The 72089-nt window shown below is 46.2% G+C and overlaps 1 protein-coding gene across 2 annotated transcripts; it reads right to left on the bottom strand.

Moving 5' to 3' along the window:
• Nucleotides 1-15992: 15992 nt before the first annotated feature.
• On the bottom strand, nt 15993-60083 carry JCAD (junctional cadherin 5 associated). 2 transcript variants are annotated; one of them, XM_037037062.1, is made up of 5 exons: nt 59980-60080; nt 58595-58620; nt 43170-43508; nt 24708-28480; nt 15993-18674 (listed from the first exon to the last, which is right to left on the bottom strand). In XM_037037062.1, exons 3-5 carry the CDS (start codon nt 43448-43450, stop codon nt 18640-18642), a joined length of 4089 nt encoding a protein of 1362 aa, XP_036892957.1. In that variant the 5' UTR covers nt 43451-43508; nt 58595-58620; nt 59980-60080; the 3' UTR covers nt 15993-18639. The 2 variants fall into 2 exon arrangements, with proteins under 2 accessions (XP_036892957.1, XP_036892956.1); XM_037037061.1 differs by lacking the exon at nt 58595-58620 and having other exon boundaries at nt 59980-60083.
• Nucleotides 60084-72089: the final 12006 nt, after the last annotated feature.

Raw genomic sequence — 72089 nt, 5'->3', positions numbered from 1 at the left:
CATTGTCTGTCTTTCTCTTACTGATTTGTAGGAATTCTCCACATATTTTAGAACTGAGTCTCTTGTTGGGACACGTATTGTAAATACTTTCTCCCACATTGGCGCTTGCCTTTTCATTTTCTTGGTGCTATGTCTTCATCATCAGAAGTTCTTCATTTTAATGTAAAATGATTTATTTATTTTAAGTCAGTTTTTTGTGTTGCTTAAGAACACTTGGCCATAAAACTCATGAAAATATTCTCCTATGTTAGCTTGCAGAACATCATAATTTACCTATCACAAGGAAATCTAAAGTCCAACTGGAATTGATTTTGTGAATAGCACAAAGAAGGGGTAAAGACTCGTCTTTCCCTCACGTGAACACCAATACCCAGGCACCACTAAGTGCAAAGAGCACCTTTTCCCACTGTCCTGTCATAAAGCAGTGATCATTTCTGTGCTGATCTGTCTCTGGACTTCCCATTCCCTCCCCCTGGCCCATCTTTTATTCTTGAGCCAATATCACAATTTTTAAATGTCAGAGCACTGTAATAAACTTGATATTTCATAGTGTGTACCTTCTTGCTTCGTTAGTCCTCCAAATTATCTTTGCTATCCTTGGCCTTTTGCATGTTCATCTGAAATTCATTTCCACAAAATGACTAATTTTTTAAAAGCATTGCATTGACTCTAAAGATTCAATTTGGAGAGGGTTTGGGTGATAACTAAAATATTTATGATATTTAATTTTCCAAAGCATGAACATGAGCTATCCCTTTATTTATTTAGGCTTTCTTAAATTTCTCTAAATATTTTGTAGTTGTTATTATAGAATATGAGCACCTTCAGTTCCTAGATATTTAATTTTTTAATGCTGTTGTAAATGACATTGTAAGTGTACTATTCTAATTGTCTGTTACTCTAAAAAAATTTAAGTTTTTCCAAAAGTGGATATTGAATCCAATGACCTTGAGAACTTCACTAATAGTTTAATCTCTTGGTTCAAAATTATAGTACCTGACAATAATAACAGTATTGTTTATAAAGTTTATATTTTTATTTACCAATAAAAATTAAGTTTATTATTTATTTACCAATAAGCAAATGTATAAAGTTTATTATTTATTTACCAATTAATTTGTCTTGGTTGATTATGCCAGCTAGGACCTCTTGTATAGAATGATTAGAAGTTTGTCTCCTTCCTAATCTCATAGAAAAAGTCTTCAATATTTGATCATTGAGTGAGATGTCTGCTGGAGATTTTTTTTAGCTACCTTTACTATGTTAAGAAAGTTCTCTCCTATTCCTAATTTTTATTTACCATAGGTGGGTGTTGAGTTAAAGTACCATGTATTTTACTTGCTTGTTTTGTCTGTTTCCTGCCCTGGAACACAGCCCCCCTGAGAGCAGGGACTTGGATCCCCTTTGCACCCCCCACCCCACCGTGTAACCCACAGTCCGCACTCAGGGGAACCTGCACAATGGAGAGTAACGGCACTTAGTCACCGGTTGTGCATGTTTCCAAGGCGTGAGAACATTTCTGCCACGTGTTTTCAGCTCTCCTGGTGTCCCTGGTATGGGACACCAACCACCATGGAGAACCTGTCTCCCCCGGAGCCCTCAACCCCTCACTGTTGCCTTCCCCAAAAGTGTCACCCCTGGGCCGGAAAGCAAGTAGCTCCAGGCAGAGAGGGAGCATGTGAACTGAAGAACAGGCTTGAACTAGAACACCTTACTTGAGACATTTTGTGGCCCACAGGGGACACTGTGCATGACTGTGGGACTAATTTGGGGTTGAAGAGACAAGACCCAGCACTGCCACAAGGTCCTGATTTATAAACAGGTCCCTTTCCACAGCGGCCTGCTTGCAACTACAGGGGGGAGCAGCATTAAGCTAAGGGACACTGTCCCCTTTCCAGTATTAGAGCAAGAGCAGGTTGTGCACACGAGTCATCACCCCCACCACACACAAGCAAGACCACATTCAGGACACCCACAGTGTCCACACGCAACACTCAGCACATGCACTTGCAGCACATGCTTATGCAACACAAGCAGAACACATAAACATGTGACACATGCACACACAACACATTCCCACAGCACACAGTGTACACACATGAATGGAACACACGTGCAGAACAAGCAACACCCACCCACTCAGCTTGAGGGACTTTGCTGTGCACTTCCAACAAGCAGCCAGCAGGGGACAGCATCGCGAAGGCTTTGGAGGATGAGAACTCTGCTTCCACAGGCAACAGATGTGAAGGACGAGTCAACTTTACAACCCGCATGGAGTGCATGCTATGTGTCAGGTGTCATGCTTGGTGCTTCATGGGCCAGCAACGAAAAAAACAGGAGTGTGTCTTCCTTTAGAACTCAGCTTCCTCTCAACCCTCTCAACGGTGGGCTTCCCCCAGAGCCAGCGTGTGGCCCCTGACGCTGTGGCGGGTGTGGGGAGGGCGCTTGCGGCTTCAGTCCCGGCCTTTCACTGCATGGGCTGTGAGGTCAAATAAGCCGCTTCATCTCTTCTCTGGACCACGAAATGGCTGACGGGGCAGCAGCATCCAAGAAATAAAGAGCGAATCGCACATGGAGACCACACTGGCGACTCAATTCTCAAGTAGCACCCTTTTAAAAAATAAAAGAAAACAGGTACAGTTAATTTAGTAATGTGTTTTACTTAACCGAATATTTTAAAATAGTATTTCAATGGGTTGGGCCATTTGACATTCATTTTCTTGGGGTGAAGTCTTCACATCGGGGTGTAGCTCACACTCATAGCGCTCCTCAGTCTGGCCCGGCCACGTCCCGGGGCCTCGGTGCCTACGTGCCAGTGGCCCTCTAGAACGAGGCCTAGATGTGGAAGCCCCCCCAGAAAGTACAAGTAGAACTACCCATACGATCCAGCAATTCCACCTCTCGTTTCTCTGAAAACAACAAAAACAAGAACACTAATTCAGAAAGATACATGCACCCTGTGCTCACTGCAGCACTACCCACAGCAGCCAAGGCATGGAAGCAGCCTCAGCGTCCATCAGAGGACAGATGGACGAGGAAAACGTACTCTGCATACACAATGGAATATCATCCAACCATGACAAAAGGGAATCTTGCGATTTGCGACGATGTTGGTGGACCTCGAAGGCTAAGTGAAATAATCAGACAGAGAAAGACAAATACATATGATCTCACTTATATCTGGAATTGAAAAAAAGAGAACTCATAGATACGCAGAAGAGAGGTGGGGGTACGAGGCATGTGACTGAGTGGAGGGGTCACAGGTGCAAACTTTCAGTTATAAAATAAGCAAGTCCCAGGGGTGTGACGGGCAGCACAGTGACTGCAGGTCATAATACCGTGCTGTCTATTTGAAAGTGGCTGGGAGAGTTGTCCTTTTGAGAACTTTTAAGCTCTCATGACGAGACAGAAAGTGTTGCGCTGCATGTGGTGCTGGATGTTGTCTTGTGGCAACCACTTTGCAATAGGCACAGTATCTAACCCTTATGAGGTCCGGCTGAAACTCAGATAATGGTGTACATCAGTTGTACCTCAAACAAACAAACAGACATGTAACCCCTAGTTCCCCCATCCTGTTTCAGGAAGACAAGAAAGGTTGGGAGGAAATATTATCTCTAGCATTTATTTTCTAGGCTTAAGTGTGTCCTCTGCTGTGGTGTTAGCTGACCTTGGAAACTTCCCTACATTTCCTCACCTAGAAAACGGGAAAGAAAACACCTGCGGTGAGTGGCCACCAGGGTTGTGTGAAAACCGGATGCGAGTGCTTTGGCTGAAACTGGTTCAGAACATGGCCAGGTCTGAGGCCATTGCCTCCTCGTCAGCTAACGAGTGCACTCGCCTCAGACTGACAGGTGCGTAGGAGACACACAAGACTCTCAGGGTAAGATGAGGGGCTGTGTCACAGCAAGAGCAGCAGGCAGGGTAGCAGCATCCTCTTGCACTGCGTCCCCGAGCCCCCAGTCCCACAGGAGACGCTGGCACACAAGACAGGAGCCCTGTGCTTGGGAACCCACATTGTCCAGAATGGGCAGTGAGCCTGACCAAGCTTTGCCCCAGCAGGGCACGTTCTCTCTATTCTGCTGCACAGTCAGCAAACCCACCCTGTACTCTGAAGACACTGCTGCCATCCTTACTCTGACAATTGTCCAGTGAGGAAAGAGCGGCAAAAATGACCATCATGCTGCTTATACAACCAGGGAGCAGCCTTCAGCAGCCAGAAGTTATTTGCCCCCCAGCTACTTGGTGACTCGCCACATCTAACACTGAGAAACTGAGATTCCAGGCCACTGGGAAAATGATCTCAAAGGTCACTCAAGCCTCATTCTTCCCCACTGCAATCTACAAACTGGACCATCCAGTAGCACTCAGCAGCTACTGCCTCTAGAAACTTCTGACGCTCCCAAGACTGAGCTCATTTGCAAACAGGTGGTACGGTGTGCGTACTGAACAAGGGGCCTTTGTTCAGGGTTGCCGTGATGCTTCCAGGGCTGCTCCGACTGGCCAGCTTGAGCATCACAGGGAACCCACAGACACCCAGGAGCAATCGGGCCCCATGAAGGCACTGCTGCTGACAGCTCCCTGAGCAGGGGAGCCCAGCATTGCCTGGGTGGAGGAGGGGTGGCAGGACTACTACAGGCACAGGTTCGAGGTCAGCCAGCAGCCCTCATACGGAACCTACCTGTTGTTGCTCTGGTCTCCACCTGAAGGGTTCTTTCAGTTCAATGAAGGTGGCCAGGAAGGTCACATGGCTTGGGGACTGAGGACTCTCTTGGTACTTCAGCAGAAGTCAGTGAGGGTCTCTTGCCCTGGAGAGCTCCTGATGGGTCCTTGCAGGGGGTTGGGTGGGACTCTTTTCCAGGCCACCAGTGTGACTGTGGATTAACACTGATCGCACAGAGACCTTGCTTAGCTCTCCACAGGCATTGTCTTATTTAACCCTCACAAGAACCCCTTCTATGGCTTGAGTTCACAGTGACAAGACGTTAATTCATCCAAGGCTCAACTGGCTCTAAGGCCCACATATGCATGTCAGTTATCTGCATATTTTCACAAATAAAATAATGGTCTAGGAACAGAATCCCTTAAAAGCCCTTCCTTCATGCCAGCCTGTTGCAGCAAAGTACCTCAAACCATACCTTTGGATAATCAAGCCTGTGAGCCCTGTCTACAGGACAAACCTTTAGCCTCTGATTGCCACAGCCCAGCGGGGACTGCAGTGCCCTGAGACCCTCACTGTCATGAGTGTACACTGCCCTCTAGTGTTCAAACATCAGCAGAACACTCTGCTCAGGATGACAGTGGCCACCCCTGTCTTCCCTTGAGGGCAAAACAAAGCCCACACTTCAAATTTCACACCTGGCAGCCTCTCCCATGAGACCACGAGGGTCCCTGCATGAAAACCCCTGTGTGGTGCTCCCAGCATCCTCTGCAGGCCCCAACCTATGAGAGGGGATTCTTTTTTCTGACAGGGATGTTTGTACTTCATTAACTTCAGTCCTGAGCCCTAGAAGCATTTATTCATTCCAATGGCTGGTGGCAAGCGCTGATATACGACTGCATTTTCAACTTGCATTCCGCAGACCTCAAATATATTTCCTTTTCTCTCCATATCACCATCCCTTTAGAAACCAAGTATATTTCCAAAGAAACGAATCTGTACACGAAGGAATAAAGCCAATTCTTCTTGATGGGATTTTAGAAAAATGTTTGAGTGCACAAAAAGCAGAGGAGCTCTCAAACGATGTCTGAGCTCAACTTGACCCTTGGGCATAAACGGGAGCCAAGTGGGCGGAGAGACTTCCCAGGGCAGGGTCGAAGAGCACAGAGACCCCCTCTCAGGCACACACGGTCCTCAGGGACTCTCGAGCTTCCTGCGGCCCTGACTGAGGAGTGCGCAGTGCCCCTCGAGCTGCCCAGCAGGTACGTGAAAGCGGCTAGGCCGGCCCACGCCTCAGTCAGCAGCTGCTCTCACCGGGATGTGCTCACCGGGCACCACCAGCTTTTCAGGGACAATAGCGCAGTGGCATTTGTTTGTTTCACTCATGACTGTGGGTCACCCGGGTGGAAAGCCATGGGTGTCCAGGTTGACAGGGGTGGCCCACCCCTGCGTGTTTCCTATTTTTTTTTTTCAGAAAAGTGGGAATGCCTGGGGCACAGTGTCCTGGTAACTGGAGGAGCACAGGAGGGAAGGTATGTGTGAGCACGTTTCAAGCCTTTGCTCAGATCACATCTGCTAACCTGTTACTGACCAAAGCAAGCCATGGGGCCAAATCCCAAATCTCACTGTGTGCATTGGGGAGCAGGCACTGGGGATTAGAGAACAGACATTTGCTGAACAGTAATCCAATCACATGCCCCTGCAGATGCCAATGTGCCTTTGTCAATGGGTGGGACAGAGCCATGTGGAGGCAGACTGGGCTTCTTCTCTGGTGAGCAACTTCTTGCTACATACACCCAGGTTTAAACTGAAGTAGTTCTGAGCATGCCTCGGAAAAATGACCAGTTGCCACTTCTCATAAAGGTCCTTCCAACACAGACAGAGCTATATGGGCTGACTTGGCCAAGGCCCCGGATGGTCCAGTTCCCTGGAGCTGAGAGTCCTCCACGCAGGCAGGGGCTCTGCATTGCCACTGTGGGGGTTCCTGCGGAGGTGGCTACTCTGTGCTTGTGACGAGAGCTCGCTCTGGGAAGTGGGGGGCCCCGCAGAGACTTCTTGGTGTGTCACGGCCACGGCCCGTCAAGGAAACCTGCCCTGAGCAACCAGCTGGGATTTTCATAAGATGTGCTTTCTCCGGAGTGGGCGAAACCAGGGCCCACGCAAAGGCTCTGTGCCTTGAAACTTCTCTGAATTAAAAAAAAATGACACCCTTCACAGGCGCCACCCATTGGAAGTACTCAAACTTAATTTAATGAACTATCATAAATGAAATTAAGTTTGGCAAACTTTAGCTTATTTTCCTTCCTGGTACCATCCTATGTATATGGAATGGGTCTGAACCAGGTGTAGTATGGGCACAGTTATAATTCTGACAGGAAACCCTCCTAGAGTAACAGACCTTCAGAATAGAGACAGTTATTGACAACAGTGGTATAAACCGGGCTGCGCCACACCGGCGCGATGCAGACACAGCCCCCCGTCCAAGTTCATGCACGCAGGGCTTCCCAAAGGCAGAAGGAGCTCTCCTGATAGCTTCTACTTGTTGTCCCAGAGTTGGAGACAAAAAGGACAGACCCTGTGGCAAAATTTTGCAGCTGCCACAACGAATCCTCCCAGGCCCCGGTCCTTCTTCCCCAACAGAAATCACAAGATTCCCTTTTGCTTTCTAACTTTCTCAAGGGCAAACACCCAGACTAAGTTTTCTATTTCTGCAAAGTAAAGCCCCTCCAAACACAGCAGCTTAAAAGTATAACAAACATGTCTCATTTCTCATTGTCCTGTCATCATGTGGGAGCAGCTGGGCTGGGGCTGAACGGTCCCCTTCCAGGGCGCACACTCCCAAGCCGTGCAGGCTGCTGGCGGAGGCCTCAGCTCCTCGCCGCTGGGATCTGCACGGGGCTGCTTGAGTGTCCTTTCAACGTGGCAGCTGGCTTCTCTCAAAGCAAGGTACCCAAATGGCAAGTTGAAGGCCAGTGTTTTTTACAACCTGGTTGCAGAATTCACAAACCACAATGTTTGCGACATGCTGGCTGGTTACAAAGCGTAGGCTCACTGAGTGTGGGAGGAGACTCCACGAGGACATAAGTATCTTCGAGTGAGGGCTATGGGCTCATTTTGGAGGCTGGCTGCCGCACCTCCAGCTTGCACTTAGGGGCCTTTTTAAAAGAGCCTCCTGTCTCCTATGAAAAAGAAAAATAGCCTGACACCGATAACCGAGTGAAGAGCCTCATCGACATCACTGGATTTTATCCTTAGCTGTGCAACAATAGAGGGAGTGGCCCTGTATTGAAAAGATGGCAGGCGTGAGCCAATGGGAATGGAGACCTCTGAAGCCACTTTCTGCTGATTTACAAGAAGTCAGATTGAGGGTGAAACTGGACTGGACTTTGTGAGAGTGAATGGGTTGGAAGAGGTTGTGTGTGCTCTGCTGGCTTTCCCCAGTGCGGGGCCGGGGGTGGGGGGAGGCGTCCTTTCCATGACCCATCCACACGGGCCACATGTCAAGCCAGTGGGGCCCAGCTCAGGCTGGGTGGGTGACAAAGAGAGTGTCTGCCAGCCAAAGACACCCACGGTGCGCCCCGCCCTCCTCCTGCTCCCACCTCCTCAAGCCCTCAGCCCACCTTTCCCGATGCCGGATGCTGGGCCGTGTCCACTTTGCTCCTGCAGCCCCGAGTCTCCCTCCCCAACAGTGCCTTTTCCCCAGCAGGACCCCACTACCCCATCTCAGCCCTGCACTCCTACCCCAACCACCTTCCTGCCACCTGAGCAGCCAGTTCGACTCTCTGTCCATTTTTTTCACTTTCTCTTTTAACCTTCTCTTCTCCCTCCGCCCCCGCAATAGCAGTTTCTTATGGAAAATCCAGATAAACAACACACACACACCCATAACCCCAATTCCAGAGAGAATGATTGTTAACACTTGGTGTAAACACTTCCAGACATGTAAAATTTTGTTGGACTATGGTGTCCACTTCCTGCTTGACCGAACTAACATAGAGGGCCTGGCGGCCCCCACTTCCTCCTTTTGTTTGACACCTGAACGGCTGTGCTCCAGCTTTAAAAATGCCGGGTAACCGACACCACCAACATGAGCCAGAACTGTTAGGCCGTGGACCTAGGAGGCAGACACAGCCCAGACCCTCAGGACGCTGGCTGCCCAGGAGAAGGGACAGTGACAGTCAACACTCTAACTACACTCCATTCCAGTCATCACAGTGCCGTGCACAGGAAGAGCCTTCGGGCGCTCCCCGAACTGTCTCATTCTGTCTGGGCTGCTGTGTAACAAAATACCACACCCTGGGTGGTTTATAAACCACAGAAATGGGTTTCTCACAGTCCTGGAGGCTGGAAGTCTGAGGCCAGGGTGCCAGCATGGTGGAGGGGGGCCCTCTCCGGGTTGCACACTTATTGTTGGTGGCAGTGGAAGGGGCTAGGGAGCTTCCCGGGGTCTCTTTAGTTAAGGACACTAATCCTGTTCATGAGGGTGGCTCTGCCTTCCCGACCTAACTGCCCCCCGAAAGCGCCACCTCCTAATACCATCTCCTTGGGTGTTAGTTTGTTAGGTCAGGAAAGCAGAGCCACCCTCGTGAACGGGATTAGTGCCCTTAACTATGAATTTGGGGGATCACATTAGTGACCCCCCCAACAGGATTAGTGCTGACATATGAATTTGGGGGGATCACATTTGGACCTTAGTCCCAGGCTCACCTGATTAGGTCAGGGAAGCTGATGCAAAACATGAGCCCTACGTGGGACCTGAAGGGACCTTGTCCGAAGAAGAGAAGGCTGAGGCCGGCCCGGGAGAGGCCTGAGCCCGGAAGGGCAGGGAGAAGCCCCTGTGCCTGGTCTGTTGAACCACTTCTGAAGACTCCACACTTTCCCCAAGTGTCCATGGGACCGAGTGCACTAAAACCACATGATGTTCCAGTTTAAAGAAGACGCGTCTCATTTCCCTCACCAGACCTACACAATCAGCCTCCTTTTCTTTTCTAACAAGTGCCAGGCACTGGGATACACAGCCAAGTTTGAAAGCCACAGCCCGGAAGTCCCCGCCGCCTGTGCTGATGGCCAGGTGCTCCGAGATCACAAGTCTTTGCAGAAGCAGCCCAGCGCACCCGGGAGACATGTGCGCGGGAGCCCAGAGAAAGAGGAATGATGGTTAGTTGCTGTATTTATCAGCTGTATGGGCACATCTCTTGTTCACACCTTAACACCTCTGAAATCGGGGTGTACTTACAACCCAAGGCAAGAAATAATTTAACCAGTAGTATTTTCCTCCATTTAATGCTGAAACAAACAATGGCATGTCTTGTAGGTTTGCTGAAATGTGGCGGCCGACTCCCCCACTTTCCAGCTTCTCCTCCTGCTCAGCACCGCACACCCGCCCACTCAGAGCTGGAGACACCCCCGGGTGGGAGACACGCCCGGGGCACGTGTTGGACACCCTGCTGATTTACGGCGTAGCAACTTGCCTTCCGTGGGGGAGGTTTTCTCCCTGACATCTTTACATGTTTTCTTGTGGTTTCTGTTTCATTTTTGCCTCTAGTCACAAAGTCTGACAAAAAAATCAAAGTGCTTTGGGGCTGCGTCTTCTTCAACAGAGATACCTCGGAAAGTAAAAATCTCAGAAAACCAGGGCAGAAAGTTCAGAACTGTCCCGCTGTGGCCGAAACGAACTGAAATGGTTAGAAAGGCAGAACATTCGGTGGCAAACCTGCTATCAGAACTGCGCTGGGTTAGCTCGGGTTCCCTGTGGTAAGCTGCGGGGTCTCCAAGGCCCGAAGGGTCCTCTCTGGGGCCGAAAGGCAGCGAGATGGCTGCTCCTGGGACTTTCCAGGGAGGATGCAGGGGCTGCCGCCTCCAGGGCCACTGGCCCGGCCCCTCCCACCCTGGGGACTGCTGGGCCCTCGCTGTAGACGCCTGAGTCCACAGCCTCTGCCTCTGCAGGTGTGATGCTGTCCACAGGAGAGCAGAGGAGGGTGAAGAAGACTGTGTTCCCAGAACCCAGGAGCGTGGCGCCTAGATTCCTATGTTTGCCTCTCACCCCACACCTTTTCTCCTTATCAGGGCCAGCAACGTGACAAATCATTCCCTTCCCCTGGAGGTGCGTCTCCAGGGAAAGCCAGGTTTTACAGTTGACAGGCCCTACGATTGGTCTGCAGAGGTGGCTGTTTAGAGCTGGTCTCATGACTGGTCTCATGACCTTTTGGTCTCATGACTGTTCTCTCCTTGGAAGGAAGGCACTGCTAGATACTCTCCATTTGGGGCAACATGTTTAGTCTTTGGTAAGACAAAATCTCCAGTGCTGACTGCAAGGCTCCCACCACAAAGCTTTCCAGAGACTCGGGAGGCATAGGAACCGCTCTGTGTTGCTGGTTGGTGAGCATCCACCCACTCTGGGGCTGATGCCTTGAGGTAGTTTAAGTATGGCAGAGACTGCTGGTTGCCAATCAATAACTATTATCACTTTCTTTATTAGTAACAGAAGTTTATTATTCAGACCCACGATGGTGCCCAGTTTAAAAGATATTTCCCAGCCTCCCTTGCAGGTAGTTTGACCATAGGATCAAGTTCCAGCAAATGGAATATAAGCAGAAGAGTGTTAGATTGCCTGGAAGTCTCTTTAAAAGATGCTAAGGAGAGTTCTTCCTGTTGTTAGCTACCTGGAATTTGTATAAGATGGCTGGGACCCCAGCAGCTATCTTGGACCATGAAGCTACCTTAAGGATGGAAGCCACTGTGTGAGGATGCTGGAGCAGAAAGACACAGGGAGATCGGCTCCCCAGTTGTCAGGGAGCTAACCTGCTGGACGACCTGCCTCTGGATTCCTTAGAAGTGTGAGAAAAATAAGCCTTTATCTTGTTTTAAGTCATGGTTGTTTCCAATTTTCTGACATAAGCAGCTGAAAGCAACACTAATGAATGCACTCAGTATTATAAGCTGTTACCTTTTACTTTCCTGACTCACTGATGATCATTTTCTTATCCACCAGGGGTATAGCAAGCTAAGATAAACAGCACTGACTCTGAGGTAACGAAATAGGTTTGAATCCCTCTTGCTGATTGCTGCGTCTGTAAGGAATTATTCATCCTCCCTGCACCTGTTGTCTTTTTTAAAATGGTGTGCATTAAATTAATCAATGCATATAACATACCTGGCACATAGTGGCGGCCTGACAATGTTAGTGTCCCTGTCTTCCCTTCACCCCGTGTCGAGCATTTATTTTAAATACACCAAAGAAACAAAAGCTAAACGTGCACTTGGGTTTATTTCTCCACAAGCTGACCCTGCTTGCATACTCTTAGAAATACGCCAGAGTGGTTAGGCAAGGTAAAAACATCCAGTCAATATGGCAAGAAGCACAGAACTGAGAAAAGCAGCAGAGAGAATAGTCCGTGGGGCCTCTATGTGATCGGGTGCAGACCTCCTATAGCTCAAAGAAGCACTGGGTTCTCCAGCTAAATCCAAACCAGAGGTCCATGGGGCCTGGGAGGGCTGGCACTGTTTTCCATGCAGCTGTTGTCCCCAAAATTCTCAGCAATGGAGTGACTGACAGCATTTCCAGCCTGTGAAATAAATATGAGCCAACCGACCACCTAGGGGAAGATTTATGTGTGGGGTAGAAGCTGGTGAGACCCAAACATCTCTGAGCCTGAGTGCATTTAAAAGGACCCCAGGCAGCCAAATGGTGAGAAAAGCAGTCTGCAGACACTGGACGAATGCCTTGGGCTGGCTGTCCGCCTCACCAACAGCCCAGTGCCCTGCTCTAAGAACATTTTGGGAGACTTCAAGGCCGTCGGCCTCTTGGCTGCTCCATGGCCATGGGGCCAGGGAGAGACGTGATGAGTCACTGGAATGGGGAGGGACCCCCCTGGTGAAAGAAGCAATGGCAGGGCTCCCTCCCCTGGCGACAACCTGGTCCTCCGCCCTGCTTAGCCACAGTTTTGAAATCACTACTCCTGGACCCTCTGGACAGGGCAAAAGACCCTATGGACTTCCAATTTGCCCAAAAAAATAGTCATATAATCTTAAAGTTGGAAGAAACCAGCTTGGTTCAATCTCTGTTCTCCACTTAGGAAGTGTTCCAGAGAGAGTAGTGGAGGTAGCTGATCACCGCTGCTTAACATGGAGCCAAGCCCAGGACTGGGTCCTCCGATTCCTAGGTTGTCTAGTTCATCTCACAGTATTAATTGGTCAGAGGACTTCTTTTTCTGTAATATTTTAATATGTGGATTCAGTGATCAGCCCACTGGGTCTCACTTTAAAGCCCGCATCTCAGCATGGTCTGAGAGTTCAGACTACTTACCGCGGGGGCCCCGGAACACTGGAGCTGGAGACCCACACACGGGGAGCCCAGGGGAGGGCACGGACCACGGTCGGCAAAAACTACTGGGGAAGAGAAGGAGCTCAAGTTGGAAAGGAGGACCAAACTTCAAAACTGGCAAACACCATATATATTTATTGAGCTACTGGGAACGAACTGAGAGCACGTGCCTCTGCTTCCAGAAAGGTGATACCAGACACGAGAGAGGGATCTCTGACCAAGGACCGAGGCCTGGACTCAAAACCTCCAAGTTGCCAGACACTGACTTGCTTTCCCCCCATGAAGTTCAGGTCCACCTTCACCTTCCATGCACTGAATGCCCAATGTGCCAGTGGACTTTCTGTATATTTGATTCTTATATTCATGGAGTGAGAGAGGTTCCATATCTTTGGACTATAAGACGCACTCCCCCCAAATTTGGGAGGAAATGGGATGCATCTTATAGTCCGAGTGTAGCTTTACATTTACATTTAGTGAAATACTATGTTATTTGTTATTTAATATTTTACCCCATTTTTGCTTCAAAATTTTTTTACTCTTTTCCTCTTCTAAAACCTAGGTGCATCTTATGACCTGAAAAATACAGTACCTGTGGAAACAGAATCTGGGGAAGCGACATGTGCAAGGCCACGTGTAAATATTCAAACCCAGTCCCCAAATTGACCCCAGGCCTCTTTCCACCGCGTCAGCAAGCCCCTGCAAGGAACACAAAGCGGAGTGCCAACACCTGGGAAATACTTGGTGGGGACCAAAGGTGCCGAACGTCTCGGGCCACCTGTCCCTGTTACCGACACCTCCCAAGCTGTGCCCATGCAGCCGGCTGCCCTCCGGAATCAGCCGTTAAGGCCCGCAGGGCAGCTGAAGACCACGAGCACGGGGACTTTCCGGCAACGTCTTTATTTGGGGCACGTGTCCTGGAGCAGGCCAGCCCCCCTGAAACTGCAAGGCTTTACATTATGCAGAACAATGTAAGAGCTCCTTTAAGACATTCAATCGTGCCATGCTGGTGTCTCTAGTCTTCACCCACCTTCACCTCTGGTCACCAGGAAGCCTCTGGCACCGCCTGCTCTGGGGGTCGGACCGCAGCTGGCCTCTGGCCAGTAGCGCTTGTCTTTCCTGGGACCCTCCCCACATGCCTTTGCATGGATGGTGCCCAAAGAAACGCTGTGCAATTACAGAGTTCCTGAGGGGCTACGGGGCCTTGTCTTCACCACATTTTAAAAGTTCTTGTTCTCTCTCTCTCTCTTTTTTTGGAGATGTTCCTGCTTGCTGTACGGTCAGGCATACATTTGAGGGCTCAAATTTCAGCTGATTCAGGTGAAGAATAAATACCTCACTGCGTTTATAATCTGTAAGTTACTGCTTTTCTCCCTCACTGAGACATGCGGTTTTCATTTTTAATTTCTGCCATGTGCTTCTCCATCTTTTGTCTCCCTCCTGCTCTGTGACAGTAAACGGCAGTGCCCGGGCCAGCCACGGGGAGGGTGAGGGTGGGGGCAGCAGGACGGAAGGGCCATCCCTCTGGCTCAGCTGCTGGCCCCGGGCCTGGCTTCCACATGGGAAAGGGGCGAATGGTTGGGGCAGCGCTCCTCCTCACCCCCAATCAAGGCAATGGGACAGATGAATGGCCACACTTGCTTTTGGGTTCAAGTTTCAGTCAGAAGCCACAGTACAAGGACATCCCTGTCCTCTGTAGTAAACACAACTGTGACAAGAGCTCTCAAAAGTCAAAGCCAGGAATCTGCAGGCTCTGCTGATTGTTGAGCAGAGCCTCGCCGCACTGCTGATGAACCCAAGGATTGTTCTAACGGGCAGTCTGCTAGGCCACACAGACCTTTCCAAGGGGCCTCCGTCTGAATTACTGTCTTATCCACTCCTTACCATGCAGGCTGGGGACCCTCTTTCTTTAATGTTACTTTATCATCTGCCCTTGGTGGGTCCCACAGCGGACTAACCCACTACCCAGGAAAAGGACCTCCCACCATGCAGACTCTTAAAGGTCACTTGGAATGTCTCTTAAATTCTGTCCCGAGTAGCAAACTCTCCTCCCACCCACGAACAGATGCACAGAATCTGCAGTGAAAAACAAAGAAAATGCAGAAATCCCCTAGGCCTGCTATACTGGCTTCAGCTTAAGAAACATACTCCCACCCTCACTCCGTCCAGAGGTTCATCCCCTGCACAGGCAGATCTGGTGGAACAGCGGCCCCAACGCTCAAGTAACTGCGTACAAGAACTCTGAAAGTGGGAATGTTTCTCTAGGCTTATTTAGAAAGAAGTCCGCTGCACTGATCACTTTCCAAGAGATGATAACCTGACACTTAACTGCGTATTATTTAATCATTTTAAGCAAAACAAACAAGAGCCAACATGCTCACCCACAGTCTTTGGGGGTCACAGAGGCAACGGCAGGTTAATCTCATCTTCTATCCATCCTTCCACTCCAGGCTGGGAAGCCGCTCTCCCTCACCCACCAGGAAGCCACCAGTGGGTGGGCTCATCATTTTTCCTTGGAAGCCCTAAGCCAAGTTTCTGCCAGAGTAAGTCATTTTGCTGCCACAAAGAGTGGTCAGGGTCTAGTTTCAGAATCCGTGGAGTTTAAGCACTTGAACTTCCACTACCACCAGGCCTTCACCAACAGCCAGATGAATAGGAAACGTCCTACTTAGAATTTCCACGTGAATTCAAACCTCAACCTACACTTCTGGTACACACGCCAGATCTCAGAGAGCAGCCATTTTTAAGTGACTTTAAAAAAAGAAGTCCAAATAGTTGTGAACAACACGAAGAAGGAGTCCAAAGCTGCAGTCAGGAGCTGTGTGTGCATGTAAGGGGTTTTCTGTGGTTTGCAGAAACGTAAGGTTCAAAAATGATAAAGATATTTGGTTTTCAATCATTGAGAATTTTTCTTCAAAGAGGTAATTAGAGCTAAAGTGCCAACATCTTTTCCTTTTGCAAATTAAGAAATAAATACATTTCATATGAATTCCTCATAATTTTTAGTCCAAATGGTAAAAATTAGAACTTTTAATTTAATTGTACAAGCCCTAAATTATTAAACACCAAAAGTTAGTCATACATACGAGAGAAATGATGACAAACACAAAAGACAAAAAGTTTTTCTTCAACCACAAGTAACACCCAAGAGGTATGTATATATGAGCAATAGAAATAATAAGAGAATGATTAGCAATCAGTTCAATACCTTTGGGAAATTTCTGATTAGACTGTATTATTTCCCTTAGAATATGCAAGTTTAAAAGTCAAATTTTCAAAGTTACCTTCCCTTCTCCCCCAAAAGATTTATTTGCAAGCTGGAATCCAGAAATGAAGCTTAGAAGCATAAATATCAATAATATCGACTAAATTCAGAATGGCTTCAGAAAGCTATAATACAACAATTTAGAATGAAAGAAAACAAGAGTATCATATTTTGGGTTGTTTGTGATACACATAAGGTACAATAATGGTTTCTCTTTACCCTTCTCTTTCTCCTGAGGAATAAGCTAAAATTGAATTCTTTTCCTTAAAAGAAATCTTTATATGGGATCAACAAAATCTAGAAGGAAGTCAGAACAGAGTTCATTTATATGTATGTACAATGTACGTGTCTCTATGTATATGTACATACCTACCTGCACATGTATATATATATATATATATATATGTATACCTTCTTTCACTTGCATTTAATAAGGAAAGCAGGACGCCCACAGGACCTCCAGGTAACCATCCTCGTGAGTTCTGTCAGATGACTTAAGTGATTCACTGACTATGACACAGTAATAAACCTACTAAGCAGTAAATTTTTCCCGGGAAAAACAATTTAAGCTTCTCCTAGCCAGGGACCTAGCCCTTATGTTTATGTTGTGAAAACAAGGGCCTACTATAACTTTTCACAAGAGCCAAAACTCTGCAAAGAAGTGACCCAAGACTGTGGATAAGGGTATTTGAAAGATGTTTTAGAATGACTTAGATTCTGTGTTGTTTATTCCAGTCCAAATGCATGAAGTTCTTGTGAAACAGAGTCACATGGCCCAGACAAAAACAGGCGTGGAAGCCCAGTCAGAGCTGTTCTAGGGCCAAGTCGCAGACCACCCAGCAGCTCACATTTTAGAAATTTAAAATGTCTAAAAATAGATAAGGTGGCTTCTCCAAGAAAAAAAAAAAAAAGGAAAGAGAGAAAAGTAAAGAAGGAAAGGAAAATAAAAGAAAGGGAGGGAAGAGACCAGAACGTAGTCAGGAAATGCTAGCTGACAAGAACACCTTCCTTAGAGAGAACAGGCACACTCATAACAAATGCATGAACCTTGTGCAGGTCAATGCAACGGTAAACATAGTAGAATACATAGGCCTCATAGTACTTTCGTAATGGCGTATTTAAAATGTCTCTAGCACTTTAAAAAATATGCAGAGACTAATTAAGGATCATTCTAGATAAAAATATGTATTTCTTAAAGGGACAGGGGGCGAGGGTAGGAAAGCATGGTCTCAGGGCAAAGCCCCATAGATATACAAAATGAAACTATGCTTTTTGGTAATTCTAGTGGACATGGCAGCAAAAATTGTCCTAAGGATGTTGGCTGGTTTTGAGAGGGTTATACAACCTTATAGCTCTATTTGTAAAAAAGTTTTTTGTTAAAAGTTCATTTGGTAAACCCTGTAAAATGTCTATATTGACATATTTTTCTAAGGTAAAATAGGAATAGCAGAATTGTCACTGGGTAAGGGGTATATGCTTTAAAGCAAGCCTGAACCCTCTCTGGGCCCCTCACACAAAGGGATACAGATTCTTAAATAAAATAATACTTCCTTATAAATCTGCCACCTAACAACTGTTTACAACATAGAAAAATAGCATTTTTGTAAAAAGAAATATAGTCACTTTGTTAAAATGGTCTATTTTAAACCAGCAATTATTTTTCATATAAAGAATTTCTAGGTGTCCATACAGGAAATAAAAATAGATAATACTGAGTGCAAAGCAGACGATGGCATGTTTGCAAATGATCCTAGTATTTCATTACCAGATAAATAATACTCTTAGTACATTATAGCAAGTTTCAATCTTTTAGAAACTTAAAAAGATATTGCTTTTAGTCTCTGATGGCAAGTTACTTATAAGTTAAGTTACTTCCAGCAGCATAAGGCCAAATTGATTAGAAATGGATCAGATACACGCATTCACATCTCCCCTCAAGTCAAGGTGCGGAAACACGGGGCAGCAGCCTATGTCCCTTACCCTTCCCGGGAGCACAGACCGCCGGCCCTGGGGATGTGAAGGGGAACTCATGACATTCGTGGTCCTTTCAAAATCATTCACTCTATTGTCCATGTTCAGATTGTCACAGAGCCAGATTAACACCAAACTATTTACCAGCTTGGCTAAATCCATCACGCAGGACAGTCCATGGGACTCTTTCCTAAATAGGTATTAACTCTTCCTGTTACAAAAGCAGATGGCTTCAGCAGACTACTCCTTTACTTCTGCAGAGCGACTCCGTAGGCGTGAAGTATCCTGGCAGCAGTGGTCACGGAGGTCGTGGCGCAACTAAAAACCAGCAGTTTCCGGCCGACACACGGACAAGCTGGCTGACGGACAGAAACATGGGACACTCAATCAGCAAGTACGACAGGCCTGTACTTCACTGCCATGTCATCACACCCTCTCCACTCTGCTAGGGTCATACGAATCTGTGGGAAAAAAAGACAGAAAAGAAAATTAGGGGAAAATTCAACTGGTCTGTTTCTGGTTTAATTCTCAGTGCATAAATAAATATGTTTAGGGAGCAAAATCCACTTCAACAATCTTCTTTTCACTGAGTAGAACACTATCATCAAAAAGCTATTTTGAAGGGACGTGTATGATCTTTATCTAATCACAGATGAAAAACATGTGAGTTGCTCTTAATATTTTGATGCTCCCTTCCCGATGTTGATGGAGAAACATAATTAGCCTTAACTGCAATGCCTATTAACCAGCAGAGGTGTGCTCATGTCGTGCTAAGGATTGTTTATTAATTTTTTGTAAACTGCAACTCTAATGAAAGTTTGCAGTGTGCATCTTTGTGATCAAATGCTGTCACGGCAGAGCTTGTGGGCCTCTGTCTCTGACGGCCAGCACCCAGCAGGTTGGCCCGGGGCTGGACACAGGCCTGTTAGCACAAATCCTCTGGGCCTTCCCCCACACTGGTGAGTCTGGGCCATCCACGGACCCATTCTGTAGTCCACACCGAAAAATCCCAAACTGGGCCCAGATGTCCTGGGTTCCCCCGATGGAACACCACAGAAAAAACAACTGTCGTAAACTGCCATTAGTACTGTCCCAGGGGACGCTAAACCTGACCCCCTGGGAGTTGCAGATCTCCGGGTCCAGGCAGACCTGAAGCACACACATGTGCCTCCTGTGGTCAGAAATTCTTGCCACAGCAGTTCAAAGGTTTTCTAACCTTTTAGTAGAAAATACATAAGAAATATGGAAGGATGGTACAATTTGATAGTTGTAGAAACTATTATAAACAATTGCTTCTTAAAACCTCTGGAAAACTGCATCCTGAAGTCACACAGATTCCAACGTTTCCAGCAGCACGTCCACCTTGCACAGGCTGGACTTTGCCGTGATACATTTACAACATGATGCCAGTGTGACAACTAAGACAGCATTTAGAGCACTCCAAGTCTGACATTATAAACCAGCGAGGGCAGTTGCTGCATTTGGGACAGGAGCTCACTGCTCCTCAAACGTGACTCACACGCCAAGTGCCCATCAGGCTAAAGGCAGCGGAATTCACAGGAGTCGGTGCCTTCTGATGTCTCACAGAACGTCACCTGGGGGACAGCAGAGGATTTCACTGGCCGAGCGCCACACTTTGGGTTCAATCAGCCTCACAGTGAGCTGATTCGGAGAGGGGCCACCTCTGAGCGAAGACATTGCTTCTCCACTGGGAACAAGGTGGGCGGTCCCTCATGGATGGCTCTGGAAAGGGCACTTGGCAGCTGTGAGAGGCTGGGGAGACCTGGGGCAGCGAGTAAGCCTCTCATTACATAGACCCTGGGCACTGACCAGCCCATCAGGGCCAGGGATGGGGACACCTCCGCAGTACATGCCTGCCCCCCAGAGCCCCATGGTTGAAGCTAAAGGCCTGGAGACAGCAGTAAAAGTGTTCTGCAGAATGTGGGCTTCTTCCTCGGATCACGGAGGGCCCAGGTCTGGTTTACGTTTTCTAATAGCCACATTAAGCAAACAAACAAACAAAAAAAACCAGATGGAATTAATTTTAATGATGCGTGTAATTTTACCAAATACATCCAAAATATAATTTCAACAGGTAATTGGTATAAAAACTGAGCAATTTTAGATTATTTCAGTACTAGGCTCTGAACTCCGGTGCATATTTTGTACTTCCAGCCCATCTCCATCGGGATGAGCCACGTTTCAAGTGCCCAAGAGCAGCAAGCGCCAGGGGTTGCCCCACTGGCCAGCCCGGAGCTATAGAACAGAGAGGGCACCACAGATTTGGGGTCCTGGCTCCTGTGGGCAACAGTTCAGGTAAAGACAAGTCACTAAGCCTGGCCTAGTGGCATTTCATATATGAATGCCCCCTTAAAGATGTGTGGCTGTCTAGCCTTCCAATGGCAGCACGTGGCACTGTGAAACCTCCCCAGATTTCCCCACAGCAGCCCTGCGGCAGCATCTCTCCTCGCTCTATCGCCAGACTCGCACTGGAAGAGTATATGGAAGTTGAGGGAACCACAAGGTTCTGAACCAGCAGGTTCAGAAACAGTGGAGATAGGATTCCATTCCCTGAATTGGTTTTGAGCTGCTGATTTCTTAGCCAGAGCCCAAAAAGTACACTGAAAAGATGTCAGCTGACATGCCCATCACCAGGCTGAAATAAAGACACTTTATGATGTTAGGAACTATAACACAACATAGATAATAAGGTTCTGGGAGGAGGTGTGGGGCAGCAGTTACAGATAAACATGGTATATTCTTGGTTTGAAATTCCATAACAAAATCCAAATTTACATGTGCTGTGCACTCAGGAACACTGAAGTGGTTCTGACACATTGGGGTGATGGAAGAAAGAGTGGGGTGGGGATAGACATGAGGATTCTTGTGTTCAAAATAAAATTTAGCAAGAGGAAAACAAAGTCTGAAAGTTTATCAGCAACAAAGCAACGAGGCTTTCTTCTAATTTGTAAAGCAACAATGAGGAGAAACTTTAATATATGTCAAGTTGTACTACCTCAGTCTTACAACTTCTCTAAAAAATGAACTTGAATATTGAGGCCTGGGGCCATCACATGGAAGACCGATGGAGCTCCACCCAGGCCACTGCATGTATAAGAAACCTTCGCTAGTGGCCTCCAGCTATGCATTACTTAGGAATGTCTGAGGTAGCTGTCCGTCATCATCTGTAGCTCTCTGGTTTCAGATTTTTCATTATTTTATTGTGTGTTAGCAAATACATCAGAAGACGAGAGAGAGAGAGAGGAGTATTTCTACTTGTTAGTAACTATGATTTAAAAAAAATAACATCACAGGAGCGGTGTTTTTAGAGGCTAAGATTAAAGCTGGCATTCTCCAGGTGTTTTCAGATACCTAGCCCATCCCGTTCACATGCCAAATGATCAAGCTAAAAATTGAGGGAGTGCTTCATTGAACTAGAAATTTTGTTATAAAATACTTCCTGAAATACGTGGCCTTGGACTGGGACACAGAAATCTTTACAAACTGGTGTTTTATTTTAATAGGATTCGTCTTATTTTAAAGTCCTTGTAATTCTCAGGATGAGGCAGGATAATAAAATTGTCCAATTTTATAGGTAAAGACACTTACTCTAAAAGCCTCTGCTGTCTCTCCAACCAGCACTTAGAAGTGAGTGGGCAGTGAGGGGCCAGGGGGTGGGGGCCGGGGCAGGCAGGAGAGGAGGAATCGTGCAGAGCCTAATAAATTCCCACAGCTCAAAAATGGGCTACATAACACTTTTCCCACAGTCTTAGTAATCTCATCCTCAGCAAAGACCAAATTTGTCAGATGAGCTGATCCAAGAGGGCCCTGAACAATCAGTTATTTCAATAACGTAGTATTTTGCATAAGGAACAGAGCAACATTGGCTAACAGTCCTGAGAATCATACTGCATTTCCGGGAAAATTTAAAAAGTGCCAAGTGGACTTTTTAAACAAAAATTTCTGGATTCTTTTAGCTGAAACAAATGATCTTTTCCATCTACTTTTAAATTCTTGGACTTCATTCTCACTTATATGGTCAGTTAATCCACGACAAAGGAGGCCAGGATATAAAATGGGGTAAAGACAGTCTCTTCACTAAGTGATGTGGGAAAAACTGGACAGGAACATGCAAAAGTAAACTTGGATCACTTTCTTACACCATATACAAAAATAAACTCAAAAGGATTTAAAGACTTAAATGTAAAACTTAAAACTCCTATAAGAAAATGGGAAGTAAACACTCCAATGTTTCTCTTAATAGTATTTTCTCTTGATCTATCTCTCCAGGCAAGCAATGGAAACAAAAGAAAAAGTAAACAAATTAGACTACATCATGCTAAGAAGTTTTTGCACAGCAAAGAAAACCAATAAGAGGAAAAGGAAATCTACCGAATAGGAGAAGATATTCACTAATGATACATTTGATAAGGGGTTAATTTCCAAAATATATAAGAAAGTCATACAACTTAACACCAAAAAATTAAACAATGTAATTAAATAATGAGCAGAGGACATGAACAGACCCTTCTCCAAAGAGGACATACAGATGGCCAACAGACATGAAAAGATGCTCAATATCACTAATTATCAAAGAAATTCAAAGTGAAACCACAATGAGACATCACCTCACACCTGTCAGAATGGCCGTCATTACAAAATTGACAAGTGTTGGTGAGGATGTGGAGAAAAGGGGGTTGTCGCGCACTGTTGCAGACTGGTGAATGCAGACTGGCGCGGCCACTGTGGAAAACAGTACGGAGGTTCTCCAAAAATTACAATTAGAGCTGCCATATGATCCAGCAACTCCACTTCTGAGTATTTATCCACAGAAAACAAAAACACTGATTCAAAGAGCTACATGCGACCCTATCTTCCCTGCGGCATTAGTTACAATAGCCAAGTGCCCATCAGTAGACAAGTAGGTAAAAAAGTTGTGGTATACGCATCCAATGAAATATTACACAGCAATAAAATAGAAGGAAATCTTGCCACTGTCACAGCATGGATGGACCTAGAAGGTTTTATGCTAAGCAAAATAAGTCAGGTAGAGAAAGGCAAGTACCATATGTTTTCACTTATATATGGAATCTAAAAAAAATGAATAAAGAAAACAAAACAGGACAGTCCCACAGACACAAAGAACAAGCTGATAGCTGCCAAAGGGGATGGGAGGTAAGGGAAATGGGAGAAAGAAAAGAAAAGAATCACTACAAAGATCAACTCTATTTCCAAGCAAGTAAGAGGAAGCTGAAAAAAAAAAACACTGACATTCTGAACTCTAAATATGGAGGTGTTTAGATGATGTCTATCCATATGAAAAAGTAAATAAACAAATAAATCCTTCCTTGGATTTCAAAACAGAAAACAGAGGAGCAGGCGGGGGACCCAGCTGCTGGGGCAGCCCAGGAGGTCAGGCTGGGGTCTGAGGGGCAGAGTAACACTCACTTCAGGGGCCACGGTTTCCCTTACTGTGAAAGGGTCTGATCGAGTGACCTAAGGTCCCTTCCGGTCTGTGTTTATGATGCAGACCTTTTGGTAACTACCTCAGCTCTTCTTCTGATCATCTTGCACACGTAACTGACGATCTCTAGCCCCTGACAAAAGCGTCTGGAACAGAGATGCCCAGAGCTCTCCTCCTGGCCTATCTGTGTCACAGCTGGGATGATGAAATTGTGCTTGAGGAAAATCACACTGTTCCTGTCATTGGGAACCTACCTGGTGGCTTTATGAAACAGAGAAGGCTCTAAAGACGCCCTAAGTGAGAGGATGGAGAGGCTCAAAGGCCTGCAGGGTGCTGTTGCCCAAACCATCTCTCCTGGGATCTCAAAAACAGAACTCAGGTGACTTTAAGAAACAGAGTTAATGAGTAAACTTTTTAGGGATGGGGAATTGAGAAAGTGAAAACTGTTATTTTTTGTTTACTAAAGATTCATAAATGGTGTAGTAGTAAAAACATAAAAATGGGGCTGGGGCAGGAGCAAAACAGTTTGGAAGGTGAAACATGAGACACAGCATCACGGGGCAGGTAGTTTATTTAAATCAACCTGTGTCTGTTCTCATTAGGTTAATAAAGAGCAATGAGGGTCATCCGGGCAAATGCCAGTATTTGGGAGAGAGCACATAGCCCAGATGCCGTGGTCTCCTCACAGGATTTATCAAGGTGCCTGTGCCCAAGTTAGAATACTTATACTGACGTATCTTGTCACAGTAAGGGGCCCAGAAAATTTTCACATGGATACTTTTATATAGCAATTTATGTAAATAATTTCTATAAAGACATAATCATTTAAAGTATATTACAAGACTTGATTTTTAAGGAAGGCTTCTAAATAATTCTTTGTAAACTGAGGACTCTTTTGGTACAATAATTGGCAGGATCAATTTATTCTTTTCTGAATATGCAAATATTCATTATCTATCAACCTGCTATTTTTTATGCCCCGAGGACTCCAAATCAATGCTGAACCCCTGCTGCTTGCCTGCCTCCTCACCTGGGCACCAGAAGTCCTGATCCAAGCTCTTCTTCTCCCTTCCTGCTGCCAGATGCCCATTCTCTTCCAGTGGTCGGGCACCCTCGCAGACAGAGAATGCATTTCCTGCCTTCCAGGCCAGGTCCCCAGTGGTCAGAGATGCCAGGCCTCCCAGCTGAGCCCCTGGGCCTCTCTCAGCCTTCAGTTCCTCGGCGTCCTCCACGGAGCCCGTGCTCCGGGAGCTCAGGAGCCTCATCCGAGACATGGAGCTCACCTCTTTCATCCTCATTGAGCGGTCGGGGTCAGCTCTCCTGGGGGGGGAAGCCAGTTTCTCCTGTAAACTTTCAATCACTTTGGAAGTACTCCTGAGCCTCCTTTCTGAGCCTGCGACACTCGAAGTCCTTTCTATAAAGTGGAACAAAGTGGACCTGAATGGCGGTTTTGTCCCCATGTCCTTGTGATTGATGGGCTTGGACTCCGGGGCACTGGGTTGAGATTCGGGGTCAGGGGCCTTGCTGGGGATGGCTCCATCTACACCTGAGCACTCAGAGGTCCATGGTGCCCGTTGGGCACTGTCTCTTTCCCCTACAAACAGAGGGCTTTTGGTCCACCCGCACTTTCTCCTGCCATAAAAGGCATCGGTGGACTCTCTGGGGTCATCCAGCTGTGCTGGGCTGGACACCGGCTCCTCCTGAGGGGACACCGACCTGCGGGCACTGCCATCATGCTCCAGGTGCTGGGTATGTCCCGTTCCCCTGGCTCCAGGAAGCAGGGACTCCACTGCCACCTCAATGCCCAGGATCCTCGCAGCCCTTGCTTGAAGGGACTCATTTGGGGGGATTTCTATTGCACTCGCTTCACCTGAAGACCTATCTAACTCATTGGCACTCTGCTCTTGGGCTGGGGTCAGCCCCACAGACCTCAAGTCTGGGGCCGAGAGTCCTCGAGGTTTGCTGGCAAGAGAGAGCGGGACCACCGTGTCCCTGTGCTCCTCACCACCAGGCTTCGGAGGGGTTGCTTTGCTCAGCTCCACAGACCTGAAAACACTGGGGAATTCCTGCCTTTGCTGGGGCTCCCTCAGTTCAGTGGGATGGGATGAGGACGCTGTGTCACTTGACGTAGAAGACATCATTCTTTTCACAGGACCCGGGCTGAGTGCCAGCTCCTTTATTCTTTTCCCAACCTCCTGGTTTCTCTTCTCCGGAATCAAGCTCCCCTGTGCTGACAGCAACGCTTCACCTCTGCTGTCTTCCACCCACGAGGGGCCCAGGTACTGCGGATAAGCACCCTGGTGGCAAGTGGCAGGCTTCTGCTCCTCACTCCAACTCTCAGACTTACTCTTCACCCTTCCCGACCCGAACACAGGCTCCCCCAGCACCAGCCTCCTTGGCGGTCCCTCCGCCCTCCTCTCCTGGCTGTCTTCAACGAAGCCCACGCTCTTGGCTGTGCAGTCAGCATGGCTTGCTGGCTGCCATTCAGTCTCACTGTCCTCACTGCCACTGCTGCTACGACTGCTCTCTTCCTCTTCCTGAAGCTCCTTGTTAAAACTTTCTAACTGACTTATCAAATCCCAGGGGCGACGGCTAACTGGTTTTAAAAGAAACTGACCGAACAGCTGCTGACTATTGCATGGACCTGTGGTTGCCCCCTTCACCACCTCGCTTCCGGATGCGGGGCTGGCTCCACGTCCATGGCCATCTATGCAGGACTGACTACGGCCCAGTTTTGGCACAGGGGCCTGGTTTGCGAATAAGGGAGTCTTTGAAAAAGCACTTTGGCTAGAAGGGTTGAGGGACAGTTGACCTCTCAGGTGATGAACCTTTGGCCTCTGGTACTGGTCACTGGAAGCTAATGCCGTGCGCATCTGAGCTTTGGAGGCAGTCGGGTCTAGAAATTTGGGAGTCGGCACTGCATTAGGTGACCCTTCTGACTTCTCAGTAGGGAGAGGCTTTGGGCTTTTGGATTCTTCCATGAAAGTGGTTTGTGTTTGCTGATCTCTGTACTGGTGCCCTGGCCATGAGCCAGAATACTGGAGTTCTCTGTGTTTCGTGGGGTGAATGAATCTGAGGTCATCTGTTTGTCTGCCTTCTTCTGGTTCCCCCAGCTCTTGCTTCGGGAACTCTGTTCTCCCGGCCATGCTTCCTGTGAGAGCCTGCAGCTCCAGGTCAGTGGAAGACATGCTCAGCAGACTCTGTTCTTGCAGAGCCATGCTCTTATCGAGCCCAGGCTTTTTATCAGTACTCTGCTTTAAGTCATTGTTGTTCGTATCTGTATCTGGCAGATGCGATTCTGATTTCACTGGGATGGAAACCAAACAAAATATCGTCTCGTTCACTTTTTTCTTTGAACTTTTCTTGGTCTGAATCCCAGCTTCAAACTGTTTGAGCTTGGTTTGGGTTTCGCAGGTATTCTCACCCTGTGGGTTTGTGGAGGAGACTTGGCTTCCTGCTTGTCCATGTCGGCTGCCTCTCCCATCAGGCCACTGTCCTCTCATCACATGGTGGTCTCTTTGGTCAGGAAAGCTGCCATTTTCTCCCTCCCCGGGGAGCTGGCCCCACAGCCACCGGGGACTGGGATCAGCAAGGGCAGGGCCTCTCTTACTCCCCGATGGGGACACGATGCTCTGTGGGTTCAAAACAGCACCATCACGGTGCATGCTTCCATGAGCTGGCTCAGGGGCAGAGACCAGACCCGAGTTGTGCAATTTCTCATCCACCTTTGTTTCTTCACAGAAACCCTGGGGTCGGGCTAGTTTGATATGTCGTATCCGTGGGTCATCAAAGGGAATATAGAGAATGGATCTGTCGCAAGCAGCGACGGGACGGGACTGCTGTGAGAAACTCTGAGGAGAGCGTGGGCTCCCACTATCCTTGTTCCCAGTTGCAAAGGAACCAGAAGGAAGCTGACAGTTGGCAGCAGCCTCCTCAGTTGGATGACGGTGACCATCACACACTCGCCCGGGTGCCACATCCTCCAGGTAGGGGTTTGTCATGTGCTGGGGCGGCGACCTGTACGATGGAGGAGGCACGTACATGGGTGGCTCGAGACCAGCGTCAGGCAGGCTTAGCTCCTGCTGGGGGTTATTAGTTCTGGTCAAGTAGGGGTTGCTCAGGTCTGTCTGCTGGCTGTCTGGACAGTCGCTGTTCTCCACTCCTCCCCTAGAGTGTTGGTGGGAGTCGTAGGATGGAGGCTTGAGGGGTCTCCCAAACTTCGGCCACGGTAAAGGGGCCGAGGAGCCACCCTGCTCAGGGTTCCCTGTGGATTCCAAATTCGGAGTACAATTTGGAGGGTAAAATGGCATTTTAGGGACACCTGGTAAGTGCCCATGGCTTAATGGAATTTCTGTGTAGCTCAGGCTCTGTGGGGAGAGAACTCTAGGCAATGACCGGGATTTTCCTTTGCTCTGGGCATTCAGCATATGTTCTCCTCGCACAAATGGGTATAGATCTTGAAACAGTTTCTCCCCGTCACCATCGGACATCTGCCTTCCTAACCTCCTCGGCTGGTTCCAGCTTTCCACGCTTACATTCCGCCTCTGGGCAGGACCCGCCACTCTCAGCTCATCTTCCCAAACCGCCTTCTTCATCACATTCTCTGTCCTTCCTCCAACTTCCCATGGACTCTCCCTCATGTGGACTGGCAGGCTGGGGGCTGGGGCCATTCCTCTGACCTCCAGGTCTTCTCGGTCTCTGGGACCCCGCATGCCACTGGCCTCTTGTCCTTTTCTCCAGTAGGCATGGTTGTGACCACCCTGGTGCTGAGTGGACCACGCTGGTATGGGTGGATAATAAAACCTACAAAACAAAGGGGCACAAGTTACACTGAGGGAGGAAACACACCCTACTTCTGTGACTGGTGTTCCAAGTCAAATCTAGGTTAGTGCTTTGAAAAAATAGATTCCCAACCAGAGTATTTGTCAACTTTAAAGAGAATACATCCCACTAATTATGGCTGGAAGGCAGCCGTGGGTTTTGCCATTCAAGGGCCCAGGAGTAGCAGCAACAGGCTGCCCACAAGACATGAGGACACTGGGTACACTTGAGACATGTCGAGGCCCTTATAGCTCTGAATGCCCACAGGAACAAGGGTAAGCCTAAGAGCAATGATTCTCAAGTGTGGCCGGCCTAGGGCCACTGAGAGTCTATTCCTGGCTTAGCCCAAATCACTGAACTCTCGGGGAGCCCGTCTGGAAACATGCTTTTCACAGCCCTGCCCTATAGCAGTGGTTCTTAAACCCCACCGTGTGCAGGAATCACAGGAGGGCTGCTAAGGCACAGACTTCTGCGTCCCATTCCCAGCTCCTGGTTCTGCAGGCCTGGTGGGGCTCCATAAAGTGTATTTTTAACTATTCTTTAAGTTGCAGGTATATAACATTATAATTCGGCATCTGTATACACTAAAAAGTTTTCACCCCCAAAAGTCTAAGTACTATCCTTCACCGTACAATTGATCCCCTTCCCACCTTTGGCCCATCCCCAAACCTCCTCCCTTCTGACAACTACACATATGTTCTCTGTATGTATGAGTTACTGAAACAATGATATACTACTCAGCCATAAAGAAGAATAACATCTTGCCATTGCAACAACATGAATGAGCCTTGGGGGTAAAATTCTAAGTGAAATTAGAAAAAGACAAGTACTGCATGACACCCTCATAGGTGGAACATAATGAGCATTTCTAATAGGGCCCCAGATACTGCTGATGCTGCTGGTCCCAGCACCCCACTTTGGGAATCACCACTGCCCGTGGTTGTCAACCATGACTCCGCATCAGAATCCGGAGGGACTTCATAGCTCCCAATACTCAGGCAGTATCCCAGCTCCAACTCATCTGAACTGTGGAGGCAGGAGGGGCACCAGACATCAGTGTCTTCCCAGATTCCCTGGGAACTCCCAGTGTGCGGCTGGGACAGAGCCACGGCTCTGGCAGAGTTCCCATACCTCCCTCATGGTAAGAATCACCAGTGGGCTCATTAAAGACTCACATAACCAAGTCTCTCCCCCTGGAAGGCAACTTCAGGTAGGGGCTAGGGGTGCAACTGCATTTGAACAAGTACCCTGAGGGAGTCTTTCCTGCAGACAATGTGGGAAGTCCTTCCAAGGCTGCCTCTGAGACTGACCAGCCGAAGAGGGGGCTCTGTTCATGGGTGGAACTCTCCGCCAGGCAGGAAATGGTGCACAGTGTAGTACAAGTGCCAGCCCAGGCTGCTGGTCACCACTTGACTGCCCTTTAGAATCTCCTTGTGAGCCGTTGGGAAATTTCAGTGCCAGGGTAGGGGTAAAAGGGCATTAGATGAAAAAAGGTGAAAGAAATTAGCCAAAGAACATATATGCATGGCCTGGGGACATGTACAATGATGTGGTGATGGCCTGAGGGAGGGCTCAGTGGAGGTGGGCAAAAGGGAAAAAGTGGGGATATCTGTGACAGCATAAACAATAAAACATAAAGAAAAAAATACCAGTGCCTAGGGCCCATCACCTTATATTTGGATCTAATCAGTCTAGAGAGGAGCCCAACACCAGTATATTTCAGTATCTCCTCAAATGAGTCTAGCATGCATCCCAAGTTTAAAGTCAATGTTCAAATGCAATGGAAGAAAAAATCTGAGTAACAGTGTTGTAATGTACAAAAAATATCAAGCAACTGTCTGCAAATCACTGCACATTAGGACTTTCATAGAGAAAAGCCAGTCACTGAGGGGAAGGTTGGGGCACTCAATTCTTTGGCTCAACCATGGGCCAAGCAGAAAAAGTTTCAACTCTAAAATTGCTGTTTGCTTTTTAAATTATAAAAGTAATATGTATTCACTGTTGAAAATTTGGAAAATATGAAAAAGTGAAAAACCAACCATCACTAATGATCTTTCTACCCAGAGACAGTCACTTAGACACCTTCTGGTCTGTGTGTGTGCAAGGAGTGGTTTTCAAACAGCCTTAGTTCTTCTAGGGTTCTTCTGCATCACGGAACGTTTCCCACTGCCAGTACGAACCGCTGACACGGCGCTGCTGCCGTAGCCAGGCCCCTACTGAGTGAGCTCTAGATACACATGCATTTAAGCTTCACAGCACTCCTCTGAGGAAGGACTACTCTCATTCCTAGTCCACAGAGGAGGAAAGTGAAACACAAAAGTCAACACTAACATTAATAGGCACTTCGGCTGTGTCAAGCACTCTGCAAAGCATGAGGAAGGAATTCTGTCATTAACTATACAACCACCATCATTTCTTCACTTTACAGGTAAAGGAACTGAGGCATGGACAGGTTAAACAACTCTCTCAGGTGACACAGCTTTTAAGTGGTGGGAGGGAAGGAATTCAAAGCCGAGACATGGGACCATAAAGCCCTTCCAGTTAGCCATGCTGCTTTACTTCTTCCAATGTAATGAAGAATTCTTCACATGCATAATTTTAATGGATTCGTATTCTATCATATGTACATGATTTACTTAACCACTGCTGGACATCTGCATAGATTACATTCTAAGACACTTTGAGAAATGCTATCATTCACAAACACTAAGCATGTCTTAGGTTATTATTTAGTAGAAAAGGAATTAGTAGATGAGGGAAATTATGTTACACTGTTAAACCTGACCTTAGATCAGCCATTCCAATTATATGCCCTGGGGCAGTACAGAGGACAGGTGGTCTTGCTGGACCTTTCCCATCTCTGTTATTACAATTATTTTTTTTCTTATTAGATGAGTGAGAATAACTTCTCATTGGTTTGAATTTGCATTTCTTTGATCACTAGTAAGGTTAATTTTTTTTCACGTGTCTACATGTCATTTGCAGTTTCAAACAATCTCTGCAACACAGTTTGCATTTCAACTGACAGCAAGGTGGAGTGGAGAGGCGCCTGTGCGGGGCAGCCGCAGCACGCAAAGCCTGGGGACTGCCGGACCGGGTGGAGCAGGGCCGTTTGCAGGGCACAGGCAGCAGGCTGCCGTTCTGCAGGAGCCTAGATGGTAAATGAATAGCAAAAATCTATTCTTTATCACTATTATTATTTTGGAATTACTTCTTCAAATCCTGCCTCCACCCCAACTCCCGATAACTTGTTAAGCAGCCACTTAAGCAAAACTGAATTATTGGTTGAAAAAGTAGAAAATATTATTTAAGAGCAACTTGAGGTAAAGCATTTGCCACTGAGTGTCCTAAGTGCTTCTGCATTTACTACTCAAACACAGTGCAAGCTGCCTAACACGGGGCCTGGCTGAGGGTCAATCCTTTGTTGCTTTTGTTGTCAACAAAACCAGGTTTTGAGCCTTTAGGTTTTGAATGCTCAGCCAAGCATTTTGGGGGCCAGTTTCCACAGGGATCAGCCATTGCTTCATGAGGGGGGCTTGCACATCTCCCTTCCACCTAGCCACCCAGGTGAGCTGGTAAATCACAGTCCAGAGCTCTGGAAGCCACAATCCCTTCCCTTAGGAAGTCCTCTGTGACTACCATCCACAGTCTGAGAAACACTACAGAAGAGGAACCACTTAAAAATCCTCAGCACCTGCTGGCTAGAGGGTCTTAGACTTTATGCAAAGTCCAAGGGCAAGACAAAAATTAGAGCTTAACAGGAAGCTTCAGTGATCAGAGACCCAGTTAAGAGACAGTAAATAAATCATGAGGTATCGTGTGGCCAACATCCGGCATCAGAGTGGTGAGTGGGCTTTGTGTACCACGTAGCTTTAATAAGCACTGTTCTTACTCTTTACGGTCTAACAGACATTTTCCTGGGGTGCAAGGCTTTGTGAAAAAAAACCACACTGTGTGGCTTCTGCTAATTTTCTCAATGGATAATCTGGTTTCTTGGTAAACTTGCAGTGTACCTAAATGTCAAAAGGTGGCTGAAATCCCCAAATGCTACCTATCTATCTATGTATGGTGAGCAGAATCAGAAGACAGAGAGACATACATAGGACAAGAATATAAACAGACTCAATCTACCTACGGAAGTAATGTGGCCAGTTTTCTTCCCCTCCCCAAAATGTTACATTATCACTTTGTCAAAACTGCCATCTGTAACTAACCAAAATGGCTACACATTCTGGTTAAGTTTTTTCTATTTGTACAATGCACCTAAATCCCAATTTAAGAAAAACAGATCACCTGGGAATTTTTAAATAATCTATTTTAAAAATAATTCACATGACCCAGGAAACTATAAAGTATTTATTGGATTAGCCAAAAAGGCTATTTAGTTTTTCCTGTAAAGTGAAAGACACATTTTTATTCTCACTACTAACTTTATTGGTTTGGGTATTTTGAGCATATTGTCTGCCTTCCGCTATTGGCTTCCAGTGAGTAGGGAACAAGGTGCTGCTAAACGCCTTCTAGTGTGTACGGCGGCCCCACAGTAAAGAGTTATTTGGCCAGAATGTCCACAGTAACAGGGAACTTCGCAAACCACTTTTGACACACGAAATCAATTGCAGCACCTTCTCCACACACTGCACAAATCTTTTTTTGCGTTTCAGTTGTGTTTTTGCCTTTCTTGAAATAAAGAACAATACACCAAAAATGTTGTGTATTTTCTTCCACCTTCAATATTAAAATGTCTGCACAAAAATTCACCATTTGGTATGCTTTTTAAAAATGCACGCTGATATAACAGCTGTCACGATAGAGTCTAACAAAATACTGTTGAACGAAGTTAAAGGTAACTAAGCACTGCTAGAGCCATAGTACGGAAAAGACTAAATGAACTTTTTGGCCAACCCAATATTTAATAATCATCTATTTTGAACCTAGTATGAACCTCGCCCTGACAGGCACAAGTGGATCTCACATGGTGATAGTTCTGGTAAATTTCTCCTTCACACAAGTTACCAAGAGTAGCTATTTACTGGCTTTGATATATGATGTCTATTACCAGCTAAAATGTGTGCTACCTTGGATGGCTTCAAAGCCAAGGATATATTTTCTAATGCCTTTGAAGAAGTAAGACAAAATAATTTTTTTCTAAGAAAATGAGACTAATAATTTACATTTAAAAAATCTTAACAATGGCACATTTTACAAAAACATGCTGAACACATTGATACAGGGTGGGAAAAAGATAAGGAGAGCAACGTAGAATGTGATAACCCAAATAAATTGTGTTGACAAGTTCAATGAGACAAGGGGGGTCTTTACAGAGAATTCCTGGGAGAACCGGACAGAGATGAGACAGCAGTTACACTTGCTAACAGCGCCGTGCTTTATCACAGAAAAGAGACATGATGCCAACAAAACAAATGATAAGAACTGTTTGGAAAATATTTGAAATATAAACATGTGAAAAACAACATGTCTAAAGCGAAAGAGGTAAACCTAGTCGCTGAATATACAAAAGCTACTGATGAAAAAATTATAAAATTTTGCTGCTAGTTTACATGACTCACTTCCCACCACAATACCGCCTTTCTTTTCAAAGTAAAAGCCTACCTGGAACGGCAACATTTGAATGACCTTCACTGTGGTGTCACACTCTCTGATTACCTTCTCGGTGGACTCCAAGATCCTTCGTTGCCACACGAACTTACTGTCATCTGTTGTGTGGCCGATGGGATAGATGCCCTCCCTCCTCCAGGAACAACATCCTGAATCTGGTCCCTGTGGGCAGCCCCCAGAGTCTAGCCAGCTGTGCTTCGCTGTGAGGTCAGGGTGGAGGGTGGGAGACCCCGCTAAAGTGGCCTCAGGCCCAGTGACTTCTTCCGGTGGCAGTTCAGCCAGCCTAGCAGATGCTGGCACTGCCATTGCCCGCAAACTCTGGCATCACATCGGCACAGCGGTGGGCTGCCGCACTTGACCTCAGTCAGTCCTTCAGAAGTCACTCCCTTCCAGGTGAGCCAGCCAGTCTTAGCCAGAGACACAGTCTGAGCACAAAGGTAGCAAGTGTTACCTAAATTTAGAACCTAAAACACCTCAAAGGAGAAGCTCTTTTCCTCAAAATGGGCAGAGGTATAGAGAGCAACTCGTATTCACCAGCCACAGTGTTTGATGTTTGACATGTTTCTGTCACACATGCTACCTACTGCTACAGAACATGCTCTTGATGGACCCTGAAGCCTGCGATTTGATTTTCAGCATGCCCTGGTAACAGTACCACACTACGCAAATAGCTCTCTGTATAAAACATCATCTATGTACCATCACGATGGAGGGGTCTGCAGAGAAACTGACCCTCAGGAAAGGCCTTGTCAGGCTGAGGGGAGGGAGCGGTGCAGATTATTGGGCTTGAGTTCAGCTCTGGTAAACCCAGGTGAAAGTCGGGGCAAATGCCTTTCCCCCTTCCTTCAAGATGTAGGCCCCCTCATCTGAGTGCTTGGTGGCTGTACCTGTATCACAGGTTAACAATCACCTTCTGAGAAATCTCCAAGCTTTAGGGAGAAAGGGCTTAGACAGACAAGAGTGGAATGAGAAGATAGTGCCTGCGGTCAGACCTGGGGGTGGGAGGAACCCTGTGAGCATGGAGCCAACCCTCAGGGTCAGCAGAAAGGTCAAGGCTGTGGCACCTACACAGGGCTATGAGGCCATGGGTGGCTTCAGGCTCCTCACAGCCCCAGCAGGCAGCAGTATGGCAATGTTGCCAGAGAGTGCAGGCTTCTGCCCTGGGTGCTAGTCAGATGATGCGGGTCCAAATGCCAACACACGACTGCTTAACTGCACGCCTCCTGCAGCCCACTCCACCTCTCTCTGCCTCTGATTCTTCATTTATATTAAGGGCATGGTAATAATTCCTTCCTTCTGAAGTCTGCTGAGAGGGTTAATGAGATAATACATTTAAACTGTGCAGCCAAGTGTCTAACATCATAAACTCATTTCTAGTTATTATCACTACTATTAACTCAATTAAACAATTCAGAGTCCTTAATTTGGAAACTCTTTCCCTCGCGTCATCCAAGGAAGAGGGTGAAGGGCATAAAGGAAAGAGAGGAGGAGAGCTGTTGTCTCCACCTGGTGATGATCTTAGATCTGAATTGTCTTCATCTCCGTTGTAATCTATAGGCCTTCACAATCGCAGGAAACAATGATACAGCCGACTGTCATAACAAGACTCTGCCCCTCCGGTGCTGGCTGGTCTCTAAGGAAGAAGCTACACCCGTTTCCACAATGATGTTGTAGAACAAACTAATATTTAGTTTATGAAAACAGAGCAGGAAGAGCAAGCTCCAATGCATGTTCTCTCACATAAATCCAACATGTAAGGCAGATTATTTCTGTATTTTCCTAATTTCTCTTTAATTAAAGGATGTATTATATTTTTACCAAAATATTTTCACCAGTGTAGTCCATACATTGTCACCATAGACAATGAAAAAAAAAACCCTAGTCTTCACTTCCCTTTCATGTTTCTATCACCACCCCTCACTTTTACGTATTTGTTCATTTATTCGATGAACATTTATGGCGCGCTCTCTATGCCTCGGTCCCTCTGCTCTTCGGAAGGCAAGCTTAGAGCAGGAAGAACAGGGGAAGCAGCCCCCAGAAACAAGGAAACCAGACAGCCAGCCGTCCACTCTCTCCCAGACACACAAGGACGCCGTGCCCGGGAAGCCAACCGCAGCCCTGAGGCCCCACAGCTGGTACACGTCAGCCTGTCAGCTGGACTGCAGTCAGGCCATTCCTACTCTGTGAAGAACTGGGAGGGCTACAGTTGACCCTCGGACAACACAGGGTTTGGGGTGCCGAGCCCTGTACAGTCGAAAACTGACGTGTAACTCTGAGTCCCCAGTCATGCCCTGGTATCCACTGGGGGACTGTTCCCAGGACCCCTGTGGATACCAAAGTCCACAGATGGCCAAATCCCTTGTATAAAATGGCACAGAACAATGCCTACATTAGACCCTCTGTGTCCGCAGAGTCCCAATCACTGATCAAAAACACTGTTTTCCATCCACGGCTGGCTGAACCCGCAAGTCCAGCCCATGTTGTTGAATGGTCAACTGTAGTCCCCTTTGAAACAAAGTGAGTGGAACTGAAGACCCACTCGGATCGTTTTTAGACACCTATTTCATGTTCTTATCACAACTATTCAGTGTCTCTCCCTTGGGTGTGTCCCAGCTGGCTAACCAATCCGATTCTCTAGCTAAAGAAAAAACATATGAACACCTCTCCTCTTGCTGCTGACACGGCCACCTGCACACGGGAAGTTCTCGGCTGAGCTGCTGAAGTCTTCCTGCTCGAGGAGCACTTCCTCATCTCTGCTCCTCCAGAAACATCACGTTCGAGGGTCCGACCTGGTTCTTGTCGGAAAAACTGGTGAGAGCCAAATGACAGGAGAGTGTGCGCAGGAGAGAGAACTGAGATCTGGGCACTTGAGCAAGAGCCAAGCACCTCAGAAAAAGAGTTTACAAAAAGACGATGGGAAAAATAGGAGGTCTGAATCCTCATGTGTGTTCATGAACAAAACATCTCAAACAATTCAGACTTCACTCTGTGAAAAGGTCAAAAAAACGACACCTAACACTTAGGATATGAAGCAAGAAGCTAAAAGACAAGTAATGTTTGTGGAACTATGGTTTTCTAAAGAGAACGAGCTGCATAGAAACAGATGTTAAACTTGAAGCATTCCGTTTTTGGAAAACCATTATAAGCAGGATATGATTTGAGAGAAGCTTAAAAAGCCTCTGAAAATTAACTGTTTACCATATCCAGTAGCACTATCTAGAATGGATGTTTACTGATCAAATATAAAACTCCCAAGATGAGGCCCCAGATCACTGCCACATCAGAGACTCTCCTAGACGGCTAAGTCTCTAATTAGTTACAACTGCCACTGATGACAAGCGATAATTACAAGTCATTCTCATGGTTAACTAACAAAATGTTTTACCAGAATTCCTGGGGCTAAGCAGAGACAGCCTATTATGGTGTGACTTTTACATTCAAACCTCTGCTGTGTTACTTTATTTTACAGTTTCCTCTGATTATAATATTTCAAAGGAAACACATGAGGAAAACCGTGAATGCCTGATAACAGTGTTTTACATAGTTGAATGGTAGCTAAGTATTATTCGGTTACAGCTACTTGCATTTTAAGCAGTAGTTTCCTCCATGTACAGATAACAGCTAGCTTTTCTCCTTTGTCTCCTCATTTTCCCCCTTAATCTGTGTGTGTGTGTGTGTGTGTGTGTTGGCAAGCCAGACTTGGAACAAAATAGTATGTGCACAAATAGTTAAACTTAGTGCAAACGGCTAAGCTAAAATAATACTTCTCATTGTAATCTTGAACAGAGATGTAAATAAAAGCTTTCAGGAGCACCCTTTTCATGTTGCCAGAGAGAGGACAGAGGCGCCACATGTAAGATGTATTCAGTAAGTATCTGTTGTTGATTACATGACAAAAATTAAAACATAATAAAAATCTAGCATTAAATAATTTGCTCTCTAGAATGCTGGCTGACTGTGCGCTGTTTTACAGACATTCCTGTTTCCAGCTGTGTACCTGAGATTGCTATAGTGACATCTGACAGGCCGGTGAGGCTTTTTTGCAGCTAGCGCATAAGGGACTGACATGCAAAGCCTTCAGCCAGTCTCAGTACCACAACCTGTTCACAGACCACCTAGGGTCTCGATGAGCTCCGTGGAGTCCGTGACTCAAAGGGGAAATGCTGATAGTTACTAAATGAATGGTCTATGAAGAGCACAGGTTTGGGGTGCATGGTCAGTACCCAGACACAGCCTGGAGACTGCCCTCCTCCAGAGGCCCTTTACCCACAGCGCATAATGCTCGGACATCACTGTTCAGTCCTCCCCTCCCCCTGTCCAGCCCTGCCCCTGCCCGCACTGTGGCCACAGCACCTACTGGCTGCCCCAAACTGTCGAGTCTTTCCCTCAGAAAGCTGACTAAGAGAAGTGGGCAGTGGTCATGGGGGGCTCTGTAGTTAAACCATGACACAGAGGCAAGAGGGGAACAAAAGTCACCAACCATAAGCCAAAGTTCCTGGGAAAAGTAACTACCCATGAAGGGAAGAGGCTGGCCAGCAAAGGAGGAGGCAGAAGTGCAGGGAGATGAAGAAAATGTGGGGCAGAGACCCAGGGAGTCCCCCAGGGGAACCACCTCCAACCCAGAGAGATAGCAGATGAGGGGCCACTCTTGGCTCCCAGCTTCCTCATCCCCACACAGAGTGAGGCCCGTGAGTCTACATTCCCTACCCATGAATGGCCCGTGAGACTCCCTGTTACAGTCCCACAGCAACCACCCCCGTTCCCTCAGGTGGCTCAGCTTCCTGCGCCCGCAGACTCCACAGAGGAGGGGCATGTACCGCCAGGACTGGCTGGCCTGCTGGGAGTTTTTCTGCATCTCTGTTGGTTCCTCTCCCCTACCTCCCTGCTTCAAATGAAGCCATCAGTTAGTGGGTCCGAATGAAACCATCAGCACTGCCACCTGAACCATCTAGAACAGAAAGCCAACACTCCTCCCTTGAAAACAGAACCTCCCCGAACTAGCTTCATACAGGTCCTCTCACTGGCAAAACCCTCTCCACCTCCGGCGCACAATAGAGAACATTCTGAAACACTCAGCACTTACCCAACTGCCTTACCGTAAAGGAACTAGGTATGAGTCAATGTATTGATTTCTGAAAGATGCTTGAGTGTTTGACAAATGCAAAATTCTTCAATGGGGATTAGCAAAATCAGAGGAGAATGAGAACTGGTGTCAGCCCTCGCAGAGCTGATGGTCCAGGGACTAGGAAAACGTGTTGGGAGAACGTGGGGGAGTGAGTAACTCCAACTGGAGAAAGCTAAAAAGGTGAAACTGGCAAGGTGGGTTTCCTGCGGAGAAGGGGCAGAGGGGGTTCTGGGTGCTCCCAGGCAGGGCTTAGGGAGTAGGGAGCACATGGTGTCCCATGTGGCTGGCACCCTGGGAATGGGAGAGGACACAGGAAAGGCAAGTGTGGCTCAAAGAAGGAGGACTGGAGGACCCACGACAGGGCTGGGGCCTGACAACACAGGCAACGGGGCCCAGGAAGGCCCCTGAGCAGGGTCATGCAACAAGGAGCCCAGAGAGCCCACCATTTGTACTTGGAATGCTTGTGAAGTTACCAGCCTGAGACAGCAAATGCAACACACTGAACGTAGCCATGGAAAACAATTCCTCTCCAGTCATCAGTTTGGATAATAGCCGTGTAAGATGAGAACGGACGCTTGGTCCTGGGGCTGGTGCTGGAGCATAGGAGCTTTTCAGTAAGTTCGGTTGGTCCTTCACCACTCCTTCCGTTAGAACTGTCCTTCTCCTCCCATCGTGGGTGCTCAGCAGCACCTGACCTAGTGACAGTGGAAGCTCAAAGCACAGCCTCCTCTTCAGCAAGTTAAGAAACACATATCCTGAATGTTTGGAAATCTGGTTGGGACCCATATGTGTATTCCTCTTTTTCAAAGTTTTATTGCATATGACCAGCCCTTTCATGAACTCTTCTAAGCTGATGTTAACTATCGGAGAGGAAAAAATAATCCTAATCACTCTCACTGCCCCCCGGCTTGTGGACAGTACCACCTTCGTTTACGTAGCCCTGAGCAATGTCACAGAGAAGCAGCACGATACACATGTATCTGATGTAGGTGTGACAGGATGCATTCCTCACGCAGCACCCCAACAGGAAAGGGATGCAGCTGGGCTCTCAAGGTACTTACACATCCACGTGAGCCACTGGGAGGGCAGAGGACCAGGCCCAGGCCCCGGAAGTGTGGTCCAGCACTGAACAACTATGAGAGGCGCTCAGAGGCTTCAGTGCCCTTTCTAAACTGGGCCAGGCCTCGCACGCAGAGGGTTTGGCCAGAGCCTGTGTTGCTGCACAAGGCCAGCCACTGCTGGCCTGGCATCTCAGGGCCTGTGGGCTGTGCTGGGCTCCCCTCCACTGCCTCCAGGGCCCTTGCTAAGTCACCAACACTCTCTGGGCTTCACGTTCTTTGGCTATGAAATAATGACATTGCCAGCATGCCTACATCACACTGCCCTGCCAGAATAAAACAGTTTGCCTCTGCTCAGCCCAGCGGCCCTCTGAACGCCTGGGAGTCAGTGGAGCACTGGGGACTGGTCTGTGGTGTAGGGGTGCACTCTAAGGTGGTCCTCAACCCACAGAGAAACTGCAGGAAGAGGGGCCTTTGTGACATGTCCTAGTCACCCTGATGGCTTGGAGTTGCACAGGGCCATCCTGGGCCCTGTCTTCCCCCACAGACCCAGGGGCCAGCCTGGCAGGGTCACCCTAGGCCAGGCCCCGCTGCAGGGCCATCACAGCACTCATCCAGGGCCCGCTGGCGGGCACCTGCCACAGCACCATTTATTTATCCAGATTTGGAATTTACAAAAGCCAAAGTATTGTTGGTTTAATTTTTCCTTTTTCTTGTTTTAAATTTTTAAGCTGTTAACTATTAGCACCTTTTGCTTTCTCCAAAAATGCTTTTTTTTTCTGATGAGAAAAAATAATCCTCCTCCTGCCTACCTTTCTGTTCATCTCCTGTTTTCAGTTCTCTATTCGCTACTAAAAAAAATTTTTTTTCATTTCATTAACACCCAACTCAGCTAGTCTCTGAGGCTTCAGGCACTGACATGGATTTCTACAACCATGTACTATGCATTTTCTTTTTCAACCCTACCAGGCAACCTTCAGTCCAAAAGCTAGTACATACCTCCCGAGTTAATCAGCCAACCACAGAAACGGGGAAGAGGCCAGATCTGTCGAGATCTCTACCATCTGTATAAAGACATCCCAGAGCTACACAAAGCCACTCATTTGGGCACTTTACTCATGACAGAAGGGAAGGCTTCTGGCAGACAGGCTGATGCCCACCCGCCTAGAGGCCAGGCTGGTCCTCGGGCACCTGTTACTGCATAGGGGCTGGCAAGTCCTGAGCCAACTGTGGATGAGGTTGGGAGCCACACTGCCCATGTGGAATTCTAAAGTGGATTCTATCACCTCCCACTTGGGGACCCACCTCTCATCTCTGATCCAGACTTTCCCGACGGAGGGGGACCCACACAGCCTGCTTGGCGCCCTCTCATGGGTCCCACAGCCACTGTCAGCACCTGCTAAGAAACTGAGCCTTCTGCTTCCCCACGCTGTTAGGATGGCGGGAAGAAGGAACTGCACCCGTGCACACACAACAAACTCCCCGCACGCCTGGCACTGTGACAAGCTCTCAGAACCCTACAATCCAAGGTGGAAAGTACAGATACACTCGGCACAAAATGAGGAGCAATGGAAGGCAAGAGGAAATCAAGCACAAGTCTGTGCATAATAACTAAACTGTCCTAATTCTGAGCCAACTCATCCACAAGCATCCTCTTCCAAAGTCCATGGCAGGTGCATTTTTGGGGGGAACATGGTTCAAAACAGACTTACACCTAACAGAGCAGTGGATGCAGGTGCAATTTGTGGATGACAAGGTTGTATAAAAGTAGCTTGAAGTTCTTGTCCATTCTGGGTCCCCCTCTGAACCTGGCTCCATCAACGGAACTCTTCCCCCACCAGAGAGATGGTCTGCCCTGTCCACACAAGCCTCCTTTCTCTACAATGTGCAGGAAGAGGGGCAATCGCCTTTGTTTTTCCTCAATAACCCAGGTATTAGATACTCTGAATTATGAGAGAAAGTCCCTCCTGCTTTTTGCCTGAAAGCTGTCAATGAACAAAAACGATCCTGTCTGTAAAGAGGTGACTTCTAACCATTAGCGGCTATGTCATTCCCTGTAGACTCAGCCCACTCCCCTTTCTGTCTGCCTGTCGTTTCACTTAAAGACGGGTCTATTTCTTGCCAGTTACACCCAGTTTCTTGACATGCTCAATGCAGGCAGAGCCCTCCTCCCCTGGTCTGAGCCTGCTCCCAACACAGCATTAAAGCAAACAGTTTTATGACGTGATGACAAAGGTTTGCTCTAGGTCAAGGCAGCTTGGATGAGACTGCAGGGCTCCTCTCCCGTGCTGGCTCTGTCCCCCCGGAATCAGCCTCTCCTGTCATTGCAAGCAAACACCCGCCAACGCAGCTGCGTTCAGATGGGGACCCACACTGGGCCCGGTGCGTGTGCAAGGAAAACGTGGATTGGGAGCCAGTGGTACTGTATGAATACACAAGAAGAAAGGTGTTCTTCACACATAGAGGAGAACACAAACCTCTTTTACCTCAGTAAGGTACCACATATTCAAACATATTAATAAGAAAGCTAATGTACTAGGAAAGGGTGCCTGACATAAACAAGCTTTCACAGAGTTTTTAAATGGTTTCAAGCTGAGGCAGTATCGAGAGATTACAAGGGAACAGAGAAGCCGAGTACCAAAATGCAGTGCTTGGCACGACAGAATCCCTTCCCTCTCCACTGTTTACTGACGGCCTGCTGGGGCCTGGCCCTGTGTTCGGTGCTCCTGGAACGCCCCAGTATCTCGATGGACAGTGGCATTCTTGTCCCTCAACCCCCCCAGATCCCAGCCAAGTATAAGGAGGGGAGGATTTTATCACACACCCACTGCCAAACCCCCAAGTCAGAAGAAAACGATGGGTGCTCACTTACCCCTCCTCAGACATTCTGGCCACAGAGGTGCTCGGGGCCTCTCCGTGGGCTCTCAGTGCATGGCGGCCCTTGTCAGGATCAGTCCCCGGTCCTGTCCCCAGGTACGCCTTACTGGGTGGTACGGCAGCAGGGCCATCCTCACACCCATTCAGCAGGCCATGACCCCCTCTTGCTCTGGTCCTCACTGGCTGGCGCTCCTCATACTGAGCCTTGTGTGGTGCCTGAACATCTCTTGACAGCTTGTATCCATGAGAGATCAGGAGGTCTTCTACACTGTACATAATGCACCGGTCTCATCCAAGCTCAGCTGCTGGGGGGGTCGTTGTGACAGGACACGCACTGAGGGGACAACAGAGAGTGCTCATGAGGACTGACCAACTCCCCCCGCAACTGCGTCCAAACCAGCCCCTGGATGGGAACATAGCACAGTGCCTGTGCCAAGTGTGGACATGGGGACTGCTGCCTGAAACGCCTCTCCGCCTCCTCCAGGCACAGCATGGACGCACCAGCACTGCAGGGCGTGGCGGTTATTTGGGGCCCACCTTCGGATGGCTGCCTCTTGTAGAAGAGTCCAGAATGGTGTGTGAGCAATGAAATGATTAACAGTGTCCACCATCCCTTGCCCCAGTCATCTGAAAACAAGAGGGATAAGGATAGGGGACAAAAATAAATGCAGGCTCAGAAGCTGCAATTACTACTTAGTATTTCTAAAAAGAGAAACTACCAGCGTCCGGTTTAATCTTCTTACACTTCCCTGCTTTCATCTCATAGGCACACCTTTCACTCTAAAAAGGCAGAACGAGATCTATAATCAACCCAGAGCCAGGACACACGTCAGCACAGTGTGCTGAGCAAGGGCAGCCACAGCAGGAGGTCAACCAGCCTCTGAAAGCAGACCCCGGTTTTTAGGCTCATCATGAGAAAACACAAAACACACTGACCAAGCATTCACACCCAACCCACTGCAGAATCCTGAACTTCTCTTTCCCACGTGAAACTTTTAAGAGTCAAATTTCTCCCCAGTAAATCTCGGGGAAACATTCTGCATCTCTGGGCTAAGGGTGTCCACATTCAAATCCTGTCATGGTACATAAATTCACTATAGCTACTTCCCCGAGTAAACTGTTCTCAGGCCACAGTACCAATAAAAAAAAAAAAAGGACAGGAACCGACTTAGGAGCATGTATATGAAAGCAGGTGGGGCTGCCACATTTATGTTTATACAAGAGAATCTTCTTTCCTGCACCTTCTCGTTGTTAATAGGGTAGAAGGCAGTTTGGTCAGCCGGACCTGGCTCCCCAGAGGCCGTGATGCGGGCCTGGGCAAGAAGCATACCAACGCCGGGCCAGTGAGAGCTGGCCGGCTCCAGCCCTGCTCCACTGGTGGACGGAAATAGTGCTGCACAGCCCCACGAACAATGGCCAGGAAATGCCTGCTGCCCGTGTGCAGGTGAAAGGGGACACATGTGCTTCCTGTCAGTAGGAGTTTCTACCAGGACCCACAATACTCTGACTGCGCATGCCTTTCCTCTTCATCACGAACTGGATAACGGCAGCAGCAAAGGCTCAGTTATCGGCATGAAGAATATGAGAGTCTGGAAGGCTCTAATTTTCCCTTTGATTCCTACATATTATGTGAGGTTGACAAGCTCTGGCCGCTGCTGCACTGGTAGAGAAATCTCTGTAGAGAATTTCATCTGCTGTGTGACTTCTAGGAGTTCACTCAGATGGAAGTGGAAGGACCAAAGAGGCAAGTATTTGTTCTTGGACTCAGTTGAGCAGTCACTGGGCTACAGACTACAGAGGAAAGAAGATCCATTATGGACACGGGGCTGGGGACAGGGAGCCAAGGCTAGGGAGGCGGGGCCTGTGTTTGATGCTACACCCCCAGAATCTGGCACATAGTATGCTCTCAAAATAAATTGAGTGCATTTACAGATGAAAGAGACATTTGAGCTAGGTCCTGAAGAATGGTTAGCAGTTCCCTAGATAAACTGCCAATGTGCACATGTATGAGACGGGAAACTGACACTTAAACTAGATTTGGGTACAATTATTCTGGCAGAAAAGAAATAACATAACAGAATCCTGGCAGCCTAGACTAGGGTCCCCAGACTCACTGACTCAGTGTCACACACCCAATCACCTCCACAGCTGAAGTCAGAGTTTAGGACTTGTGTCACTCAGTTTCTCACTCTTGCTATGTCTGGTTTTTAGAAGCAAAATGCACTGCACTCCAACTAGCCATGCCACACACTGAGGGACAGGCCAGTGTCCACCACAGAGCTGGTGGTGCCATGTCCACTGTTGGACTGGTAAGCAATGACCCTCACAAAACATCTCAGTGGCTTATTTCCCTTCTGGGGTTAGGTAAATTGGTCCATTATGGCTATGTCTGCATGATAATTATATTTAGCAAACCCTCAAGTGGCAAGACAACCCAGGCCAAGCCATAAAAATCTTTCAAAAAAGATTCAAACCTTAGCCTGGACTTCTAGCTCATCTCCACCCCCACGCTAAACGTCACCTCCCCCTTCCACAGACTGCTGAAGAGTCCCATGGCTTTTCCAGTCCCTGCTGCAGTCAGCTTACTTTCTTCGGCATTCAAATCTACTTAGAATAGGCCACCTCAATGATATGTCCACTACAGCAGTCACCAGGAGGGGACACGGAGGGGCTGAGGAGAAGCCTGGCCCTTCTAAAGTTTCTTTCCTACCCTGAGACCCCAGCACTCAACATCAACAGCGTTTAATCTGATCACCCACCTACCGCCTCAAAGGGTTGCTGGAAAGACAGACATAGACTGAAATAATCGATGCCAGTTACTGTAACAGGTTTCACAACTTGGCAGACGTGTGCAGCTCCAATAACGCGTCACTAGGTGCGACAGTTTGAATCCCCGCGCTCGTGCTGATACACAGCTCCCCCTGCGATCCTTGCAGCAGGCCGTTAACCACAACAAACCTGCCTTCTGATCCACAACAGGCAGTGCCTCTATCTCCTGTCCCACCAGACTGCTTTGGGAGCCAAATAAGAACATACGGGGCTTCAAATCAAGATGGAGGCGTAGGTAAGCATGGTTCCCTTCCACGCACAACTATATCAAAATTACAACTAAACTATAGAACAACCATCATCATTCGGAACCATTCCATTAAATTGAATGAAAGTCTGACAACTGTGGAATTAAAGAATCTACTTCCATCCAGACTGGTAGGGCAGTGGTGATGTGGAACAGGTTGGTCCCACTTCCACGTGTGGTGGATAAAAATTCGAGAGGGATATCTTGGGAGTGACAAGTCCCAGCCCAACATGAGGCCCTGAGGCCAGGATTCCAGGGCCAGGAAAATAAGTCTCCATTACTTTTGGCTGCAAAAACCAGTGGAGATTGAATCGGTGGAAGAAACTTCTGGAATTCCAAGCAGTTCCTCTTAAAGAACCCAAACATGTACTCTATCAGACTCACTCCCTCTGAACTCCAGCACAGGGGTAGAATATTGAAAGGTACCAGTGGTATACAGGGAGGAAATGAAGTGTCTGGCATCAAGACAAGAGCTAGAGGCCAGCATCCAGCCAGACAGAAAGGCAGGCAGAAGTCACTGCCCCTTTTCTGAACCCTCCCCCCACAAAGCCACAGGGCTGGCAGGTGGGTGCCATGTCTGAGACTCTATCAATCCGGCTAACACTGTTTGCCCCCCACCCCGGGAGATCCTCTGAGATTCAGTCTCATCCAATTTATTGGCTCACCCAAACTGTTAACAGTGACTTTTCCATCTGAGTGGCTGGTCTCAGCTCAAGCTTCACAACTTCCTAAATCCCTCAAACAAGCAACAGTCAGCCTCAGTGAGTCCCCAACCCCTGTAACACTTGCTAAGTGGTCCCAGGCCCAGCACTAGCAGCAGCCAGCCTAGATTCACAGCTTGGCTTTATCTGGGAATCTCCAAGCCCAGCACAAGTAGCAGCCATCTCAGATTGCTGCATAGCTCAAGCTGGGTGGCCCCGCTACATGGGGGCTGACCTTGGCCTACACAACCCAGCAAACCCCAGAGCCTGTGTTCCTATGTGGTATACAGCTATAGACCATGTAGGAACACAACCACTCTGTCCCTGAATACCTTATTCTCCACAGAGGGTGGACTTTGGTGGTCAGTGGTCACAGCCAGTCCTTGCAGCTGACTGTCCTGGATAAATCTCTCCCATTGACCTGCCAACAGCAATCAAGGCTCAACTACAAGAGGAGGGTGTACTCAACCCACACCAAGGGCACACCTCAAGTACTCAGCTTGGATGATAGGGGAGACTGTGCCATTGGACCCTACAGGACACCTACTACATTAGGCCATGCTACCAAGACAGGGAGTCATAGCAGCTCTACCTTATACGCAGAAACAAACACAGGGAAGCTGCCAAAATAAGACAAAGGAACACAGCCCAAGTGAAAAAACAGATCAAAGAGCCAGGGAAAAAAAACCTAAACAAAATGGAGATAAGCAATCTCTCAGATGCAGAGTTCAAAACACTGGTTAAAAGAATGCTCAAGGAACTTAATGAGGACCTCAACAGCATAAAAAAGATTCAGTCAGAAATGAAGAATACACTAATTAAAATAAAGAACAACTTACAGGGAAACAACAGTAGAAGAGATGAAGCTGAGAATGAAATCAGTGATATGGAACATAAGGAAGCAAAACCAACCAATCAGAACAAGAAAAAAGAATCCCTCTCCCCCCAAAATGAGGATAGTGAAAGCAGCCTCTGGGACAAGTTAGTAGGTCTAACATTCACATCACAGGGGTGTCAGAAGGAGAACAGAAACAGCAAGAAACTGGAAATCTATTTTAAAAATTAATGAAAGAAAACTTCCCTAATTTGGTGAAGGAAATACACATGCACATAGTCCAGGAAGCACAGAGAGTCCTGAACAAGATGGATGCAAAGAGGCCACTCTGAGACACATCATAATTAAAATGCCAAAGCTTAAAGATAAAGAGAGACTCTTACAAGCAGCAAGAGAAAAGAAGTTAGTTACCTACAGGGGAATTCCCATAGGACTGTCAGCTGATTTCTCAAAAAGAAACTTTCCAGGCTAGAAGGGACTGGCAAGAAATACTCAAGGTCATGATAAGCAGCCAAGATTGCTCTACCTAGAAAGCTATCATTTAAAATCAAAGGGCAGCTAAAGAGCTGCCCAGGCAAGGAAAACGTAAAGGAGTTCATCACTACCAAACCCTCATTACATGAAATGTTAAAGGAACTTATTTAAGAAAAAGAAGATCAAAGCTATGAACAATAAAATGGCAAAACTATGTACCTATCAAGAATTGAATCTAAAAAACAAACTAAGCAAACAAGAAGAACAGAAACAGAGTCATGGATACATAGGGTGTTTTGATGGTTGCCAGACAGGAGGGTATGGGGGAATGGGTGAAGAGGTGAGGGGATTAAGAAGTGCAAATAGGTAGTTGCAGAATAGCCAGAGGGCTGTAAATTACAGTATAGGAAATAGAGTAGCCAAAAAACACACATGTAGGACCACTGGACATGAACAATGGTGTGGGGACTGCCCTGGGGGAGTGGGATACTGGGTGGAGGGGGCAAAGAGGGAAAAATTGGAACTGTAAAAGCACAATCAATAAAAAAATTTTAAAGGACATGTAACAGTGGAAGTGATACAAATATAAGAGTATAAATATATTGTATTACAATGGTTCTGGTTTGTCTCTAAAGAGTTACTTGCCTTATGGAAATATTTTACATTAGCTATTAATTTTCATCATGTAGTTTGGACAATATCCTAACTCCTTTGGTATCATTTGGGATGTAACTCTTGATTTCCAAAGTTATGACTGCTTTATACTACCTACACCCCTTGTCTTTTGTGAATGAAGACTTCAATTTCCATCCAAGTCACTTAGAACAGTAAAAGTTATTCTACGTAGTCTGAAACATTAACACACAATTCCTGAGTGTGTATAATGCACCAAGCACTAGAACTATAACAAGAAGACATATTCTTCGCCCTTGAGAATCTCAGCCTTGCTGTGGAGACAGTTGTAAAACAGACAATCAACACGTGGTGTATGTGTGTATCCGTGACAGGAGCTAGCTACCTGGCCACAGGGTCATAGCACTGTGCCGGAGATAAGGACAGGATGATGCAGAAGGGACCCCTTACCCAGTCTCACGGGGTCTGGGGTCTTCTGGACGATTGCTTCTAGGTTGAAAAAACCCTCCACTCAGGGTAAATGTGCACAGCAACATCACCCTGCAAGGACGGTTTTCCAGCCAGTTCATTTAAGACACTTGTCCCTTCACTACTTTTATTTGTTACCTGGTATCAAATACTCACTGTGGGACACCTGGGAAGCATGGCTGGGCAGTGAAGGTACCTAGACAAAGTCTCAGGTAAGGAAGAAACTTCTAGCCTTGGCTGGGCCAGGGCGCAATGACACGAGACAGTGAGCACACTGTAATTATTGTTTTCATGCTATGAATATCTAAACACACTAATGCAGGAAAAACATTTAACCTGAGAACCAACAGGAGGGCAGCACTGCCTCTGAGAATGTGGAGTTCCTTGCTGGGAGGTTCTGTGGCAGAGGCTGAGGTGACTGAAGGTGTGTGCGTTCACATCAGTCAAAACTGTAAAGGAATAATATTTACATCCTGAAGTGTGCTATATATTTTCTATTCTATTTCACTTTTTGCCCACTTTCAAAAGCAGATTTTTTTCTTTTTTTTTACTGTTGTTCAATTACAGTCATCCCAATTTGTTATTTCACTTTTTAAAGATGTTGGTCATGGAGCCAAATCAGTCACAACCTACAGTTTGAAAAGCACTATTACAGAAATCATGCCCACACTGGTCAGGGTGCCAGACTGGATGACTTCTGAACTTCCAGCAAGTTCAAAGACCCTATCAATCTATGAGAAATTCCTTGATCTAATAAGTTCATTGATCTATCCTATCAGAAGTGGTTTTACCAAGAAAAAACCTAACTCCTAAGTACTTTCCTACTCTTGTGAGCTGACAAGAAATGCATCTTCTGTGACCCCCGGGGGCACCGGAGGTCTGGGAACACCACGTCACTTTGGGGCTGGGGGGCCAGGTCGCGGGGAGCCGTGGGTGCACAGTGCACCACCCTTACTGTCCCCTCTTGAGAAAGCCAAGATGCAGCTTTTTGTTTCTTTTGATTTCACTTTTGTTCTTCTTCATGTTTTCCTTCTATTGTCTGGCCCCTATGTTCCTAAAGTCCACCATTTCCAAGACAAAACTTATAAAGCAGTTAGAAAACTCCAGCACCATCAGACACACTGACAGACTAGTCGGAGGGCACCGGCGCTAACGGGCCCTAGCTCTGTGGGCTGCGCGAGTCCCCCAGTTTGTTCTCAAGTCAGTGGAAGGTGACAGCTGACTTTCTCCTACATCAGCGATTTTCAACCTTTTTCATCTCATGGCACAGATGAATTCATTACTAAAATTATATTTTTTGCTGATGACAAAAAAAGGTATAAATTTGATTCATTCACACCAACAGCTATTGCTGTGTTGGCTGCTGTCATGCCTTTGACAACCTAAGGGAAGAGAGGTCAGTGCCCCTGACTAAACGGTCCAGTGGTGCACGTTCGGAGAGCTCTTGCAGCACGCCCGCTGAAAATCGCTGTCCCACGCAAGCGCAGAGAGGGCAGCAGAACACAGTATGAGCAGGTGCACGCTCTGGTGTCAGAGTGGCCTAGGTTTCCAGCCTGGCTTTCACTTTGCAAGCGGCCTTTATCAAGTACTTAACTTCCAAGCCTTAGTTTTCTCATGGGCAAAGTAGATTGGTCTGCCGCTTATTCCGAGGAGAAGTATGGGATGCCTTGGAGCTTTAGGAGCTTTAGGATAGTAATTTCTAATGGATTTGGGGGTACTGCTCAATTTAACTAGAAAAAAAACAGAGCTAGGCCCAGCCACCCACTCAGAGAATGTCTCCGCTGGTTGTACAACTTGGGTTGAGCAAAACAAACCATTTGTTTAAAACAAACTTTGTAGGTCCATGCAGTTGACCCTCGAACAACATGGGTTTGAACTGCAGTCCCCTTAAAATGTGGATTTTTTTCAATAAATACTGTAAAAATATTTTCTCCTTCTTATGATTTTCTTAATAACACTTTCTTTTCTCTAGATTACTATACTGTAAGAATACAGTATATAATACATATAACATGCCAACTATGTCTTAATCAACTTTTTATATTATCAGTAAAGCTTCCAGTCAGCAGCAGGTTATCAATAAAGTTTTTAGGGAGCCAAAAGTTATACCCGGATTTTCAACTAAATAGGGGAGTAACCTATTGTTTCTTCACATTGGGAGAATAAGCAACCCCTACATTGTTTCAAGGGTCAACTCTATATAGAAGGAAGAAAAGTGGTTTTGATAAAAATTGTCTTTTTGTGGAAGAAGATTTTGTGCAGTGTATAACACACACAAGGATAAGATAAATGCAAACATTTGTTTTCCTTTCTGTGTTATTAAAATGCTACTCACAAGCTTGGAAATTCACAACATAATTGGAGAAACAGTGAAAGAAACAAACAAGTGGCACTGAGCTGGGCAGGAAGACAGGGCCCAATCCACGATCCTCTTGTTCACCTCCGTCAGATGAATTTAAATTCGACTGAATTCATGAGAGGACACCCACAGAGAAATGCCTATTGCATACAGTGTCTAATTCAGGTAGTTTGAAGGGGACAAGGTGGAGGAATAACAGTGCTGAACAGCCAAGTTTGCCTGAGATGGGTTTTCAGATTGATTCATGACACCAGTAGGTTTGTATGCTGTTACTTTCACCCCCAAGGATGCTTGTGATCGGTGGCAAAATGCTCGAAATACTCTCCAGCAGATGCCTGACAAATTCATCAAGAGTATCTTCCAGTTCATGGTTAACCCAGTCTCCCTCTGCCCAACTAACTCCCTATATACGAAGCAGAAGAGAGCGCTCTATAAGTTCAAAATAGCAGCGCACATGAAAGGTAGTAACACCAACCATCCACTGAGCATCTGCAATGTACCAGACACTCTGCTAGGTGCCTGGAACACTTCATTTCACCTTATACTCCAGCACACTCCCTGGTGTACCTGTGAATGTCTCCACTTCACAGACGGGAAAGCTAAGGTGGACTGAGTCCAAGGTTACAAAGCTTATAAGTGCAGATACAAGGTCAAACCGAGGCCAGCTAGCTTCAAAACCCATGCTACTATTTTAACCTCACCTATCTATATAGCAACACAAGTTTCCTAATTTACCAAATGAAAGTGCATAAACAAGAAAGGATAGCAGTCATGGTGACATTAAGGTGCAAAACTGTATATCTAAAAAGAAAATAAAATCTCCTTTATTCTCTGGGATTAGGAAGGCTCCTCTGGATGCTTCATTCCTTATACACAGCAAACACATGCACACGGCTGACGCCTCACTTGATGGTGATGTCTTCATGGCAATACTAGTATGAGTTTCTGAACACATAGTAATATGGGTCACTCACAAGTACACCATGCAGTTGCTTCGGGACCTTCAGCAGACCCATCACGTCCTTTGAGGTTTCAGGCTCTTCATTAGTGACATGGAGCTATTATGAACCCTGTTGTGTGAAACTGAAAAGCAGACAAACTACATCTATGCTAAATGGAGAAGGAATAACTTTCAGGAAACAAATGAATTTTAAAGGGAAAAAATTATCTATATAGAAACAGCTACTATTACCTACATCATTAATAGATTTTGGACTTATTCTGAGCAAAAAATGGAAAACCAGTAAGGGTTTGGGCAAGAGTAAGGCTACTCCACAAAGAACCTAGCAGGACAGTGGACTGAAGTGTCCAGACCATGGACATACGTGAGGACAAGTAGTTACAAACCCTCCTATGGTCATGTGCAGGGCTGCTAGGGTAGAGGACAAGAAAAAAAAGAAATAAGAAGAGTATTTTTCAAGGGAAGAAGTACAATGAATTTGAGTCTTGATGACTAAGGTCTTCTTAGTAAGAGAAATACAGAAGTCAGAAATAATTATTAGTTGAAAGAGATGAAAAGTAATTTGACTTTGACTTAACCAACCAATTCTGACAAATTTCTCTTTTCTCAAAATCATTTTCAAATGGATTTTCATCACACTATTTGTCCCTTCCAAAGACCCGAATGAGAGCACTTGAGGTAGTCTTTTTGAGCTAGAGCTCTAAATTCTTTAAATATTAGCTATATTGTTTATATTTACATGGAAGGGATGATAAAGTTAGGAAAATGCTGTTAACAATCTATCCCCGTTTAAGCACAGAATTCAGCTCTCCACCCCGACTCTAGAAATAAATTTCTATTTCTCCATGTTGCTCAACATATATCTGTCGTGTCGAATTGATCCTGAGACACTGCACACAACAAGCAAAGGGAGAACCCGTTTGGGCTTCCGTCTTCCCCTGAAAAATTGAAATAAGAAGGTTGGATGAGAGGTTCTTCAGGGTCTTCTACCTCTAGAAACCTGTCCCCCTCTAACCTGTTCTCCTTCGTGACGAACAACACATATTTCTATGTCAGCTGGACACAGTGAAATGAATACAGCTTGCAGCCATGACACAGAACAAAGCTAAATAGGTCATATGAAGACAGAATCTCTGACCTTGGCCTCATTAGGTCCCATACAGAGGCAAACTAAGAGAGAAGAGCTAAATGGCCACATTGAGAAGAGAAGATGAGTATTGAGGGACAGGGTGTGGGCAAGCGGGAGGGAGGCCAGGAACTACACCATCTAGCAAGTTACAGAGCACAGGAGTTGCACACTTATTCCAACTTAAATAAGACACTTGCTCCACACTGGAAGTGCCAGGCACGGGGCTCTGTGTTGGAGAGCAAAAAGACACCTAAGACCCATCAACACCCTCCCTGGGGGGATGCCATAGTCTGTTATTTCAACTACGGGCATTCTCAGCATTAGAGGTTAAAATTCACAAACGGTACCATCTTCTCCTCCCTTTCCATTTACAAAAACTAAAATATTTTCATTCTCACATTTACAGTTATAAGACTCCCCAAGACAGTGAATTGAACAAAATATGAACAAGTTCATTAAATTCACCAGAACTTCTCTTTTAAAAATTTGCCTAGAACATAAAACGAAAATTAATAAAGAGAAAAATACATCATTAAAAACATGAAACAACTGTTCACCCTCACCTGTAATCGAAGATATGCAAATTAAACCAAAATGCCATTACTCACTTATCAAATTATTATCTCTTAAAAGCCAATATTTGTTTTTGGTGAGGGCATGGTGACTTATGAGGGTTCTCCTACTTATGGGTGTACGAATGTGGAGGGGGTCTGTGTGTAAATGGGAATTTTCTTTCTTAAAAGTAATTAATATGTTATAAAATCTTTAAAAATCTGAAACCATATGGACAAATCTTACTACCTAGGATCCGTCCTAATGAAGGAACCAGAGATATACACAAAGTTTTATATAAGGGTATTTGTCCAAGTGTTAATTATGATACTAAAAAATAGGCTAAATCTCTATTTAAGAGATAGTTAAAAATTCTGATACATCCATATGATGGATTATAGTGTGTATACACACATGTGGAATTATATTTTCAGATATATAATGGCACGGGGAAGTGCTCACGGTACCAAGTTAAATAATAAAGACAGGATACAAAGCCCTAGATCCAGCGTAATACAGATTTCATTGATACAGACATGCACAAGGCGGGGACAAACCACAAAAGGAAAACTACTAAAAACATCGACAGTGGAATTGGATTCTGGGTTTTTTTTAACGTCCTTATTTATATTTTATAGCACCTTATGGGGGTCTGTTATGAAACGTATTGTGTGAGGTTTTGTCATGAAATGAACTTTATGAAGCACCACTGTGCTGATAAAAATGGTCAAATGATGACACTTTCATATACTTTAACTTATTTCATCAACAGGAAAAAATGCAAAACAAGGAGTTGCATAGGGAGGGTTCGGAAAATGTATCTTTGAAAATATATCGCATGTGGGGAAGACTCAATGAGAATAAAACAAGAAAGAATAAATGGTAAGTCACATGAAGTCAGTGTGCGGTGCAGGCTGCTACAGAGATTCTTAACCTGTTTCCAGTGAGCCTAAAATTACATGTTCCGCTGATAAAATCTAATACAAGATTACAAACAGCTCTCTAAAGCTCTTGATTAGACATTGTTACTCCTCTACAGAACCCAAAACTTAGCTCTATTCATCAACATTCCATACTTAAGATGTAATTAGTCCCCCAAATTGTTGGCAGTTCACTGTAAATATTTCTTCAACTGACAACTTTTTGGTCTAATGTTATGATTAATATATAACAAAGTGCTTTCTTTAAACAAGAGGTAAATAGTCAGACATAAAACAAACCAGAATGGAGCATGTTGCTTATGATAATGTGGAGTTTTTTAAGACTTCCTATAGCTTTGCTTTTTTTAATGTAGAACTATGTATTTTATTAACAAGCAACAGGATTGACATTTCCCTTTTCAGTCCTAATCAATAGAGGGCTCAGCAGTTGCAGTTTAAGTCCTGGGACAGTAAGTTCTCACACAGTGTCGTTAACAAACCATACAGTGTGACGGCCGGCTCTACCGAGGCCCTCGAGTTGTTAAAAATCTCCTAAGACATATAATGCATATTTAATCTGTGGGGTAACAATTTTAGTAAGGCAGCCACCACTGAGTTGTTTCAGTAAGGTGACCAAAAAAAACCAAAAACCAGAGAGAGAGAGAAAAAACACTTGGGTCTAAGATCAAAAGGGATCCTGGAATCCAGTCTGGCTGGGTTGGGTCACTGTTAAGGCATTGATCCAAAAAGAGAGGGAAGAATATTATTAGAAAATACTATTCACTTCATTTTTTCACAAATATTATCTCCTCTAACTTCTCTTTTTTGTCTTTCGCCCCCCAACAACTTGTGTGAACACACACACACTCACTCCTGTCTTCTCTTTCACCTTCACTTTCTATCACACAATTATACCTTGGGGACCTCAACTCATTTTCTTGAGACCCCCAAGTACCTCACTAATATTTCTGAAAAATTAGTAGTCATTAAGACATGAAATTAGATGAGGTTTTTTAATTTTCTAAAATGTTTGGCTTTTAAAAAAAATAACTGAAACTTATAATAGGTTAGAATTTAATTGTACTATCATTAAATATGTCAAACACCACATATCAAGATTCCTAAAATAGTCTATTAAACTTATAACACACTAGTTTTGTTTTCAAATATCTTTAGGATAAAAGAGCCAAGGTTTTACAGAAATGTTAAAGTTGAAATGGTTTCATATAATTCTTACACTTTTACTTATTTTTTTTAATCCTCACTAGAGGATATGTTTATTGATTTGAGTGAGAGAGAGAGAAACATCTATCAGTTGCCTCCTGTACACGCCCACAACTGGCGATCAAAACTGCAGTCTAGGTATGTGCGCTGCCGGGGATCAAACCCACAACCTTTCCGTGTGCCAGACAACACTCGAACCAACTGCACTACCCAGCTGGGGCTGCTTATTTTCTAATTACGAAGGTCACTTAAAGTTATTCTAGAAGTAAACACTACATAATTTTGTGTTTAAGCAAAGTAAAAGTTCCCAATGAACCCACTGTGCCAAAAGATAACCAGCAATAACTGGTTTCTACTTCTCCAACTCTTCTTCCTATATACACAGTGGCGCGCATTTTTTCTCTCTTTCTTCTCCTCTGTGAAATATATCTTGGTACCTAAATTCATAATAGTATCTAAATTCTTTCATTTACATAGGGAAGAAACAAGCCTAACACATGAAATATTGAGAGAAAACCAATAAGCAACAAATACAAGTATATTTAGCAGTCTGATCATAGCTGCCAGTGTGGGCCAGGCTGTTCCCAACTATATAATCTACAGAAAATTTTTGGAAAATATATTTAAAGGAATCCAAACTTTAAATAAGATACCACAAATTCAAACCAAGATAATTGAGGTTTTAGCATTGGGGCAGTTCCTGTATTTTTTTAAAATGTCATTTAGTGTCATTTACTGACTGATCGAGCCTTCCCTGGGCTGCTGGGCCTTGGCCAGTGAGTGTCCCTCACTGAGTGTTCTTTAAGTCAGCAGGCCCTTGAAACAAAGCACAATAGCAAAGTTTTAACGAGTGATATAATCCTCACCATTCAAAAGGTAAAAAACAACTGTTAAAAAAAGCAAACAGACCAACGGAATGGGTTCAGCAACAGGCCTGGAGGATTTCAGAGATACAGCCCTTGCTTATCAAAATAAAAACCACAACGGAACAATTGTTTCAATCCTACACTCTGTTCTAAACTATTCTAAACTCTCTTCAGATTAATTGGTGTGGAGTCCCACAAAGCTCATTAAAAGAGAAACTTCTGGGCTCCTACAGCTCGGTTGGTGTCTGCTGTCCTCCCAAACTCGAGGGCTCTCCAGCAAGGACAAGAACTTCACAGAACCACAGACTCCTGAGCTTTCTTTACAGACAGTATTTCTCAGATTTATTTTTATATTGCATTTTAAAAATCAGACTCCAAGGATCTTTTCATATTTGCTATTTGTTAACTGACAAATTGATCCTTATTTATTCTCCTGTGGTACCGCTCAAGTCCAGTTCCATTTCATAGCTACTGAACAATACACCATCCACCCTGGAATCTGTGACGACTTGGACGGGTTATTAGATAACTCTGATGAACTTGTCAAGAGAATCATGTGGACACTCAGGCATTTTAAGTTATGTTCCAAGGAGGCAGAAAAAGAAAATTCTTTTTTTTTCCGACATAGGTTTCCTCCACCCACCACCCACCCCCCTCATGGGCCTGCCAATGTCCTGACCCCCCAGTTTCCGCAGCAGAAGGTGAAGTTTGGCGGGAGAAAGACAGAGCAAATTAAGGCCTCTGTTCAACAAATATTTGCTCACCCACTCCAAGGGGAGTGAAAGTTTGTTTCATGCTGCCTGCCAGGAGTAACATTTAGCATTCTTAAGGAAGCTTGTTCAGCTGATAGCTAATAATTTGACACCTCACATCAAGGTAAATAGATAGCCCAAGTGCACAGAAGATCACAGAAAAGCAAATGATTTACCAAACTCCCAATGTCACATGAAAGCCAACACGAGTCCCATGAAATAAAATCTAAGTATGATTTGCTTAAAAAATAATAATTTACACCTGCTTGTGTTTGGATGGTTTTAATCCGGTTATCTTAAATTCAAAAACTACCTGACATAAGGCATCATTTTCCTGAGGTTTAACCTGCATGGCCCACTGAATTTAGACTATTGAGACTGCCATTTGTCAAGAAAATCTCTGGCTACCCGAATTCCATTTCCCACTCCACTCCCCTCCCAAGAATCCCCTCCTATGTTCCAACCCTCACCTTAAATCACTGGGATATCTGCACATCTGAAAAGACCAAAAGCCAGAGAAAGGAAGACATGAAGCTATTGGAAAAACGTGACTTGTGTGATCCACATTACTTCACCCTCATCCCCAAGACTAGGGGAGGGAAATGAGGAGATTGGGGGTTTAGTAGGGGAGGAGATGCAAAGGGTGGGAGAGTGGGTGGCAGGGTGTGTGTGTGTGTGGTGGGGAATTGGGGTGGTGATCTGTCAACTAAACTCATTCCCCAAAGTCCCCAGCTCCTAGACAACGTTGAAGAGCAGGAGTAGGACATGTCCAGGTTTCGCAGGCACAAGTTCGGCTTTTTTTTTTTTTTTCAGTAGTGGAATCACAGCTTTTTCAAACCCTCAGAAGAATCCGAGGCACCGGGCTGCTATTGCCAGTGACACGGTGCAGGAGAGGCGCTTTCAGCTGTAGGTGCCGAGTCTCACTGCAGCCCAGGCATCTAGGAAACCCTGACATTCTGGGTGACTTGACAGCGATCTGGGGTGGGGAGCTGAGGGTGCGCGGTGACCCGAGCGCGACAACCCAAGCCTGAGGGCGGGCGGGTGGCTGCAGATTCCATAAACCAGCGGGTTGAGGAGATTTACAGCACTCTCAGGCGGTGCTCTTTCCTTTCTCCCACTCCACCCCACCCCAACTCTCCTTTTTTTTCCTTTTCTTTTTTGCTTGACCACCAGCAGTTGGGGTCACCCTGGGGGTGGCTGGGAGCAACGGCGATTAGCGCCCTAATCCCCAGTCCCGACCCGAGGGGCGGGGTCGCCAGGCCGGGCGGGGACTGGAGCGGGGAACAGGGACTCCGGGGCTGCCAGCTCTCAACGTCCGGCGGGCAGGTCCAGAGGCAGTGGGTGGCGTGGGAACCCGGGACCTCGGCACTCTGAGGAGCGGTTCTCGGGGTGGGGATGTCCGCCAACTCGGGGAGCACAGGGGAGGAAGGGAGTGGCTGGGCTACGGCTGTAGCCGGAAAGGCGCCGAGGGGGAAACAGCGACCCCCGTCCTCCAGGGACCTCCCCGCGGTGAGGGGCGACGTGAACCCTAACGCCAGCCGCGGCCTTCGGGGACACGGCGGAGCCCCGCGCCCAGCGCTGAGCACCTGAGGAGAGGGGACTCTTCCCCCTGGAGAAGCGGGAGCCCCGCCAGCTACCTCCACCTCGCGGCTGCGGTGCTGGGCGTCGCCGGGCGGTGGGTCCGGGCGGAAGGCAGACCTGCCCCTACGCTGGGAGCGGCTCGGACCCAGGCAACCTCCGAGCAGAGAAGTTGGGGGCCGAGCGCGGGAGGCTGGGGTCGAGGCCCATGAAGCACTGTGGGGACGGGCCAAGTGCACGGTGGGAGTCAGGAGTGGGGAGAGTCGCCAGTACTTACCCAGCGGCTCCCTCATGCTGCCCCGCGCCGCCGCCGCCGCTCCGGCCGGCAGGGCACCAGCGCGACCAGCCCGCCTGCAGCCCCGACAGCGGAGCATGCCCGGAGCCGCAGCAGCCACCCGCCCAGCCACGCCACGCCACGCCCACGCCCGCCCCGCCCCATCCGTTGCCCCGCCCATTGCCCCGCCCCGCTCGCCTGTCCCGGAGGCTCTGGCCGCCTCCGTGGGAGGGCTGCACCCGAGCAGAAGCTAGTGTGGTCCTCCTCCTGTCCTTGTCTGGGTGGATCATCCTGAAGCCACAGGTGGGCTGGCTACCTTTCCCTGCCTTTTCCTGACCCTTGGATTTGGGCAGCTTCAACCCTGTGCGAATGTGCATACATACACAAAACACAAAAATACTCATGTACAGTCACACACAAAAGCACGCACACTCATACAGTCACACAAATTCACACACATATACATGCACATACACATAGACATAAAACAGACACATGAACATCTCTTACACACAGAAACACACACTGAAGGCATGAAGGGCAGAAAACAGTGATGATGACAACAGTTAGTGCTTGGATAACTTCTCTTAAAAAAGACATCTGAGAGTCTTAGCTATAGGCTGGAAGAAACCTCAGAGGTCCGCTGTGACAGATGAGAAACTGAAGCCAGGAGGAGGGTGTACCTAAAAGCCAAGAGTAGAAGGAGGTCAGTGGGGAGTTCAGACCAGAATGATTATTTTCAGTCTGCCAACCACTCCAAGTTTCTCCTGCAGCAGAGATTAGACTGCTGCCAGGTCTGTTCAGAGGCAAAAGTCCCTGTACTGTGGAGGGCAGAAAACGGACATAAAATGTACAACTCCACTGACGAGTTGGGGAGAGGGAGAAGGATGTTGGCTAAGTCAAGTCTGTGAGGGCAAAAGTGGATGGCAAAGTAGACTAGAGTCCCTATAGAACAAACTTTTTAGAAAAACATTCAACCACACCATGGATTTAGGGCTGTGTTTTCTGCCATAACACCAATGACATCAATAATATCTAAAGTCGTTTCCACTGTCACCCAATCTGAGCCCAAAATCATATGCATTATTTTCTTTTAATCCTCCCCACGGTCCTTTGAGGTGGGTGTCTCTGGAAACCGGGGCTCCAGGAGGTACATAGTTAGCATGAAGACCATTGTTCTGAACCCCAACCATGAGGAATGTGCAGCCTAAGAGAGCAAGAAAGCCAAACACACTAGAGCTGGGGCAGGTGCAGGAGGAATAACTATAATCAGGTGTCATGCTGTGAACTATCCTATCCATAGTGCATCTGAGGGTGGCAGTGGACAGCATGGCCATGGGCTCAAGAGGCAGGCAACTTGGGTTCCAATCTTGGGGGCTTCTTCTAGTTCCTAGCTTTACTTTTGTTAGGCTCAATTTCCTCTGAAACAAAATGGGGATAATGACGATGCTAACCTCAAAGGAGAGCCATGAGATTGAAATGAGATGACACCTTTTTAGCACTCAGCGCAGTGTGTGCACATTGTGAAAATGAAGGAAATGCTGGCTGCGACCGATAAGGCTCGTGCTAATAGTGCTCTGGAGGCTGGAGCCACCGGGAAAGGCTTTGTGGGAAGCTCCTTAAAGGGGTGTGGCTAGGCAGGGACAAAGGGTATCATCTCCAGCCTGGAGGATTAGGGTGAGGAAAAAGAAAGAAAAGAAAATGCTACAGCTTTTCTGAGAATTTGCAGTTATTAGCAGTGGTCACATTACTTCTTGTCATAAAAGTGTCATTCAGGGATAGATTGTTTCAATGACATACAATTCCCACTTGCCCTCAATTTGTTACCTCAGTGAAATACCTTTTTGTTGTCATGGAGCACCTATATTTGCCCGGTGCGATGCAGACATTTCTGCAAGATCATTAATCAGTCAGCAAACCGAGATTAGGACACGTTTTCCCTATAGAATAATGTTATATTGCTGGCTTTCTGGGTCACCCTCACAGAAATTTTGTAATACAACTGAAACGCTGCAGAAAACACCATTGGAGCAATACTAGAAATGAAGCTAACGCAACCCAAGTAAAGCTTAAGAAGAAATTGTGATTTAACGGAATGGCCAGTAAGGAAGGTAACGAGACTGAAATACCAGATTCCGCAAAAGACAGCTTCACGATTTTACAGATTTATGTGGTTTCTTGACACTGGCTCATTGTCATGATGACCTCATTTCAAAATGTTTGGCTTCTTTCTTTTCTCAGTACTGATATATCACTAACCCTGCCCTAATGCTTTAGAGCTGTGATGAAGACCATTCCCAACGAGCAGCAGAGTGAAAAAATGAGGATAGAAAGAGGTGGTGGTACTGGGGCGAGGAGAAAGACGGGGGATTTTCTGAAAATTTGGGAGTAGAATTATGGAGAGGAGAGGGGCAAGGTTGAAAAGATACATCATTAAGAATGGGCGATTGTCTGAATTATAATGTGAGAAGACAGAGGCAAAAGACAGTGTGCTATTTCCACTGTGGTGTTTTTATCTTTTATGAAGATAAAAGTTGGTAAGGAAATTCATGGGGCCCTCTTCCCAAACAAATCACCAGTACCTGGACATGGAATGGTGGGCATGGGATGTGAGAAACCAACCATGTATACATAGTATAAACATATATATAATCTTCGGCATTTTTACATATCCACATATGCAAATATACACATGTATATTCTTACGATGGTTTCAGATAAAAGGACATTTCTTGCTAAGTCAGGTCTTCGTAACTCAGAAAGCACATGCATTGGTTTTACCCTGACCATTAGAGGAGTCACATTCCTTCTCCCAATTGCCGCCCACCCCACTTTCTTGCACCATCAATCCCGTTCTCCCACCTACTCGATTTTGGGAGATTTAAACACAGGAAAACATATCTACTACCTATGTGACATAAAATATACCTCAAGACAACTTTTTGTGTGATGCTGTGAGAAATCCTGTGCTGCGTGGGAGTGTGGGCCAGTGTCCAGCCCGGTACCCAGATGTCCCCGCCTCTCTCTGAGTCCTGGAGAAAGGATTTCAGACTCAGGAAGGAACTTGGACGATTGAGTCATCAGGGCAGATGTGCAGAGACCAGAAAAAGAATGCTTAACGGCTTTCTTTAAAAAAAAAACCCACTAAAACAAAACCCCTTGTTTCTTTAACTTGCTATTTTTTCAAGGACCTCAGAATGACCCTCCTCATTCCTTGTCACCGGGCCCTTCTGTGAAGACCTTCTAGAAGGTTTCCTTCAGCTGACTTGGATTGTCTTTGATGTTTTTCTCAGCCTGAAAAACACTACCAGTTCTCATTTTTAAAAGATTCATGTTCTTGATAAAACTTTGAAGTTCCTCTTGTTGGCTTGTTCTAGAAAGTCAAACAATGAATATAGAAAAACCAGAGACAGGGTTTCAACAGGTGCTCATAAAATGTTTATAGATATTAACGTGCTGTATGTTAATCCAGAGGTTGGACCGCATAATTATTTTTAAGTGTGAAGTTTGTTTTTCAAAGTGTGCTCCATGGACCACCTACTCCAGGACCCTCTGCAGGGGTTCCTGGGTCTCATCAACAATGGGCACAATCAGAATTTAATTTCTAAGTCCTACAGTTGAGACCCTAAAATCGGAACTTGAAGTATATGCCCAGATAAGAAGCAGGGATAGAGCTCTAGAAATAAAAATATTGTGTCAAGAGCTAACAGAATGATTGGTACGTAATAAACAAACAAACAAAGAGACAGTAGCTGTGGACATCAGTGTGTGATGTTGGAGAATAGCACAGCAACGTCCCTCGGGAACTGAGTGCAAGAGGGGTTTGTTAACTATTGCTTGGGAGATTTGACACTTCCCAAACAGAAAACTTTACACCCCTACGGGTGAAGAAAAGAATAACAAACATTTTTCAGTCATATGCCTTCACTCTAAGGAGAATGGATCTGTAATCATTTGCTATCTCTTTGTCAGCTCTTTCCTGCGTAAGGCTGCACGTTAATGGGAACCAGCTTCTCTGCCTCTCTCCCGAGCCGCCTCACCAATCACCCGAGCAAAGGGTTGCTGTTTACTAGTGGCTGACAGAACATTCCAAACATCCCCCTACCCCAAATCTACAAATCTTTGCCAAATTCATAAGGAAAACCCTGTTTTTCTGCCCTCCAGGGAATGACAGTGGCTGGCTGGGATCCCAATGGTTCAAAGGTGATGCAGCTGGGGCTTCCAGAAGGCAGTGACGTGGCCAGATTTGGGCACCAGCTCTGCTCTCTGCCCTCAGCACCAGCTAATCAAGAATCAACCCAAATTAACTTGAGCATATTCTTTAACCCAGTGTGACTTTTAATTTAAAAAATGGGAATACATGAATACCTATGAAACAAGTTACTTATCAACATTAATTGCAAAAAGAAGAGTCTTCATTTCAGGAGAGAACGGCATGTCAGAGTGTCACGGTGTCAGTCATAACACAAGATAGAGCAACACAAAAGGGACAGTAGGTTGGGAGGAAGGAGCGAGCACTGCTTTTCATTCAACATTTTTCACACGTCAGACACTTGGCTGGGCCTTGACTTAAGTTCTTCCATGCATATAAGGGTAGCATTTATTAGCAGGGTTGCATAATTTTGAAGCAGTGATCATAGTTGAGCACTGGAGAGAATGTGAACCTTCCCTATGAAAAACTCACTTTCCGTGTCGTTGCTTGTCTGCCTCCATAAAATTCCCGTAGCATTTTTTTTTAGCTGCTAGCATGGCATTGATCATGGTATACCTTGGATCTGCTTTACTGGCACACATAATTAGTTTGGATAACAGATTCTGAGTTCTTGGTGGAAGGGACTGTTCATCCCTGTCCTAACTGTGTTGTGTTTGGTTCTGCTTTTGTCTACTTGGCGTCCATTAATTGCAGGGCCAAACTAAAGGCCACAATTGTTTACAGCTCTCCTGCCACCCAGAGCCATACTCTGAGCTGCCTCCCTTTCTAACTATTGCTCACTAAGCCAATATTCCCCCTGCCTTACATAGGCAGCACCCCTATCCCCCAAAGCCCACCACAGTTATTCAGACCAGCCAATCCCGAGCAGTTTTCCCAGCCTTGCTCTGCCTTTCCCACAGAAACCCCACGAAGGCTGAAGTTTAGGCCTTCCCCTTGTTCCTAACTGCCTCCGGACACTGGTGCCTGCCCCCGTGGTCCCAAACAGCATTCCATGCCTCTTGTTTCTAGGGAAACCTCGAGTTTAAACTTTTCTTTCAATGGCATCGACCCCTCTGTGTTGTCATTTGGTCACCTTTATAAATTAAGGTCCAGGAACAAATCAGTCCCCCTGTTTTCCACAATGTAGCATCACACTTGTGGTCAGGTAGATAAAATGACTATCTGTTGGACCACATGGCTGAACATCTCCAAAGTGAAAAAGAGGGCGGGGGGGAGTGAGCGTTTAAACCCACACTGCGCAAGTCCTGTGTTACAGATCCTCACCCTATGAGTGGGGTCGAAATGTCAGCTGAGGGTTGCCAACAACAAAATGACCAGGCCCTCTAGACAACGTTCAGATTTTCTTGAACTTTTGGTCCATTTCTTTTAAAATTGTTTTGAGTTTTGCTTTTATAGTGTTTTGTCTTAAACTCAGATTACTGTCCTCAGATTCTGTTTATGAGCCTCCTAAGTATTTCAGACAGATTGGGTGCTATTTATTTGGTTGGTTTAGTCCAACAAAAATTAAACTTTCTGTAAGCAAATAGCATTAAAAAATCCATGTAAGAGATTTATTGGTGGTTTGTAGTAAGGCAACTAATAAACACAAAACATAAACATGAAACAAGAAAATAAATCATTTGTGAAAGTCGGCTTTTCATCAGCCGTAGTTACAAAATAACAATAGAAGTCCAAACCCGGTGTTGTTTGGCTGGAACAATTAATTGGTTAGTCAGCCCCTGGACCACTGCTGCACTGTTTCCTTTGTCACCCACCTCCCCTGACAACTGAGTCCCTTTTTCCTGGTTGTCAAGGATAAGACCCAGTGGGACTCCCTGTTTCCACATGTGCCATCACCACAACCTCTGTCCCTGTGTGGGAACCCGTAGCCCCTTCGCCCTGATATGGTGAACTGAGAGCAGTTAAAGCCAGCAGGAAACTGCATGTACTTTCTAGTCTTCTCAGAGCAGTGAGTGTATCAATTCTTCGTCTAAATATTTTTATAGTCTTCCCTATGGTTCTTGATGCCTGGAATGTGTATTAGAACTTTTGCTGAAACCACTAAATACCTGAAAGTTACCATACCTAACTAGTCACAGCTGTAGTATTAAATCCACCCCAATTTCTCCCCTCCCTATATAGCATTCACTGGAGCCATAATATTATACATTCTTGGAACAGATGCTGTTCATAAATAGAATGAATATCTTTTCCAGAGAACCCTGCCTTATTTGTGGTCAGGGGCCACCTGTTTATCAGAAGGCAAATCTGCATATGCGGTTATGATGGATTTTGTACGTTGATCAGTTTAAAATGTAGAGGAACATTTCCTAGTTACTAATTCTTTGCTGCTTCTTACCATACACTGTTCCAACAGCATTATCATCATTATTGTTTTTATTTTTCCCAGATTTTCTGTGAGCAGAGCACTAGCATGGGCAAAGTGGAGACGGTGCAGACTGGGGGATGTGAAGACAGAACAATCTAATAGTGAAGCAATTGCAGGGCTGTAAATCTGAGTCTCAGCCACTCCGTGTAAAAATGTGAAGGTCTCAATAACTGTGTTTAAGGAAATATATTTAAAAATTAAAAGATAGGTAGGTTGTATTACATGTGGATTTGAAACACTAACATAAAAACAATAAGAGGGAACCCACGGACACCAGCACATCAGCGCTTTGGGAAAACAAAATACTCTCCTACTCCTTGTCAAGGCAGTGACCAGAGGTTAGCATCCTAAAAGCTTACCTGGCACTTAAATTAAAAGCCATGGAATATCTTTAGTGCGTGGTTAATTCCCACTGCTCCTCAGGAAAGTGTATTTAAGGTTCCCAGTTTTCGGGTTACGTGCTATGCTTTGTGTTTGGTGCTACAATAGACGCTACTTCCGCTAATATCTCAGAGGGAGCGCCGGCTTTCCCGCGGCGGTACTATAAGCTCCACGGCCTCGGGCATCACACCAGACCGGACGCTTTTGATGACAACTGCCAGTCGCCTCATGGACCCTTATGAAACACCATTGTCTGAATCTATTAGAAAGTTGAACGGTAAATTTATGGGCCATTTGAAAAATAAATTAGTGGTTAGCTGTTAGTGGCTAGGAACCTAGAGGTGGCGCTCAGAAATCTGCATTTTAAACAAGTCTCCTGATTCTAACAAGCACCAAGGCTTGAGAGCCACAGCTTGGGGCCTATGCTGATATTAACTTGCTACTGACAAGCTCTCAGAAACACCTCCTTTCTGGCTCCATGGGACTCACTGACTGCATAGTGATTACCGGCCCCTTTGGGGAAAGCTAAATACACCCACAGTAAAGTGAATTCCCTTGCTCCTCAGAAGGTAACAGACCCTGAAGGAAGAAGCACTTGGGCCCTGAAGTTGGGCAGAGCTGGGTTCGATCTCCATGCTGCTGTTTATTAACTGCCTGTCTTTAGGCAAATCTCTTCAGTTCTCTGAACCTGTTTCCTTATATGATAACAAAGCACAGTCTGGTCATGAGGGTAAAATGAGATATTTTGTGAAAGCATTCAGTACAGAGTCCACATTCCACAGAGGTTAGCTGTTCTATGCTGCACCCTTCATGGGGCTCATGTGAGAATGCATGAAAGAAATGCAAAGCACTTGGCACATCACCACGCTCTGCAAACCACAGCCATTAGTATCTTCAGTTTCTGGGGACTAAATATAACCTATGAGCACAGTTCCCTCATTTGTTGAAAACCAAGAGAGGAAACTATTTCTATATTCATTTGCTTTTCATAGGAAAAATGATACAGAGATTCTAGATGATTACCAAATTTTAAGAAAGACTGTTCCACTTACCTTTTTAATTAGAAAGCAAGTGGTTTCTTCCCTCCCTCCCGCCTCTCCTCCCCTCCTCTTCTCTCCCCTCCCTGTCATCCATCTAGTCCTTCTTCCTTCCTTTCTTCCTTCCTTCCTTCCTTTCTTCTTTCCTTCCTTCCTGCCTTCCTTCCTTCTTTCCTTCCTTCCTCTTTCCCCCTCTCCCTCCCTTCCTTTCTCCCTTTTTCCCCTTCCGTACAAGAACATGGTATTACAAAGAGCATGTGTATTTTCAGGTTAAAAGAAACTGCTAGAGCTCCTTAAAACTATCAAAATACCATAAAGAGTTCAGTTAAGATACTTTTCAAAGCAGGATATTTAGAGATATCTTTATTTTTCCGGGGATTCCAGATATTACAAGATTTCAAGAGAACACTGTAATGAGAGGACTCTTATTTTTCATGAAATTTAAAGTCTCGGAGCTTAACACAAGCATATTGCTGTGTGTGTGTGTGTGTGAGAGAGAGAGAGAGAGAGAAATAGAGAGAGAGAGATAGAGAGAGAGAGAGAAAGACAGAGAGAGAGAGGAGAAAGAGCAGTGAAGATCTAGCTTTCAGGATTTGGAAGAGTAGTTTAGACCAGCAATAAGAGGATGAATAAGCATATTAGAAATCTTGACAATAATACTACGGACAAAGTAGCCATCTGATACTGAATCAAAGATATTCTCTGAAGCACACAAAAGCAGGATAAATTGGCAGGACTCTTCCTTTGGCTATTAACACATATTCTAACCATGGCTAGGACATTTCTTCACTGCCTTTCACCCTTTTCTTCCAAAGTTAATAGGAGTATGCAAAGCTAGTCAACTGGCAATGGTAGAGTAATGCAACCACATTATTAACTCATTGAAAGTTTCTGTGATTTCATGTATAAATGCTCTTGTATTACTGTGAGCCAAACTCTGGCCTGCACACTCAGTGAGAGCCAGCCTAGCCACTGGGGCCTGGCTTCCCAGGCAGGTAATGTGTCACAGAGTGTGTCAGCAAAGCAGAGGAAGGCAGTGTTGGTGTGCCCGGGTCAGTGTCCACTCAAAAACAATGATTTCCAGGGAAAGACCACAGGCTCTGTAGGCTCTCACCTCCAGCTGCCAGCAGTTCCCATACAGAAGAGAAATCTAAGAGTGGAGAAGACATGACCGCAACCCTCCAAGCTGGGTGTGGTGGAGGGAGGTCAGCAGGTGGATGTTCACCTTCGGTGCACCATCCGTCCCCTTTCTGTATCCATTACATCTAACACGGGATGGTTGCATCTCATAGAAGAAGCAATACCACCGTCTCAGGTGGTGGTCTGCCAGCCTCCCATTTCCCACGTCGAACTCATTTTGCAAGGCTTTAATTATTTTGTTTAAATTCTGATTTCACAAACAGGAAATCTATATAGACTTGTAGGAATCTAATTCTTCCAGGGGAAAAGACCTTGGAAGCCACGTGCCAAAAGTCAGGGTTGTCCTGTTCTATGAAGGGAATCCCCTGCCGAGGGAGTAGGGGGCCCAATGCATCCACAGCTCCCCTCCGATACTCTGAAAAGGCCTGTGTAACAGGCTCTGCCACACATTACCTTAATGTGTTTTTGGTAGGGTTTTTTAGAAACTACATGCTTTCCTCATTGAACCTGTCAGCTTGGTGACATTTCACAAGACATTAGCCCAACTCCATGGAATGGCCTAATTTATTTAACAACCTGTCGGCACCGGTGGCCCTCGGTAATTGGGACAGAAGTGAGCTGACAGCCAGCTGAGGACATGGCTGCCCAGAGTTTACCCTGGCTTTGTTGCAGGCTGAAGTAAAAATATACTGTTAACCCACTCTAGGAATTTATGCTCATTCTGGCTAAAAATTCTTGCAGAAAATGAAGCTGATGTCACATCAGAAACGCCAACCACCGGTAAATGGCAACCTGTCAGAATCATGCCGTCGGATTACAGAGGAGAACAGTGGAAAATTCTGGAGTAGGAAGGGAAATGCACTCAAAATGAGGACAGTTTGCTTTTGTTTTACTCAATAAAGGGAGACGTGCCTCTTGTCACGCTGCTTTGCACTGCCCACCACTATTGTGCCCTGACGATGTTCTGACACTCATTTCCAACCACTGTTGCGTGTTCTGGACCTCCGTGGCCAAGACAACAAATGCCATTAGCCTGATGCCTCCCGAAGCACACGTGTTCTCACTTCCAATTTACAAATGGCTCACACAGGAACTTTCTGAGCATTCGCTACCCACTTGGAAGTCTGATAGAGACCTTTCTTTCCAGAGTTAGATTGCCAATGTTTTCATTTTATCAAAATACTTATGCTGGACAGGTGTTTGCTGATCGCAGAAACCACAGCTGGAGCTGGCCTTCAAAGTCCTAGTGTTCGAGACTGTGGGTGCCACTCAGCCAGATGTAGAAACAGGACTGCCTGTGTCAGCCAGGGACCAGTGCTATCCCATTATCTCTGGCAATAAATCAGTGAAATTGTGAAAGGCCATCTACGCAGAGTTCAGATGACATAAGAACACACATGCAGTCCTGGGTAGCATGGCATTGCCAATCATTAAAGTCTAAACTAAGCTCTGGTGGGATGGGACCGACATACAGCCTGTTAGTCTCAACTCCACATGAGTAAAAGTCAGCATGAGAGCAAAGCCATCGGGTCTGTCAAGGGTAGAAGAAAACAAAAGACACGCCATAAGCTGCTGAGAACCCGCTGCAAAGGCTGAATTGCTCGGGTCCATGTTTTATTCATTTTAAAGTGTTTCTCGGGAAGAAGAGAAGGCAGGCACATTCCCCAGCAAAACTTGCTTGCCCAGAATGTCAGGCAGAAAAATGGACATGCATTTGATTGCACTTGGAAAAATATAGGGAGACATTTCAAATTGCAGAGAACATGAACAATACCACTGCCAGCAGCCGGAATGGTCCAGGGAAAGCTTCCTCCTGCAGTCCGAGCTTCCAGGCTTCTGGAGGCCCGATGATGTGGTGGCCGTGGGCATCCTTCACAAACCCTGGGCAGAAGGTAGAGCACAGAACCGAGCTGCCTATGCCCTTGGCAAGGAATTGAACAAAAGGGACTCACTTTTCCATGCTTTTTAAATACATTTTAACCATTTTATGGGTGTAGTTCAGCAGCATTAAGTACATTCGCAACGTTGTGCAACCGCCACCACTGTCCACTTCTAGAGCCCTGCTCCAGTAAACACTAACTCCCCATCTCCCACCCTTCACCCCCGGCCACCTTTACTTTATGTTCTGTCTATAATTTTGCTTAGGTGTTTCATAGAAGTAAGATTGTATAATAATTCTGATTTTGTTATTGACTTATTTCACTTAACATTATGTGTTCAAGGTTCATGCATGTTCCAGCATGTATCAGAATGTCCTTCCTCTTCAAGGCTGAATAATATTCCATTGTATGTATACACCACATCTTGTTTATTGGTCTATCAGTGGCCACTTGGGTTCTTTCCACCTTCTGGCATTTGCGATTAATACAGAAATACCTGTCTGAGTTCATGCTTTCGGTTCTTTTGAGTATATACCTATGAGTGGAATTGCAGATCATATGGCAATTCTATGTTTCAATTTTTGAGGCATTGCCAAAATGTTTTCCATGGGGGCTGCCCCATTTTGAAGTCCCACCTGCAATAACGGAGGGCACTCATTTCTCCCCATCATTGCCCACACTTGTTATGTCCGATTTTCTTTTCCAAAACAGCCATCCTAATGTGTGTGTAGTGATATGCCATTGTGGTTTCGATGTACATTCCATAGTTTTAATAATTTGGTCACCAGAAACAGGTAAACCTTTTCCTTTGAAATTTCAGCAGCTCTGCCTGGTGAACCAAACAGCTTGTGAGAGTGTGAAGCTTGTTCCCCAACACATCTCAGAGCCACTCTGCAGGGATCCCTTGTAACTGTCACAACCACGTAGCACAGAGAGACTGGCAGCTGCTGTAGAAGGGCAGACATCAGAACGAAGCAGGGCACTTTGCCCCAGCTGGTGTGGCTCAGTTGGTGACAGTGTCATCTTGCAACCAAAAGATTGCAGGTTTGGTCCCTGGCCCAGGCGGGTATGATCTCTAGTTCAGGCACACGTGT

This window comes from Sturnira hondurensis, unplaced genomic scaffold, assembly GCF_014824575.4.
Source record: "Sturnira hondurensis isolate 20B ecotype Veracruz unplaced genomic scaffold, ASM1482457v3 Scaffold0022910, whole genome shotgun sequence".
In the NCBI taxonomy this organism is placed as follows: Eukaryota; Metazoa; Chordata; class Mammalia; order Chiroptera; family Phyllostomidae; genus Sturnira; species Sturnira hondurensis.
This window is presented reverse-complemented; position numbering and strand designations above follow the sequence as displayed.

What these genes read in the sequence shown, in the direction of transcription:
- JCAD (XM_037037061.1), bottom strand. Translation starts at nt 43,450, where the DNA reads ATGTACAGTGTAGAAGACCTCCTGATCTCTCATGGATACAAGCTGTCA. An exon ending in GCCAGAATGTCTGAGGAGGG is followed by an intron (nt 28,481 to 43,169) that starts GTAAGTGAGCAC and finishes TTTGTTTTGTAG; the next exon opens with GTTTTATTATCCACCCATAC. An exon ending in TCAGGACTTCTGGTGCCCAG is followed by an intron (nt 18,675 to 24,707) that starts GTGAGGAGGCAG and finishes TTTTTCCCACAG; the next exon opens with ATTCGTATGACCCTAGCAGA.